Source organism: Enhydra lutris, unplaced genomic scaffold (assembly GCF_002288905.1).
Source record: "Enhydra lutris kenyoni isolate GAN:26980312 unplaced genomic scaffold, ASM228890v2 scaffoldscaffold34, whole genome shotgun sequence".
NCBI lineage: Eukaryota > Metazoa > Chordata > Mammalia > Carnivora > Mustelidae > Enhydra > Enhydra lutris.
The window spans coordinates 2,254,618-2,326,706 of NW_019154118.1; positions in this window are offsets into that span (position 1 = coordinate 2,254,618).

Consider the following 72,089-nt stretch of genomic DNA (forward strand, 5'->3'; position numbering starts at 1 on the left):
TTTTTGCCCTTGCTTCCCTTGCCTTTGGCGATGTTCCTAGGAAGAAGTTGTTGCGGCTGAGGTCGAAGAGGTTGCTGCCTGCGTTCTCCCCAAGATTTTGATGGATTCCTTTCTCACATTGAGGTCCTTCATCCATTTTGAGTCTATTTTCCTGTGTAGTATAAGGAAATGTTCCAGTTTCATTTTTCTGCATGTGACTGTCCAATTTTCCCAACACCATTTGTTGAAGAGACTGTCTTTTTTCTGTTGGACATTCTTTCCTGCTTTGTCAAAGATTAGTTGATCATAGAGTTGAGGGTCTATTTCTGGGCTCTCTATTCTGTTCCATTGATCTATATGTCTGTTTTTGTGCCAATACCATGCTGTCTTGATGATGACAGCTTTGTAATAGAGCTTGAGGTCTGGAATTGTGATGCCACCAACTTTGACTTTCTTTTCCAATATTCCTCTGGCTCTTTGGAGTCTTTTCTGGTTCCATGTAAATTTTAGGATTATTTGTTCCATTTCTTTGAAAAAAATGGATGGCATTTTGATAGGAATTGCAATAAATGTGTAGATTGCTTTAGGTAGCATAGACATTTTCACAATATTTGTTCTTCCAATCCATAAGCATGGAACATTTTTCCATTTTTTTGTGTCTTCCTCAATTTCTTTCATGAGTACTTTATAGTTTTCTGAGTACAGTTTCTTTGCCTCTTTGCTTAGGTTTATTCCTAGGTATCTTACGGCTTTGGGTGCAATTATAAATGGGATTGACTCCTTAATTTCTCTTTCTTCTGTCCTGCTGTTGATGCAACTGCTTTCTGTGCATTGATTTTATATCCTGACACTTTACTGAATTCCTGTACAAGTTCTAGCAGATTTGGAGTGGAGTCTTTTGGGTTTTCCACATATAGTATCATATCATTTGCAAAGAGTGATAGTTTGACTTCTTCTTTGCCAATTTGGATGCCTTTAATTTCTTTTTGTTGTCTGATTGCTGAGGTTAGGACTTCTAGTACTATGTTGAATAGCAGTGGTGATAATGGACATCCCTGTCGTGTTCCTGACCTTAGTGGGAAAGCTCTCAGTTTTTCTCCACTGAGAATGATATTCGTGGTGGGTTTTTCATTGATGGCTTTGATGATATTAAGATATATACCCTCTATCCCTACACTTTGCAGAGTTTTGCTCAGGAAAGGATGCTGTACTTTGTCAAATGCTTTTTCAGCATCTATTGAGAGTATCATATCGTTCTTGTTCTTTCTTTTATTAATGTATTGTATCACACTGATTGATTTGCAGATGTTGAATCAACCTTGTAGCCCTGGAATAAATCCCACTTGGTCGTGGTGAAAAATTCTTTTAATGTACTGTTGGATCCTATTGGCTAGTATTTTGGTGAGAATTTTCACATCTGTGTTCATCTAGGATATTGGTCTGTAATTCTCTTTTTTGATGGGATCTTTGTCTGGTTTCAGGATCAAGATAATGCTCAGCCTTCTGTATTTTAAAAATGTTTTCATACAAGCACATTTTTAAAAATATATTTTCTATCCTCTGTATCTATGACAGTTTCCTCTTAATTTCCCCTAGGACAAATATCACAATATTTTTTAATTCAATCTTTTATTATCTATGAAGAAATAAAGTTTTTCTCCCCTATTTTTCTTTTTTGTTTATTTCTGTTTCTTTCTTTCCCCCTCCTCCCCAAATTAACCTAGTGACAATACGGACAGTTATGGACTTGATAGGAGAGCAGACATGAATGTCTTTTCCCACTGTTTTTTACAGACATTATTTTATCCTGAATAGTGACTTTCACACAAAGAGTCAAATGGTAAGGACAAAAGTGAAGAGAGACTTGCCCAAATGTTTCCTCCTGAAGGTAGGAAATCTCCTTCTACAGTATGAAGATGCCCTGACCAAAGCTCAGTCTATTTCTAATGGTAATTGTGATGTCAGTTTCTTGGGAGATAATTTCATTCTCTGCCATTCACCCAGTCCTGGCCAGAAATGAACCTCTTTGTTGACTGGTGTTATTTCCTCTTGAGAAAAAAAAAAGACTAGTAAAATTTTAAAGGTTGGAAGCTAGGGAAAATATTCCTGGACCTTCAACTGGGACAGATGTTTTCAAAACCTGTTTTCTTTTGTCACTCAGAGCTGACTTAGTGTTCTGGAGCATCATGCTTCAGCAGTAAAATGACTTAGGGATGCCTGGGTGGCTCAGTGGGTTAAGCCTCTGCCTTTGGCTCAGGTCATGGCCTCAGGGTGCTGGGATCGAGCCCCACATCAGGCTCTCTGCTCAGCAGGAAGCCTGCTTCCCCCTCTCTCTCTGTCTGCCTCTCTGCCTACTTGTGATCTCTCTCTCTGTCAAATAAATAAATAAAATCTTTATAAAAAAAAAGAAGTAAAATGACTTGGAAATGTGTCTTGACTCTAACACTTGTCAGCTCTGTGGTCTGGGACCACACATCCTTCTTATCTCTGGTTTTACCTCTTTATCAGTTGGGAAATATAAAAACCTTATGTGACAGTTGCATCTGTATGACTTACTTCACAAGGATATTATAAAGATCTTGAGAAATAAAGGATATGCTAACCCTTAGAAAACACAGTAAGTGTTTAACAGTATACCTGACACTGGAGAAGGAGATGAGCTATCACATTTTCTAAACATGGTAGCTATAGTAGATTACAATTGTACAGCTGCCAATGGCCCATTTTTTGAAAGAGCTTAAAGTCCCAATTTATCTTAACTGTTTGCTACTCTTGGCATCTACTCACACTCCTCTCTTGGTGAGCAGAAGGCGGGGTGTGCTTTGGAGGAGAATCTGAAGAGAGGGAAACAGTCAGATCAGGCAAAGATTAGAGATTTGGTGGGTATGTAAGTTTGGGGCAGGCAGCTCACTGGTCCAGCATCTGGCTGGTGAACGCTCAATAGAAATCCTCAGGCCTGAAGCCAATGAATTGCAGAGCTGATTTTTGAAGTTTGGCTCTGGTCTTATTCAGGAATTTCTTGTGGAATTTGTGCCAGAACCGGAGCGGATATCTGAGCAGAAGCAACCTTGAGGAGATCTACACCCAAGTGGAAAAATAAGGGAAGTTTATTTTAGGTGAGAGCATAAGCACCAGTATGTAAATGTGGTTTTCGGTACAAGTCCAAGTGAAGTATCTGACCACAAGTGCCCACCTCTGGCAGGTGGGGATTACCGCAATTGCTTCCTGATTATTCTTCCTGCTGCTACCCCTGTCCCATACAATCTGTTCTCAATATAGCACCCTTTGTGATGTCAATCAGATTTTATCGCTTCTCTGCTCATAGTGTTGCAATCACTCCCCATTTCACTCAGTAAATTCCCAAATCCTAATGGGTTCTGTGTCTGCTAGAATCCACCCCCCCCCACACACACAACCAATCCCTCTTTACTTCTATCCCTATTCCTCCTTTTTGCACTGTTACAGCTGCACTGATTGCCTTGTTATTCTGTGAATGCCCCAGGCACACTCTGGTCTCAGGGCATATGTTATGGCTTTGTAAAATATTTTTTTCCCTAGATATTTGCATGGGTGGCTCCCTCTGCTGCTTTACATCTTTCTTTAATTTTCACCTTCTCAATGAAGGCTACCCTGACAATCATATTTTAAAATTATAGACTTCCCTTTAGGCCCTGTCTCCTTACCTTTCTCCATTTGAAAAGTTTTCTATAATATTTAATACCACTGAAAAGTCTATCTGATTGGCTTATTTATTATGCTATTGATTATGGCTTTCTTGCACCTTCTAGAATAGAATATATGTTTTGTTCATAGTTGTAACCAAGGCATCTAGAACATTTGGACATTGTAGACACAGTAAATATTTGTTGAATGTTGGAAAGCAGAAGTCACAGAGTAACCCAGGAGTTAGGCAAAGATAATGAAGAGGATAGGATAGACAAGGCCTTTTTCATTTCCTTCCCCAATTTCATTCCTCTTTTTCTCCTTTCTCAGCTCTCTCTCACCTCTCCTGTGGCCAACTTTGCCGCACCTGGTATAAGCATCCACCACAGAGGTCGGCCAAGGCCAGCAAGGGGCCAGAACTTGAATGACTTTTCACTGTTAGGTCAGGATATACTCACAAATAAATACACAGCCAAAGGGTACAAGCAAATGAGTCCTGTGCCCTCGAAATCTACACTTTAGAAGACCAGGTATTTCTTCCCTTTTGTGTCCATTTCTCCCTATTACACTACTTGCAGAAAACTTAACTTTATGGAACTACATGCAGAGCCTGCAGCTCATCCTTTTGTACACCATCAGAAGTAAAAATCGGATTTCCTTCAGAGTGGAACCATTTTTGAGAAGAAGTTAAATGTCACAGAAATTCAAGCCTGATGCACAGGCTAAAGAATCAAGCTAATATCTATTTGGATGAGAGCCAAAATAACTACAAAGGCTTGAGGCTAGGTTTCTGGTCTGAAACCTACTGTGGCAATACTCAAAGGGCACTATAGATCCCCAGAACTGTGGTTGTGCCATCACTGGAATAAGTACCTATGCTGTCAAAGTGACTACTTTCACAAACAGTACTAATGGGTGTCTTCTAAGAATTGAATTTCAAAAAATCATTATTCTACCATCATAACTCCTGCATTTTTTAGAATTCACAAGCCATCTGAATTTAAGTTTCTGCATTTGTGGAATGGGAAGAAAAATTTCTTTCCACATCCTCTAGGAAAATGGGAGTATGAGGAGCAGAAGGTATACCTGTCATACTTCCACCAAAGAAAGGTAACCATATCAACCATGAATCATTTTTTTTTTATCCTGAAATAAAATAGTCATGGGGCCAGAGAACCAAAATAAACTATTTTTCTTGCTTTTCATTTTTCTGTCCATCCCCCACCTCCTCCTGTGTTGTTGAGTTTTCTTAGTAGCTTTATCCTTCTGGATTATTCTCTATGCACAATTGTTCTCTAATTCTCCACACCCCCTACATCCCCACTGTGCCACCATTTTGTCCTTCCTGTTGGAATCCATTGTAGATGGCTGTCTGCCTTCCCTGAGTTTGGCTAGAGCCTGCAGCAGCTCTCAGAGAGGCCCTGCTGACACAGTGAAATAAAGTCAGAAAGCTGCATTAATTTAAGTGGCTTTTCTTCACATTTAGGACTGCTATTATGATGTTGATGGTTGGTAATAAAAGACCTTTTAGTGTGGGAAATCAAATAATCTTATACAAACATAAATGGGTCTGGACAATGATTATCCTAATGTAATTGGAGAATGAACTCTGATTATGGGTGTCAATTCTTGCCTTTCTTAAGGTATTGTAGGGCTAATCTAGCAATTGATAGATTGACACTCTTTGTAAGGTGTGGAGTTGATCATTAATATGCTGCATTTCTTACATTTGGCTTCTCTGCAGCTAAGACTTTTTTGAGGATGAGTTTTGATAGCTCTGTAGTATTGGTTTTGTAGATGTTTCTGGAAATTTTTGGTAATGGAATATGACAGAATAAAGATTGGGGAAAGAAAGTCAAGCTGGTCTTCCAAGTTTCTCTATACAAAGTGTGTTCATCACTTGCTGACCTCCCAAGAGAAATGAAGGGAGAAAACATGTAGGATGAAACAGCAATGTCCTACGGGAAACAATTCTCTACTGTTTGTCAGTAGACAATAATTTACCTGCTTAGAAAAAGATTTCCACTCATCCTGGAAAATATCATTGCTCTATGTTAAATAATACATGGTTAAAACCATATCTGTTGAGATTTAAGAACCTTGCAATCAATGTCTTCTGTGAATAGCTGCTTAGTTGGTAACAAAGATGTACTGTCCTACTGAACTGAAGTGGAGCTCCCTACCTTAATTATTTTAACTAGATAGTTAATTTAATGGGCCTGGGTTTTATAGATCTGCCAATAGTGATTTTTTATGTGTACATAATAAAGGGCCAACAGACTTACACTTCCATCTAAGAGACAGGCGTTTCTGCCAAGTCCAATCTTGCTACTCAGCCCATTATGCCTTTGCTCACTTTTCTACCTCCTCACAGAAAGCTCTCTCTCTTTCTCCTTCAGCTATCGCCTTCGTCAGCCCTTCCAGGCTGCATCTCACCCACAACTGCCTCGTCCTACAAGGCTGAGAGCCCAAAGGCCACCTCATCCAGGAAGCCTCCTCTGTTCTTGATAAGATGACTGCTTTGTTAGAGCAGTCATCGTTTCTTCCCATTTTTGCATCATATTCATCTCTGCATCTCCCCAAACATCTAGTCACGTCACTCAGTGAGGACTGAATGAGTGAGCAAACATGTTAATGAATGAATCTCAGACTGGAGACTCTGGTCACAACCTGACGCTTCTGTCTTTGTAACCCTCTTTTTTTGCTCCAGGATTAGGGTCCAGAACCAAAGCCCTATTTCTTCCCCTCATTTATTACAAATCTCAGATCATCTCTGACAAGCTTGACAACTAGAGTGAAATTTTATCAAACAGGGCAATGGGTTTGTGCTGCATAAATGAGCCTCTGCTGAGAACCGGGTAATCAAATCTCAATGTGAATGAGTGTAGGCTTGAGCATAATTAAAAAGCAAAGTGCGTTTAGAGAGTGTTTAGATATGCAGGAAGTACCCTGAAGATCTTTGGAATTCTTTAAGGGTTTATTTCCTCTTCAGGGTATGGGTTTCTCTCAGGCTTATGAGCTGAATAGTTGGTTTGGCCCTAACTCATACACTACCTTTTACTTCTATTTATGTATTTTGAATGTTTGTCTAATATCTCCAAATACATTATGAGCACCTGGAAGGCAAAAACTCAAGCCTGACAATTCTTTGCATCGCTTAAGAAAACATAGCCAAGGTCTCATATTAAGCACTTTCTCAAAAGTTTAGGTAGGATTTTGCCTGGATGGTGGAGTGTAATAACTGTTTGGAAAAGAGAGGTTGGGAGGAGATCTGTTTTAATGGTTTAATGAGATGATACTTATCTCAGGGCAATTAGAAGAAATTATTTTACGGTCATGAGATAATAATCCAGCAATACTATTTATTTATACTATCTTATTTCTCAGCTCAGATTTCTGCCACCAATCAGAATGTTTTTACTTTAGGAAATTCTACAGGTTTAGGGAATTTCCTGTGTGGAGTAAAAGTTTGTCCTAGACAGTGAGATGTGACTTTACAAAATGAGATTGGATTTAGGACACAGTTTGAGATTATTAACAGTTTTTCCTCTCTCTGCTTTATGCAGCAAAAACTGTATAACTAGTGCATCTTTCCTATTTACTTTTGGCAGAGTCCAAAAGGATTTAGCTGAAAACAGATTTTATTTCTTAGAATTTTGTGTCTAACTACAATTCCTATATTGGCATTCATGAGGTTTTCTTTTCAATACATACTTATAATCAAGAGATATGGACCCACAGAACATTATAACAATGCGATTTTATTGTGAGCTAGAAATGGCATTATATGGACACTTTGCCAGTCCACCTTATACAGTGGTGTTGACAAAATTGGCACCTTTTCAACTTCCTTGACACACTCGGTAATCACCTTGGCTGTTTATGCAGACTAGCCCATTGACTTGGGGTAGTCTCCCTCACGGCTACCTAGGAAGAAAGACTTTTCTTTTTCATGGATTTATGACCATTCTCAGTATGCACCACATGCACATTCTTTGACTTCAGTTTTGCCAGGTTCCTTGACACTCTTGTAATGTAAACCTTTGTTAACCACAGAGATTTACACCCACTTAAACATGAACATGGCTTTTCATCTCATGTTGCTTTTCCTGAAGGTAATGGATACTTTGGCATCTTGGCTCTGGATTCCTTACTTTCTGACAGGTGGCCTTGCAAATCTGGCAGTCCTGGGAGATTCCCAATACCCAGCACCACTTGCTGGAGGTTTATGACACCCCTTCGGAGATAGGATGGAGCAGCATTCTTCTAAGTTGAACATCTGGTTGGTGGCCTCATTGTGTAAGAGGAGTGCCTCTTCCTTTCTTTCCTTGCTGTGTCATCCTTGCAGGGCATGACTGGTAGTCAGCTGGAAGCTGTGCTGGCCTTGGGTTGATATTCGTAAGAAAGAATAAGAGCTCTGTTCAGCTTAGATAACCACACAGATTGTATTGCTGCCTCTTTTCTCAACACTTTAAAAAGGTTAAGATGTTTTTCTAGGCCAAAATAATAAGAAAGCAAGGGAATGGCTAATATTTTGGTCCTGCTTTAGCATGGATTTCAGCTACAGGAGATAAGCCATCTCTCAGAAGATTGACATCTTGCAAGGGAAGCTTTCTTTTATTGCCGTTACATGGATTTTGCTCTGTGAAACGTTGAAGATGTGCTATCATCTGAAAGCAGTGAAATTATTCAGCATTAGGGGTGGCATCACATTTTGTCTTGAAAGTCTCAAAGTGTTAAACACCTAAAGGGAAGACACAGAACAGCAATAACTGCACTTTTCAAAGAGGATGTATTTAGGAGCTTCTCCACTGGGAAAACTTGTTTCTTCATGCCAGGCTCTATTGAAGGTAGACTGGAAGAAAAGCCACGCCAGGGAGGAGGAGGTTATAAGGGAGAGTGGAGTGCGAGAAATGAAGGGGAGAGTCAGCATGAAGGCTGCCCTCCAATTACTTTGCTGAAGGATCAGTACCAGCCTATTGCTTTTTGAAGATGGGGTTTTGAGAAAATGGCCAGTAATGAGAGTACAGAATATGCCTGATTTATGTAAATCCTCACCATACACCTGAGCACAGGGATTAGTGATTCGTCTGATGGCAGCTTTATGCCAGTCATAACTTTTGTCCAGACGGAGGACTCAAGGCACATTGACCAACTGAGGGAGATTTAGTGTCAGTAGCTGATATCCAGTCCAGAACAGAGTGATTCCTGATGAGAAAAGACCACCCTGGAGTTTAATTTAGGGACCAACGAACACTTCTTCTCCACAATAATAGTATAATTGATGGGTAAAGTTGGCTTTTTTTTTTTCCCCATATCATTTCTTATTAAAACTTTTTTTGAGTTAATTATAAATTGGCATGCTGTTGTAAGAAATAGTATAGAGGGGCGCCTGGGTGGCTCAGTGGGTTAAAGCCTCTGCCTTCAGCTCAGGTCATGATCCCAGGGTCCTAGGATCAAGCCCCGAGTTGGGCTCTCTGCTCCGTAGGGAGCCTGCTTCCTCCCCTCTCTCTCTCTGCCTGCCTCTCTGCCTACTTGTGATTTCTCTCTCTCTGTCAAATAAATAAAATCTTTAAAAAAAAAATTTCTATCTAAAAAAAAAAAATTAAAAAAAAGAAATAGTATAGAGATCCTGTGTGACTTTTACCTAGTTTCTTCCAAGGGTAAGTAACACTTTGTAAAACTATAGTATAACATCACAACCAGGGTCAGACATGTAATCCACTGATCTTATTCAGATTTCTCCAGTTTTACCTGTACCCAATTTTGTGTGTGTGTGTGTGTGTGTTTAGTTTTATATACTTTCATCACACATGTAGGTACCTATACCCACCATGACAGCCAAGATATTGAACTGTTCCAACTACATAAGGACCCTCCAGGTTGCCTGGGTCATAACCACCTCAGTCTCCACCTTCCATCCCTAACCCCTATCCATCGCTACCCCTTTTCTGTAATTTTTTGTCAATCTGAGAATGAAATCATACAATATGTAATCTTTTGAGATTTTTTTTTTCCTGACAGCACAATTTATCTGGATTCACCCATGTTGCTGTGTGTCAATAGTTTGTCCCTTTCTCTTGCTGAGTTATAGTCCATGGCATAGGTGTGACACAGTTTATTTCACCATTCACCTGTGGGAAGACATCTGGGTTATTTCCATTTTGGGGCAATAAGAATAAAGTTGATATAAACATTCATGTATAGGTTGTGCGGATGTGGTAAACTCTGAGAAAGAAAGGTTTTTAAATCCTAATTTCCTTCACATATTTTTGTTTCTGTGATACTATCTGTCTCCATAATCATAGCTCATGGACACAGCATATGCATCTTCCCAGAATATGCATAATGCATGGACATCATGGGGTCTTTGCCACTTTCCGGCCATAATAATAAGGAGCAAGGTCCTACCTATGGCATAACTGAGAAACTAAGGCAGGAAGTGCATGGACTTATAGCCTCTCTTCCTAATCCGTGATCATCTCTTCTAGCCTGAACTTCATCTTTCTCAGAAGACCCCTGCCCCTTCCTTCAAGGTCCCTCTCATTTCCCTTACCTCAGGTTGAAAGGAGCATGCCCTGCAGAGAAAGGGAGGAGTTGTGGTTCTCCTGTTCTTAAAATGACCTTGCCCCACTTGCAGATGATTTACATGAGGCCCACATTTGTTCTGATTTTAATTGAGTTGACACTAAGCAGGGATGTGGGGTGGTGAAAGGGAGTGAGGTTCTGGGAAGAAGCAAGAGCAATTCATTGATTACCATGCATTTGTAATCAACATCTGAGGTTATATGCTCATCTCCACATGACAGGAACTATCTCCTCACTCTCATCAGTGGCCAAAAAGCATTTTAGTCACCCACTAATGGGAAGTGTAGGCCTGTATGAACCCCATGAGAACTCACTCAGGCAGAGGGTACAATAACCCTAACACTGGCTCCCTAGTCATCTAACCCCTTCTAGCTTAGGGTGGTGATGGGAAGGTAAAGGATGAGTCAAGGGTCATGCTTAGTACAATTCTCTGATAAGCATGAAGTTAGGTTGCTCATCACTACCATCCTAGTCTTTTAGCCTCTTGTTCTCACTGCCTTTTCTAAGCAGGGACGCAGACCATGTTTTGGTCCTCTGGTTACTTTCTATGGACTTCTGTTGGCCTCAAACAGAGGTTCTGTTGTCAAATGCCCTCCATCACCTTCTCACTGTCCCCCTGCCCCCACTGCTACCAGGAGCCACTTTGTTCTCCAGCTGTTGAGCTTTCTACAGTCATCTCCTCACACTTACTCTTCATCTCACCTGGAATTCCTTTCCTCTGCTCTTCCTAGCAAATCTCTAGTTCACTTTCAAGGCACAGTTCCAATATCCTATTTCCTGACTTGTCCATCCACACCCTTTGCTTTTGGCATGTATCAGTAATCACAACATTTCTGTTTCTAAATCCCCACGGACTCTGAACTCTTTGACAATTGAATTGTATTCTCCTTTGACCTCATGGTGTCCAGTATTTCATAGCCACCTAATACATGTCTGTTGCATGAAGGATGCAAAAGAAAGAGGTATGCCTACCTGGTTACTCTCTCCTTGGATTCAGGGACCTGTTCCTTCTGCTCACCATTTCCTTTCCTTTGTACAGCAACAGGGATTCCCCTTCCCCACAAATGCCATGCAGTATCCTTGGGCACATGCATGGAAGAGGCTTTGTCCCAGCTCCATGGGAATAAATTCACCAGCAACTACCCACCCCTAAAGTTCCAACTAAGTCCTATAGTGTCTGTTAGTAGTCGTATTAGGAAAATGGTTTCCCTTCCTAGGAATGTGCTTATGGAGTGTTACTCTGACTTCCTTTGCTTTTTAAAATTATTTATTAATTTATCTTTAGTTCACATTTGTATGCTTCAAATACCTATGTATTTCCCAAACACATTGCCAAGCCAACAATACCACACAGACAAAATTAAACATTTCCTCTGGGGTTTCTGTTTATGTAAGAGACAGAGGGGGCTTATGCCTAATCACCAAAAGGATAATAAATAAAATGGTTGGGGTCCAGAGGAAAAGAGGCAGAAATAGATTGGACAGCCATTTAGAAATCACCTTCTTACTACTTAAGGTTTCTAAGTCAGAGCTTTTAACCCCTCTTTGGAGACGGTAAGGAGAAATAATTTAAAAATCCAAAATAGAAGTAATTTTTCTTTGTAACATCTACATACTGTACATTTGTTTGTGTGAGCCATGCATGTCTAAATTAATCTCCTTGTCTCAGAATTTGAGTAATAATTATGCCAATTATGCTTATTAAACTCCCCCAAATTATTAATTAAAGACTGGAAAAATCTACCTTCCTTGAATATTGTTCTTACTTGATCTCTCCCCAAAACTCTTGGCCTCTTTGGATGTGTCTTGCTCATATGTACACTCAGACTTTTGCTCAGAGCACATGCTGTTCTGTGTTTAGGAATTTTTGCCACATAGAGGTTGTCTCCATTCCAATACATTGTTTCTTTCAATCCTTTTCCTTGCTTTCAGGTAAGTATGTCTTATTTCCCTCAGCTAGTGCACAATCAGTCTCTGGAGGATAAAAAACATGATTCTACTATGTACTTTGCACCTGGCAAGTATCTAAATATATATGTGTATGTATATATATTCATATTCATCATATATGAATATTATGTATTAGTATATCTTAATATTTTATATTGCTTATATATTATATACTCATGTGAATATATATTTGTGCATATTCATATGAATGTATATGACTATATTTTCACATTAAAAGAATAAGCTTCTGGGTTGCAGAGGGTCCCAGAGGCTGGTCAGGTCACTTGGGAAGGCTACTGTGACCCATGCAAATGAGCAGGCAGCCTGCTGATGGTGAGTCATGAATCCATCTTCACATCTGAGGACTAGCACACAGCCTTCTAGTGTTGACACTCTCCACCCTCTGCCTGAACAAAGAGCCGAAAAACTATGCTTACAGAAGGCAGTTTCTCACAATCTGGGCTGTAATTCCCATTTTATGACTGAGGCCAATGAGTCCCAGGGACACTTCATAGCCTCAGCGTATTAGTATTAGGATTTGTCATGGTAAGAGCTCCTGGCTTGAAAGTACTAACGAATTTGTTCATTTATTGTCATTTGTCCTTGGAAAATAATACCCCTTGACTGATCCAAATGAATCCTAAAATATACGTATCAACAAAGCTATATTAAGTTGGCCTTAAACCTTAGAATTGCCTCCTGCAAGCCCTCATTTATTCAATGTGGCTCAAAAGAAGAGAGGCATCTTGAAAATGGCCAGATGGCCCCCGTGCATCAGTCTCCTTTTCTCTTTTCCTTCCTCACAAAGTAAATGAAAGTCTGCAGTAAGTGATTCTGAATGTTTAATTCGTTGCTTTGATATCAAAATTTGGAGCCATTTCTGTGAATGTGTGGCACCGATTCCATAATGAGATCCCACATTTGCTGCAGCAGCTGGAAGAATCTGTGGACGTCAGTGTAGCACCACTGCTCTTGGGATTTCAAGCGACGGCTCTGAGAAGTCACATTCTCCATGAGAACCAAGTCTTGGGAAGGGCAGGGCGGGGTCCGAGAAAGCACTGGAGTTGTCCTCACATTTTCTTTTACTACCTCAGTAACTAGATACTGGAGTTTCTCTCTCGGGAAAAGCTTGGCCCTGGTGCAATCTTTCATGTCTGGGGGTAGCAGGATTTTGATTTGTTTATTTATTTGCTTAATCATTTCAGTGGATTAGCTAAGCTTAATAAAGTTCAAGCAACCTGTCCAAAATAATAAATTAGCATTAGTGATTCAAGAATACCGATTTCTTCGGGGTTCTGGCAGAATTTATAGCCTTCTTCTCTTCCTTCTTCCAAATTATAAAATCTTAGAAAGACCTTGGAAGTCACGCAGCCCCACTCCCCACCCCTTGTTAGATCTCTATTAGGCATGCATCCAGACCCTGCTTGGATCATCGGCTCTCAACAGGTGGCCAGAGATACATCTGTGTTCCTTGAGCCCTTTGCAGGTGTGCTACTAAATATTAATGAAGGACTAAACTTTATTTTTATAAAACTAACATATGCAGTGTTATGGTGATGCCTGACACTTGAGGTCATGTGACCTGCCATTGAGAGTTTGTGTGAGTAATAGCACAGGAGAAGATGAAAAGGGCACTAAACCCAAGTTACATGCCTCACCTGCGAACCTCATCTGCACAGATGTGTAGACTGTGGAGAGCAGGCTAGGGGCAGACAGCTCTGTTCACACTTCAGGGTGGTGCTCAAAGTTGGCCAAAGCATTGTGGGACAACTGTGGAGGCTCTTTTGAATGGGCTTTTTTTAGACCATGGGAGAGATTGTGAGGGAATTATTGCTGACTTGCCTAGAAGATTTCATGTTAAAATAGTGCCGTGAATACAAAATAATTCAAGACTATGGCACTGCTCCCTTTTTGTGATGGAGTCTCATTACCTCATAAAGCAGCCTATTCCAGTTTTGCTCAGCTTTAGTTTTGTACAGTTTATATTAAAAATACTTGCTGATACCAACCTAAAATCTGGCTCTCTATAACTTCCACCCGAGGGTTTTTGTTTTGTTCTTGGAATAGAAACAAATACATCAAACTCTGTTTACCAGAACTGCTGTACATTGAATTCTATGGGAACTTACGTTAAAGCATGGACTCAGAGATTCCACCTAAAATAATTCTGCTTAATAGTGGCCCAGGAGGTTCTCATTTTTATTAGGCTTCATAGATACTATTGATGAATAGCCAAGTTTGAGAAATACTGATCTGTTATGATCTTTGTCTGGCACCTCTTTTAGCTTAATTGAACATTTTTTGTAACCTAAAAGCCAGGCTCCCAATATACAGATCTCATTCAATGCACATACTCATTGCCTTTCATGTAGGGGCATGACCCTCATCTATGAAGGAAGAGAATATAGATTCTGAGTATAACCCTTTACACCACGCATACCTGCCCAGGGTGGGTGGGTCTTACCTAATGCTGATTATCTAGGGACACTTCAAATCCAGACTGTCTTTTGAAAATAAAAGACACACAGTCAGTGAATTAGAATATTTTCTTTTAGGGCTCATCATCCTTTCCTGTCCTTTCCTTTCAATTTCAAGTTTCCTAATTAAATGTGTGAACAGAGAAACTGTGTTCTTGATAGATGTTACCTGTCATGGGTTGTAGTCCATAATGGAAAACCTAGTCATTCTTTTTTTTTTTTCTTCTGTTATATTTGTTAGCCTATACCAAAGTAAGTAAGGTATAAACATTTTTAATAACAAGAATAAATAAGCAACAGAGGAGATGACTTTGAGTGAACTTTATCACTATCAGGCCTAAAATAGAATGCACTGTTACTGCTTATGACTCCAGCAGACTCTTAGCAGATGCAAGTCCTTCCTCTTAGCCACATCCTTTCCGATCGTTGCATCTTCTGTTTGAATCGAGCTGCGGTCTGGGCTGCCCACATCGATCTTGGTCCTTTCAAATACAACATAGTCTCCTTTTTACATCTGCTCAGACTGATCCTCTAACACCAAGTAAATCTTATATAATGCTAGCAAGCTCGTGACAAACAGATCTATATTCTACTTCCAGGATTTGGGAATTCTATTTTCTAATCTTTGCTAAGACTATTCTTAAAGTACTTTTTTCTAGTGCACAAGAAATAGACATTCATCACAAAGAACTAGAACAACAGAATTTAATAGACAGACATAATAGAAATATACAGACATTTTCCCAGAAAACAGCAAAATCATGCTATATGTTCTGTTGTTTAATTCTCTTTTTTTCCCACTGAACAGAATTCCATGAGGATTTTCCATACAAATGAATTATTTTGTATATAAGTAAATACATATATTCACTATAGAGACATAATACAATTACTTTTACTATTGTTAGGTATCTTACTTAGGTCATTTCTAGTTCTCCGCTATTATAAATTGCAACGATCATAATCACCTTTGTATCATGAGAATTAAATATTCATATATTATTCTAACTCTGCCAAGAAAATTATTTTGTCTTGTATAGTTGGAGGTAGGGGTCTGTTGACTTTCTTTCAGTAAAGAGTAGAAAGAATGGTGCTTTTGAAAAACAGAAAGTAGTAATTTCATTCGACCTGGAACATGGGTTCACTGTGAGGGCCCATCCTTTTTCTTCATGTGTCTAAGTTTGGGAGGAAATGCTCAGCCTTCTAGAATCTACACTGATGTTCCACTTCCTTCTTCCTTTCACGGTGCGGGGGAGCCACACTTCTTTGTGCCAGAGGAGGTGGGGAAGGAGGGGTAAGGGAAGACACAAGGGACAGCCTGACAACACAGAAAATGCTGACATAAATTAATCAAACAAGGCATCTCACAGGATTGAATTAGTTCCTGATTTATGGTTGCAGTGCCGCGACTGCCAGGCCATTTCTTCATGCTCATCCATTGTTGCCCCTGATTTATGTCGGAGTCTCAGTGCATTGGCTGACTAGGGACCCTTGCAGGATGAATGGAAGAGAGAGGGCTGCTCCAATACTGGCCGTCCCTGGTCCAATCTTCATTCCACCCTCAGAGTGCAGACCCATCTATCAACTTCATTATTTGCCTCATAAACTCAGTGTCTGCATCTTTAGGCTCTGTTATATTGCCATGGAAGCTGGGATGGTGATAAAAGGGAAAAAAAATTTTTTTTTTCTTTTTGACTTCTGTATTCTTGGGGATTCTTAAACCTGGACAGAATTAAAGCTAAGTCTGTGCCGATGTTTCATGTTATTACCTGCAAAGAGTTGCTCACACTTTGTTAGCTTCCTTAAGGTACTGCTAATTTTTGTAATGAGAGGTACCTGAGGGGTAATTTGTAAGAAGATGTGGTTTGGATGCTGGGGGCTTTTCCCTTCAGGGAAATGACTTACCACTGTAGCACTTCTTTATAGAAAAAAATATTGTTGGGAACACATTGCTCCTCATTCCAGAAATCCGTCTGTGGCTCATGGATATTCATTCATTCATTTGCTCATTTTCTTTTTCAAAGACCTTGTTATGTGCCATATACTGATTCCTGCACCTTTGCTTGTATTGTCTGAGTCCTAGTCTTCAAGGATTTTATGGGCTAAAGAGGGAGGCAAGTATAAAACATATTCTTAAATAAATAATCTTAGGATTATAGATGTTTAATTACTAATGATAATAATTCTAATAAGTGATTTCAAAGTTATGCAGAGTATTTCTAATTTTTTAAATGAATATGAACAGCATTAACATATTTGGAATTCATATGAAACATTCTTTTAAATATATTAAGAGTAGGTGGTGGTGTTTTTGTTTTTGTTTTTTTTGCACATACATTTAGTTGTTGGAAATGGCTAATGTTACTTAAAAACAAGCCTTATTGATAAGGTGAAAGATCAAGTTCACTAACAGTAAATTTAATTCAGAATCATCTAAATGATGTGTGATTATCGAGGCATGGGAGAGATTCTTTCTTGTTATTAGCCCTTAAGTGGTATGATTATTATTTCCAAATCTATATCCCAGGCAAAACAGTCAACATTGCTAAGACTCATTTTTCTCATCTCTAAATAGCATCTGCCTCCTAAAGTTGTTATTAAAATGAAACAAGATAGCTTCTTCAATATACTCAGCACTATAATACCCAACATCTAGTAGATATTTGACAAATGTCTATTATTATTTTATTGGTTTATTTCTACCACAAATATTTCTTTTATGTTTAAGAATTACATGTTGTTTATTGGATATCACCAACTCATAGAAACTTCAAAATTAGAATACAAAAAAAAAAAAAGAAATGGACTTATTGTCTTCTCACCCAAACCTGCTAGTCCTGATACTTGTCCTAGATTAATGAATAGCCATCACTGAAAACACAGATGCTCATGTCAGAAGTCTGCTGCAGTCTTACACTCACACCATACCATGCATCAAGGTTCTAACCATATTGAAGTCTTTCACTTCTTCCACCCTGCCATGCCTGTCCCCTTCTGGGCCTTTAAGCATATGGTTCCCTCTGCCTGAAATCCTCTGTCTTCCTTCATTTCAACTGCAACATTCAGGTTTCAAGTAGAAGTCACTTTCTTCCAAGAAGATATCTTACCCCTCCACTACCTTTTTTGAGCTCCTTCTAAGTATTCCATAGTGTCTTGTACTATTCTTATTATAGCATTTAACTTCTTGTATAGAAAAATAACTCCTTAATTTTTCTTACCGATCATGATCTCTACCGTTCAGTAACTGGCATATGCGTTACACTTTTTCCCCATTCATAGATTGAGAAGGAGGTGTTTGGTACTGCATTACTGAATGAATGAGTCTACGTTCGAAGTCAATTCCAATACAGAGGAGCTTCAAAAAGGATATTTTAAATTAAGGGAGAGGTAATCTTCCAATTGAGTTCAAAGCTTCTGCATTCACACATGGGGAGCTTATGTGATGAATTCAAAGAAGTACCAGGATTCACATTTTACAGAAGGAACAGATCAACATTAAACCAGTTTCCAAGAACTGTAAAACAAGCCAGCTACACATGTAGTAACTACATTCTAGCCACTGGCCTTCTCAGCATTATACTTTTTCTGCACCTTTTCTCCCCTGAGGTGGTTCTTACATCCTAGGAAAAAGCAAAGATCTTCCCAGTCCCCCAACCTTTGCAATTTCTTTGACATTGTTCAAGAATTTTGGTGTTAAAGAGAACTTTCAAGGTTTTGACCTCTTCTCCTGGGAGACCAAATCTTCAGAAGGATTTCTCACTAAACCTGAGGGAAAAGATAAGCAGTCTTAGACTTCACAAATTTTTCCCTACACAACCTGGCATCAGACAGAAGAGCAAACAGAGTTTCTGGCTTCCTGTGGGATATTGATTTTCCCTCTCTGCTACAGCATTTTCCTCATCCTCTTGGCATCCTCTGCAAAAATGAAACGTGAGATTTGAAAAACTAAAAATACTGAAAGTGACAGGTTATTCTGGCATCATGGGATACATGAGAATTCCAGCTGAGAGGGGACTGATGGAGCACACTATTGCCCTTCAGGGGTCATCAAGGGGACTTTTAGACTGTGGAGAAGATTGAGATAAATAATAGGTATTAGGAATGGCAAGATAAAAGCCTTTTGGAAAAGTGGGCTCAAAGGGCATTAAGAAGCAAATCTGAGGAGATAATGGAAGACAGAGGTAATGGCCCCACAAAGCAAACAGGAAATGCCTTCCTGAGTTCCTCTGGTAGCAACAGAGTAGTTAACTGCCGACAGGTGGAAAATGTGAGTCTGGATGACTGATTCTTAAGTAAGACTCTAAGGTAGATGGCCAACTTGCTCCCTGAAAATCTCACCATCAGTTTAGCTATGTCAGTGGGTAACTCTCAGCTTTCCCACTGGTGAGTCCCCCCAGGTGTCCTCCTAGCCTCTCCAGGGCTAACTGACTGTGCCTATGGTTCAGCCCCACTCCTGTAGTCTATGTTGAATCCTGTCCTACAGAAAAAAAAAAAGATCTGAGAGGCTCTTGCCTAATGCTCAGGAATTCTATTTTCAGTCTCACCTGTTGCCTAACTGGCTTTAATTTAGCACCCGTGTTCAATTAACAAGGGGAATTCTTGCTCCAGATACCTGTTTCTCACCTTGCCCTCCAGTTCTGAATACTAAATTGGGTTCCTTCTTTTGGCAACTGAATTCCCTATATTAACAACTTCCCAAATGCTTTAGCTCCCTCCTAGATTCTACATCCCTCTGGCTTGTGCATTCTCTCTATTGGTTGGAATTTTTTTTTTTTTTAATTATTTCTTGTAGTCTTTTCCCCTCAGCCACATTGCCTACAACTTGCCCAACCCAACCACTTTTTTTGCTGTTTCATTCCCCATATCACTGTAATTAAGTGAGTCATGCCCTGTGCCTGGACATTTGACACTTATCTTCACTGCTTTTCCAACTGATCATTTAGACTAGTTACACAAAAGACTTGTACACTATCTTCTGATCTATATTTTAAACTGTCCAATAGACATCTCTACCTGCCTTTATTATGGGCAACTCTAACTCAATGTTTGGTAAGCCTGAATGTATCACTTTCCTTCAAAATCAGCTTCTCATTCTCTATCCTGTTTTGGTTAATGAAATCACCATCTGTCCACTTAACTCAAGCCAGAAACGTAGGTGTCAGCTTTTCCCATCATTACCTATTCCCCAGGTTCTCCACTCATATCTGTATATTCTCTCTACATGACTGAGCTCATCTATTCCTACAACTTTAAGCACAATCTGCATTTGGTGAGATCCAAAACACAATTAAAAAGTGTGTGTGTGTGTGTGTGTCCTTGATGCTTGATACCTGACTTGGCTACCTATCTAACAGGCATCTCAAACTTAACAGACTCAAAACAGAATTCTTGCTGTCTGACCCCAACTCATGTTGGGGTCAGACACTCCCCAAGGTCTTCCCCCATCTCAGCAAAGGACATTGCCATGGTGCTTAAAACCAAAGTCTCATAGTTAGCTTCAATTCCTCCTTTTTTAAAAAAAGCCCCTCTCTCCCACATCCAATCCATTGCCAAGTCCTCCGGATTTTCCTTCTGAGTACATCCAGTAACTATCCACTTCTAGCCGTTTCCACTGCTACAGTCTGAATCCAGCTATCAATATGACTGGGACCATTCAAGTAGCCTTCTAAGTGGTATTTTTGTTTTGTCCTCTTTCATAACATCCTATTTTATTTCTTTTTTTAAAAAGATTTTATTTATTTATTTGACAGAGAGAGATCACAAGTTGGCAGAGAGAGAGAGAGGGAGAGAGAGAGGAGGAAGCAGGCTCCTCACTGAGCAGAGAGCCCGATGTGGGGCTGGATCCCAGGACCCTGGGATCATGACCTGAGCGGAAGGCAGAGGCCCAACCCACTGAGCCACCCAGATGCCCCTTATTTCTTTTTAGAATGTGTTTCTTTCTGAAAATATCTTACTTAGTTATTTATTTGTGAACTATCTGTCCCTTTCCACTGAAATGTAGGCTGTGAGGGAACAGGGGCTTCTTCAGCTTAGCTGAGCACTCCAATGCCTTATGTAGTAGGTACTTACTTAATAAATACTTGTTCAATTAATTAGTTGATAGTTAATCACTCCCTGTATCATTGCTTGTTAAATTATCATTATTTTACCTTTTTCTGTAAATAGTTTAGCTATGTTTATAACTCTTAGTTTAGCTGTGTTTGGAATTCTCAGACAATATTTCCCTTTTATCCTTTGTAACAACCCTGATGAGGTAGGTGCAGATATTTCCTAGTAACAGATGAAGACACTGAGCAGAGAAATGTTAAACTAATTATCCAAGGTCACTCAGCTGCCCAGTGACTGCACCAGGATCACACAAAGGAGGGTTTACATCCAGATTTCTCCTTTTCAAAAGTCATTGCTTATGAGGAGGCAGCTAACTGTTGCTCTTTTTTGGGGGGAAAGCCACGTGGCCTAAAACTCCAGGTTTTCACCAGGATCTGGCACCTTCTAGATGCAGGAGGCTTATGGCTGCAAGTTGCCCCTGACTGTTTCCAGTCTTGCAACTTCATAGGCCTGCAGCTTTTACCTTCCTTAGAGATGCAAGGTAAAATACAAAACAGTTGTTTAAATTCGAATTTCTAATAGAAAATAAATCATTTTTTTTTACTGTAATGATGTACCATGCATGTAATCTGAAACTCAAGTTTAACTGTACATTCTATATTTTCATTTGCTGCGCTGGGAGTCCCTACCCCCTATCACTGGTGTGTTTGTATTCCTTTTCTGATCCCTGAGATATTTGGCTTGATTTCAAGAGTGGCTATATCCTTTCATTCTGTATGTATATAGTTTAAGTATAATATATATACTCCTCCAGTTCTGAGTACTAAATTATATATATGTATATATAATTTATTGTTGCTGGTTTTTAAAATAGAGGGTAGTAGCCATAGCTTATATTCATTGTACCACTTTGATGAGAAGTCTACTTCATTAAAAAAAAAAAAAAAAGTGTTTCTCAAAATTTACAACACTTTCCCTCTTTTGCAAACAGAAAATCTTATATGATGTTCCTTGATCTTCTTCATATGCCACCAGAAAAAGTGATTTCCTTTAGCTTCAATGTTTGGTGCTACTATAAAAATAATGTCTGTTTTGCTTTCCAAATATAAATTTATGCTAAAACATTTTTTCTTCAAATATCCATATTTCTTCTAACAAGATTAGTCTCAAATATTTTCTTTAAAATGAATTTTAACTGTCCCTTCTCCAAGAAACCCTCCTGGGCTCTCTCAGGAAGAGTTCCTCTCTGGGCCACCGTACTCCTTCTGATCCATCTGTCAATTCCTATTGAACAATTTCCCTACATATTCGTGAACCCACTGAACACTGAGGTGCTCAAAACAGAATTTTTTTGTGTCACTTCTATAGTCCTCGTCTTTTGCAAATTCAACAAATATATATGTTCTATATATATATGTATATTATATATATACACCTTACTAATAAATGATTATAAGAATCAAGAGGAGTGATATTACAGCACCAAAACTTTTATCACAAGCAAAAAAACAATCAGCTCCCCAAAGTTCACTTTTTGACTAAAAATTGGCCGAAATTATGCCAAATAATCAGGTAGCTTTGTTTCTCTCATTTGTGCTTATATTATTTTTCTTGGAATTTTAAACTTGGGAAAAGACTGTTTCCTCTCTTTTCTCATATAGTTTTTGTGAGTGGATGTGACAGAGTGGGTAGGAAATTAGAATCTGAATCCAAACTGGACCCAGACTGGGTAGGTTCAAACCTCGACTATTGCTTTCTAGCTGCATGACTTGGGAAAGTAGGTCTCCATGACTCAGTTTCTTATCTGCAAAGCTAGATTAGTAATAAGTACTTTTTCATGGCATTCTTGTAATTGTAGATGGATTAACATGTATAAGGAATTCATACAATTCCTAGAACACAATGGACCTGATGAGGGTGTACGGGTCTACATGGCCCAGCTTTTTTTTGAAGCATTCATTTTCACTTTTGGAAGAGCTGTTGGTTTCTGAAGGCCTCTGGTAAGATGTGACACATGTACTCTTGGGCAAGATAGAACAAACCAAAGCTTGCTGCCATACAATTCACCAGACATTTTCAAAAGTGTGTAATATTCCATATTGCTTGTTTTATTGCTTCAAGTCCTCTGTCAGCATGACCTCAGTTTTGTTCCCTAGGCTTTCAGCTCTCTTTCTTCTCAAGACACAGATTTTCACTCATTGTTGACTGCTGCCTACCTCAAACACCCTTTTCTAGAAGCTTGGCCCTCATGCAAATCTTCATGCTCAGCTCTTCCTGGTCATCTAGTCGGAAAAGGCAGGACTCTACAACCAGAACCATCTCTCCAACTTTCCTCTTCACTCGCAGACTCTTCCCACACCCCATTATCCTGCATCTGACCTTTTGGAGGCTGTTTTGTTAACACCTTTTTCTCCAACAGCAAAGCATTCCCAGTGTGGGAGGAAAGATCGCCTTGGCATTTCTCTCTGAAGTCATCACTACTGCTGCATAGGTCAGGAAGGATGTCACCCTGTGGGCCCCAACCACACAGAAAGTGGGACAGAATGTTCTGGCTCCCACCCAGAGTCAAGTGAAGTCTCTTCCCATTTTTCTTTTCTTTCTTTTTTATTTTTATTTTTATTTATTTATTTGACACAGAGAAAGAGAGAGAGAGAAAGCAAGTACACTCAAGCAGGGGGAGTAGAAGAGGGAGAAGCAGGCTTTCTGCTGAGCCAGGAGTCTGATGCAGTGCTCTATCCTAGGACCCTGAGATCATGACCTAGGCTGAAGTCAGACACTTAACCAACTGAGCCACCCAGGCGCCCCTCTTCCCATTTTTCTTATTGGGACAAGCAGTCTAGCTCACCATTTTTCATGGGAATTTGTTGACATGTTTTTATTTTCATATATTCTTTCAAAAACACAGAAAAATAAGTGAACCTGATACCCAGGGGGAAAATTGTTTTCTTCAGTTCCTTTGAAAGAAGAAGGAAGAGAAAAATGAGTGCATGATTGAATTGACAAACTGATAGCATATAAAAGAAAGGGATGGGCCAAAACACATGCTAGTTTCTGGAAGAGGTGACTGGGTGGATGGTGTAGATAGTAACCGAGATAGAGAAAACTGGAAAAGTCAGAGTATGAGGGTTTATGTGATAGACATGTTACATTTGAGTTAACTGTTTCAGAGAAGTCTGCAGAAATAGGTTTGGGAATCTCTAGCATGTGGGTGTTGGTTGAAAACCCAAAAGTAGATACCATCATCCTGGAGGTTATGAAGAAAGAGATAAAGCACTCCAGGTGAAATCCAGGAAAATGCTGACATTGAACTGGGATTTCTTCAGGAATGGAAAAACCTGGGCACATTGATAACCTGAGGAAAACAGCAAATAAACTTGTTGAAGGAAATTTCCAACCATTGCTCACTTGGGCGATAGGCTTTTAACAAAGTCCACAATGGTCAGACCTTTGGTCCAAATTAGGTCATCAGCTTTTAGATCTGCTTGAAATTCAACTGAGTTAGCCAAGATTGTGTTTACCCATAAAAGCTAACAAGGGTCCAGTGGCTTCATTACTTACTTGGCATTTCTTAATAATTCTCAACAATTTTGGTATTATTCACCAATTATTGCAGATAAGGAAAACAAACAAATGAAGACCCAATGGGTGAAGACACATGCCCAAGTGACACACCTAGTTAGTTCCAGAACTTGCTTCCAGGCCTTACCAGTCAACCCTCAATCCTATCATTTAAAAAAAACAAAAACAAAAAAAACCACTGTGCAATTTTATGCTTTTACAATACCTACTCTTCTAAAATCATTTTGTAGCTGTTTAGTCTCTTTTTACCTCTTGCTTTTCTGCGCTGATCTTTTACTATTCTGATAAGAACCCTAGACTGATAATGAGAGGATGGGGACAACAAAACACTGGGGAGAAAAAGGCCAGCCTATTTGCCAGTAATCACACACTTTTCTTCTAGATAACATGCAAGAGATGCAGAGGCAGTGATCCAAAACAATGCCAATACTCACTGAATGGAATTGCTAAGAGGTTTCAATGCTCCCCCCAAAGAGGACAGGTTTGGTAATTGCAAATGAGTTTAATCTGTTTTACATCTGAATTATCCTGGGCTTAGTATCCAAATTGGCTTGCTTCTCAAGTTTGTCAGGTCTGTCTCCTGAACACTCTCCTTTGTCAAGGGAGAAGGAGGTCTGATGAGGAGCAGAGCATGGCTTGGAGCCAGGCTGCTCATCAAGCCAATATATATTGCACACCTATCCACATAGCTCAAATATGATTTTTCTCGGCAAATCTCCTGCCACCCATCTCTACTGCAGCAGAAGTAATTGTTCCTTCCTGTGTATTCCTACTGCATATGCCAACATTATAACATTAACTAGATCACACACGGAGTAATGCTAAGAGGACAAACACTTCCTGGATTTGATCCAGGTCAACCATTAAAGCTGTATGGCCTTGGGTAGGTCATATAGTCCCTAGGTCTCTCAGCTCCATCATTTATAAAATGGGATATAATTCTACTGTGAATTAAATGAATTAACACATGTAAGGAACATGCAAGAGCTCCTAGAATCTAGGAATTGCTATTTAAATCTTAGTCATGATTCTTAGTTTCTTTGAACACTATCTATTCCATGAAACTATAGGCAGTGGTCATTTCTTAATTATTTCATCATTTTCCATAGTACCATCTGAAATAGAGAAGACATTCAGTTACCACTAGCTGAAAGAGGTGAATGAATGACTCTCATGTTAGAGGGGCTATAGAAATGTCTGACCATTAGTGAACTGAGTCGAGGGGCAAGGGAGATGATCACTGGATGAATATAAAGTCTGTGGAGTGGGAGCCAATGGCAAAGTGGGCATTCCATACATATTTAATTGTGTTGCCTCCATCACCAAGGCCTCTACCCACTTTTTGGATGCGTTCCATTAAATCTTCCAACTGCCTTTGTCTAGATAGCATACAGCTGGGGAATACTGGGTCAGAGGACTCTGGTGTTGGATTTTGAGCATTCAAGATAGGGAAGTCCACAGCTATCAAAGAAACATTCTAGAGAAAATTCTTAAGGTGATCCTTGAGGAATAGACAAGTGTTAGAGACCATAGGAAGAGGGAGGGTGTGCCAAAATGGGCAGCATTTGGGTTCTTTTGCTTGGCGTTGTGTGGCAAAACAAGCATGAAACTTGAGAAGCAAATACCTGAAGGCACAATATTCACCCTCAGGGAAAAGACCATTGTATTCATTAGATAATAACTCAGAAGAAATTTATTTCATTGGACTCTTTAAAAATAAGAAATGAGGGTGCCTGGGTGGTTCAGTGGGTAAGCCTCTGTCTTTGGCTCAGGTCATGATCTCAGGGTCCTGGGATTGGCCCCGCATGGGGATCTCTGCTCGGCAGGGAGCCTGCTTCTCTCTCTCTCTCTCTCTCTCTGCCTACTTGTGATCTCTCTCTCTCTCTGTCAAATAAATAAATAAAATGTTTTAAAAAATAAGAAATGAGAAAACATTTTTAAAAATTTGGGAAGTATGAAGCTGTAGGTTCAGAGACAAAGAAGGAATGAGTGCTTCTCAAAACCTGAGTGAGCACCAGGAGCTGTGTTTGTCAGAATTTGGTGAAATAAGACTCCTCCTGCAAGCTCCTGGCCCTGCATTGGAAGTTGGGGCTTTGGGGTGCAAGGTAGGGCCTCTCCTGAGCTCACTACAATTGGGTCCTTGTGGTTCAAAGAAGCAGATGACCCCCAGGGTCATCTTTCTCATAGTTTCAGTGCCACAGCCTTGGAAGAGGGAAGCCACTGTCCTACAGCAACTGGAGAATGGATTGCCTGTGGTTGAAGCTTCTACCAGCTTTGTGGACACCAGGGACCATATTTCTGCAGTGGGTCTGCCGGACTGTGGTTCAGTTCACTGTGTGAGTGTTCCAGCTGTGGCCAAATCACAGATATGTTCTGCTCTGAGTGCGTTCCCCCTTAATTTTTAAATGTATACGTATTTCAAGGGAAATTAAATCCATGGGTTTCTAGTTCATTTACCCTTAAATCATTAAAATGCCGTTTAAGAACATTAGACATCCAAGGAGCTTTGCAAGCCATTCTAATAAGCATTTGAAAGACTCTTCCCCACTCAGCAACAGTTTCCTCTGAAGCAAATGGATGTGGAGTTTCACAGGATGCAAGTTTGGTTTGGAATTCTGAATCAATGTTTTACATAAGGCAAGGGCCCCTAAACCAGGTGAAACACACATTCCTCTCAATACAGGGAGGGCATAAAAATAATTCTGCTTCTTCTAGCAGCTGACGAGTCTAAGACAGAGTCTTCTATTTACCCCCTGGAATTCTTGAGGAATACACATAACATGAGGCAACATTTACGGAGCATGGACTCCAGGCAGCCCCTGGGCAGAGTACCTTAATGTCCCTCACCCCTACAGCATTGCAAGGAAGAAATTGCCCCCATTATTTGAATGCGATGGAGTGAAATGGATTCTGTTACCTGAGATCTCAAGGTGGTGGCACTGGGGTCCACCTTTCCAAAAGCACTTACAATATGTCCAGAAATTTACCAAACAATCCACTCAATATGTATTCATTCATTTGAGACTTATTGGTTACAGTGCTCAGTTCCAGACCCTAAATTAATCCTTACAATTACCCTGTGAGATAGACATTATGGTTTCCGTTTCCCAAATGAGGAAGGGGACTTAAGGTATGGGAAACAAGCCTCAGAGGTTTAGTGGCTTGTCCAAAGCAACCTGTCCAACCTGAAAATCCTTCATCACTCTGTGTCATTGCCTTTTTAAGACAGGTGTGTCTTGGGATGCCTGGGTGGTTCAGTCAGTTAAGCATCTGCCTGTGGCTCAGGTCCTGATCCCAGGGCTCTGGAAATGAAGCCCCACATCAGGCTCCTTGCTCAGTGGGGAGCTTGCTTCTCCCTCTCCTCCCTGCTCATGCTCTCTCATGCGCTCTCTCTCAAATAAATAAATAAATAAATAAATAAATAAATAAAATCAATCTTAAAAAAGGAAAAAAAAAGACAGATGTGCGGCAGGCAAAGGTCACCTGGTGTTACCACACTATGGCTGCTCTGATTTGGACAACCTCTTCTTAGTAGCAGGTAGGGATGAAGTCACTTAAGGAAGGGGAACCTTAGCTCATACAGATGGGTAGTTTCAAAGCCCTGCCTTTCTTGCAACTGGCAGAATGGCTGCCGGGCTTTGGGTAGACTTGTTGGGGCTAAGACATTGATCCCTTACTCATACAAAGGGAGAAAACAACTTTATTGGGTTCATTATCAGGGTTGATTTATTCATATCACACAGATACTAAGTGGTAGGTTTTTAATTGAAAGTCTGCTGGGGGTTGCTGTGATAGCAAAAGCAAAATGAAATTTGGGAGGGGGTAATGGTGCCTACTCATTTGAACTAAAGTTGTTGTTTATCTAATATAATTATAGCAGGGTTAAAAAAAAAACAGGGGCACATCTCTGTACCAGTAAGGATTTAAAAAAAAAAAAAAAAAAAACACTTGGAAGAGCACTCTGAAATTAAATCGGAGTCTTTCCTACAACACCCATGCCTAAATGTTTGGGGGGGAAAAAAAAACACAACGTAGCCACTAGAGGGTGCTGTCCAAACAGCGAAAGGGATGGAGGGAGAGGCGGTATGGAGCACTGCATATTGAAATCCATAGGAAGAAATTCATTCAAGAGGAATTGCAATGGTCTATGACCTTCAAACAAACTGTTATTCCAGAATCACACCTGGCTTGTGAGCCTTTTGCTTTCCTCGTGGGACTGAAGAGAGAATTTTCTCTCCTGAGCACTACATCATATCTCCTAGCATGTGCTCCAGGAACAGTAGTTTTTGGGTTTATTACATTCTCTATACACCCAAATTTTGCCTTATTGTCATCACAGTACAAAATTACATTTAGTAATAACTTAATGGTACAGAATATTTTTTAAACCAGTTTTCCAGGAACATATACTGAATACCTTCTGATATGTTTACTATATTATAAAATGATGACTCCAAATTAAAGAAAGAGTGGCTTTTTCGGTGGCTTACCACCTAAAATAACCAGAGTAGCAAGACATGTAAAATAAATAAACACAAGAAACTTGCTAAGAACCAGCATTCAAAAAAATTTAGTTAGTACTACTGCACCAAGATCATCTCACATTTGGAGAACAATTTTGGAAAAGTTTTCACCTATGTACCTCATGTGACCATTTCATCTTTATGAAGACCTCATGATTTAGGAGATCCATTATCATTAACACACCAATTTTATAGAACTATAAACAGAGGCTCAAGGGAGTAAAGTTGATAACACTAGTTACTCTCAGTCTGGATGGAAACCCCAGCTTTCTTTTTCTGAATCAAAATGCTTCCACTACTGTGAGTTGCTTTGCTTTTCAGGATACATATCAGCGAAGTAGATTAATTCCTGATTTTCAGTAAGGACATGTGCATTAAGCAAATTAAGTCCAGGGCAGATCTGGAAAGATACGCCAGACTCTGGGATATCTTTCCAGCTGTCCTGACCATGACACTTTCTCTTTCTTCCTATTTGGGCTCTTAACTATAAAATTTCCCACATGTGAATACCTTTGAAATGAATGTCACAGCTGTTTATGCACCATCAAATCCAGTTTGGTGTAGCTCATAGTGGATGAGTTCCTAAATTAGCCAGCAGTGGCAGAGCCAGATTCACTGGCTCTCTGAACCCCACCAGCATTGATTAATGAGGAGTGCCTCACTAGTCTTCCAACCAAGGCAAGATGGATTAAGACAGTGAGGCCTGAGGAGCTCAGTGGGTTAAGCCTCTGCCTTCTGGCTCAGGGCATGAACTCAGGGTCCTGGGATGGAGCCCCACATCAGGCTTTCTGCTCAGTGGGGAGTCTGCTTCCCCTTCTCTCTCTGCCTGCTGCTCTGCCTACTTCTTTTGATCTCTCTGTCTCTGTCAAATAAAATCTTATAAAAACGAAAAAAAGACAGGGGCTTTTTTTTTTTTAAAGCAAACATGAACCAGAGCTACTATACTTCAGCAACGTTCCATTTTGTCTTTGTATCAATCATCTCACAGAAAAACAAGTAAGGAGAGGGCAAAGTCAATGGCCAGCTGATTACCCTGAGAATGGTTTTTTATGGGACGTGGGCGCCAGGCCCTGTAATCCTCAGGTTCTCAGGGCTAGCTCCTGATATGATTGGTTTTCTCTCCTGCAAGGCCATCTGCTCCTCTCTCAGACCTCTCCCTACTGTTAAGAGTTCTCTGTGCTCTCCTTTTTCTTATCTTTTCAATTAAAATGGTTTGCATGCACTTTCCTACTCCCTCCCCTGCCAAGATCTAAGTAGAATGCACAGTGAAGGGAACTGAAGTTCAAAGCAGAAAAGAAAAAAGGCTGGTAAGATGTGGATGCTCAACAGTTTAGAAAAGTTCAATCTGTGGACACATAGAATATGCATGTAGTACCATTTTATGTAAAAACAAACAAACAAACAAACAAAAACAAAAGCAAAGAGACCCCTGGTCCCAGGGCTAAAAATAGTCATACTTGTCTATTTGTTGTTTTCCCTGAGGGGGCTAGGAAAAAGTGTCACTGGAGGGCCAGGCCTCATGCTGGGTTTTGAAAATGTGTTCGAGTTTTGGTTGTCCAATTTTTCAGTTTTATGTCCTTTCGTGTTAAAATGGTATTTACATATATGTTGGCATTTGCTGCGTATTTGCTGAAATCCCACCATACACATAGAATTTGGCTTATCAAGGGTGAAGGGTACAAAGAAGTATGAAACCCATGCTTTCAAGAGAAGATACATATATGTATACACTTATTACATTGACAAAAATTAAACTGCAATGCTGCATACATACCAAGCCTCTTAATTGGATACCACTTATGTGAAATGCCATTCCTATTATATGGTGAACTCTCAAGATTAGATAAGCAGAGAACTTTTTTAATTTTTGTTTTTAAGTAGGCTCCACACCCCAACACAGGTCTTGAACTCACAACCCTGAAATCAAGCTCTGAGTTGAGATCAAGAGTTGGGTGTTTAACCAACTGAGCGACCCACATACGCCCCCTTATTTTTTAAGTGATAGAGAAGTTCTAAAGATCCTCTATAAATTTTCCCTAAATTTATAGACAGGTTATCTTACCTGTCTAAATTCCCACTTCATCCATACAGATGAACACCCTCTCTGTTAATCATCAACTACAGCTATTCCAACTGTCCACACCCCTGTACACACCAGCACTCCCTTCCCCACTATTCTCTGCATGCTAGGATTTTCATCCCCTCAGATTTAGCTCCACATCCACTCTGAACCACCTTGGTGGCCATTTTAGTTAGAAAAATCTCTCTCTCTCCTCCAAATTCCAACAACAGACATGCCATTTGACAACTCTTTTACTGAATCCTTGCACTTCTGTTTTAAAACAAATTATTTGATTTTTTTTTTCTTTGTATTTTATGTCTTGCCTCTGCAATTGGCCAGGGTTTCTGCCTCTGACTTCCTCTCTGTCCCCCAGCCATTGAGACCACAGGAAGACACAGTAAAAGGTGTGCCTTAGCTTGTCTGAATTTCCTCCCGTGGATTTCCTTTAGTTAAATTAAAAAAAAAAAAAATGAAGGGTAATGTAAGACAGGGGTTATGATATTTCCATTTGGCCCACTGCCTGCTCCTCGCTGGGCCCGCTGCCTAATTTCTGTTAGGCTTGATGGACCTGGGCTGGGGCTATTTCCAGGGCAGGCCCCATGCCGTGCAGAACATGGCCAACTGCTTGCTTAGCGAGTCGAGCCATGTGGCACTGTAGCACTCCATATGCTCATTGGCTTTGTCTCCTTCCGGTACTTCATCTGACTTCTCCAGACCTCTTCCAGAAATGAATGTAACATCTACTTGTCATGGCCTTGGCACAACCTGCCAAGGTGGGGAAAAGTCCAATCAAGGCCTCTCAGGCTTGGACAGTTCAAGGCCAGTTTTAGGAGGGATTCTTTCTTGACCAGGCTGTTGGCTCATGGAGACACTGTACCAGGACAGGAAACTGGAAGGCTGGCACTCAGGGGAGAAGATCAAGAGGCACAGTATAAGGTAAAGCTGTCCATGAAGTTGCTAAACCAAGGCAGCATGAAGCCCGAGTTCCGAACAAAGTGTTGAATAGGATAGACATAGATAAGACAGGCATGCCCAGCTCTAGGAAGACTCAGGGCTACTGTGGCCTGCAGGCCAGTCCATGGTAGAATCTTTCTATTCTTGGACAGGATTTGAGGACTGAACATTAATGCCTGGCACACAGTAAATACTCAATTATTATTAAATTCTGTTTCTTCTCATCTTGCCCAAAGGCCACCAAGGCTTTAGGAATGGTTGTTCACTATGAACTAATTCACTTAGTTCCTTTTGATGAGGGAGCAGAAGGCTAGCTGAAGACAAAGCAGAATTTGACACCTCACAACCCCCGCCCCCACAAGATGGGATATATGTGACATTACTTAGGCACTCTTGGCTGTCCTAAAACAAGGAAAGGAAAAACAAAGAGTTAACTTATAGAGATCACAATCCTGTAAGACATGAGTCTCCCTCAGTTTACAAATGTCTTAGCAATCGAAAAGAACAAAGTATTTCTATCAGTAATTTAGCTTCCAGAAGGAAAGATGGATACAATTAAATGTCCTTATAACATGCAGCCCATTGACACTTGAGGCAGGCAGAGTGTAATGGTCCTCCAGGAAGCTCCCAACTATCTTAATGCTGTGCTAGAAGGAAAAACAACCTTAACTTGACAATGGCAAGGCCTCCTCTATCCTGTGACTTTACTTTAATATATGAAAATCTTTTTGAAACCTCCTTTTTTCCTTACCTCCCCCAACCCCATAGTATATAATCAGTCACCCCTCACAATCCCTGCACAGCAGCTCTTTCTGCCTGTCCCTGTCCTTTAATAAAACCACCATTTTGCACCAAAAACATCTCAAGAATTCTTTCTTGGCTGTCGGCTCCAGAACTCAACCCACTGAACCTCGCCTATATTCCAAACCCCATCACTTTTACTGGAATGGGCTAGGTAGGTTCAGTTTTGTTTATCGTAAAATGAGAGACCCGAGGATAATGTAAAGTCGATGGCTACACATTTCACATTAAAGTTTCCTAGAAGTTCTTTAGTGAGTATAATTTTAAATTCTTGAAGTAAATAGAACATAATAGAGCACATAATCCCTTCTGCCGGGTTTGTTTAAAAGATAAAATGTCAGTAAACCAAGGTGTGGTTTCCTCGAGCTGTCACTCAGCCGAGAGGGACTTTTGATAGCCAGTTCTTCCTCCACAGTTTGTGTCCTCTCTGTCCTTGGTTCTCTATCCCTAAAACAAGGGTGAAACCACAGGGTACCAAAAGGCAGCCAGGGAAAAATGTTGCAGGAAGATAAAACCTTATTGATGATAACTTGAGATATCCTGGGACACTGTGGGCTGGACTGCTGGATGGGTCAGGATGGGGACACAATCTTGAGCTTGTTTTGTGATGGGGCTGGAGGACAGGGCTTTTGTGAGAGATTCCACAATGGGGAGCTCGTTCCATATCCCAAAGGTGACAGAGCACTGACCACAATGGTAGGAGATTGCAACAAGCTTTGCAAACGTTTGTCTTCCTTCTCTGTGAAACAATGAATTGTTGCTTCTCTGCACTCCAGGAGTAGCCACATGACTTGCTGTAGCCAAAGAAATGAGGGCAGAAATGATGTGTCAATTCCCAGCAGAAATTTTAATCCCTCATTCCTTCCGCCTTTAATGTGAGGCTGGCAACAGACCATTGAGAGCCTGACTTGCCAGTCTTGGTCCAGAATGAGCACATGCAGAATGGTGGGATGCATACTCCTGAGCAAAAAAGTACAGAGCTGCTTGTAACATGGTCTAAGGTGTGGGCTCATTTGTTATTACAGCATAACTTAGCCTGTCCTGACTGATGTGTACAGTGTACCCCAGAGGTCTGGGCTCTCCTGGTTCCACGGTGCAGAGCACTCATAAGAATAAAGCATCACATCCAGAACACAATGTGCTCTTTTTTGATTTTTTTTTTTCAAATGCCTAGATGTGTGACAAACTTTTAAAATATCCCCTGTGTCATTAGTCTCAATCAGGATCAGGCTCAGAAGTAAGCTTAATTCACTTTCAGTTAGCTCAGGAGTGTTAGTTAGTTTCAGTTAGCTCAGGGGTAAAGGCAAGGAGACTTTCAGGAATTGGGAATAATGCAACTCTTCTTAACAAACCCATGATAAATGGACTGTGACCCCTGAGTGTGTGATCTAGCTGTCACCATCTTGCCTAGTGCCAATGACAGGAAATGGAGTATTGACCGCACTCCCGCTCTCTTGGGTAGGGAAGGCCTGCCTTCTAGATGGGAGTGAACAGGCAATCCTGCCTGTGCTGTGTCCCTTAGGATTCTCCTCCCCTTTCTAATTAGGGGCTTTCACACCTCTTGGAGCTTTCATACCTTTGGGCTTTCACACCTTTGGGAAATAAAGCAGAGACACTTAGGAATACAGTAGTTGTATTCTTAATACTTTCCTTATAATTCTCATTTGTTGATGAGGTTTTGGTTGGGGTTTTTGGTATCTCATCCAAGCTTCTCATTTATCATTTTTGAAACATAAATCATCTTTGGGTATCAGAGAGAGGCTTCATTTCAGGAACGGAGACACTGAAACATGAGAAGAGACTTGCCCACCCCTCTGAACTAAGGGTGTAGGACACAATATCTGATAATCCAATTCCTGCTGCTAAATCCCCACATTAGGCCAAGCATTTTGCTCCTGCTTGCAAATGCTTGTCTCAACCTTTATCTTCCTCCAGAACCAAGTTCCAAAGGCACATTTAAGACAAAGCTGAAATGTTTATTTCAACTTTCCCCTATTATTTTTCAATTTCCCATGGCTCTGCTCTTCCGGCTGGCCCTTGCTGAGGACCTGAATACAGATCCTTCACCACCTGGAGGTGTAAGCTCTTGGGTCACCAGGTCCCACGGGGCTGGCAGGATGATTTGGTTTTGGAGATGTGCTTTTTCTCCTTTTCTCATTTTCTTGGATCAATGCAGAGGACGAGACAGTACCGGGTCTCAGGTTTTTGGAACGTAAAATTAAATTAGCAAGCTAGGTGGACAAACCAAAATTGGACAATTTAGGTCCCATTTTCCTTGGGTTGTTTAGACAGATTGGTACAATTTTAGTTTGCGGTTTGATCCAAAGGAGGAGTTGATTACTGGCTCTGAAATGAGCTTCCTTCATTCCCTGCGTGAGCTGGTTGAGAAGGCACATCTAGCAGCAGCCAAAGGAAGTCTGCTAACTGTAAAGGGAGAGTTAAGGGAGGAGGGACAGTGGTGGTGGGGGGGGGGTGCTTGGAGAAGGGGGTCAAGAAAAAATGGGAAGGTTGGGAAGTTTGGGGTGTTGCTTATTGCTGCCCAGTCAAGCCTGCTGGTGACTAACCTGGTCATAAAAGTCAACTCTGTGAGGCATGCCTGGAAATGAAAAGGGGGCCCAATGTGGATATAAAACAATCTCCCTTTGCTTAGAAATTGACAGCTGATGTTGTGCCCCTCGGGGAGCCTGTGGGAGGCGGCCAGCTCGTCAGCATTCTGGGCTGAGCTCCCGCTGCAGCTGCCCAGTCCTGATGAACTGCGAGATGCTTCCTTACAGACTCGATAAGGCGAAAGTTTTCTCCACGGCTTTTAATTTGTAAGGTCTTGTGATGGTTTTTCATAATTATGACAGCCTGCCCATGGTGTCTGCAGTACACCGTGCACACTCCGACTTTTTCTTGTCCTTCAGCAAGAGCTATTTTGCTCATTAGCTTCAGTATGAGGGAGAAATTGCTGGCTCCCTCTGAAGATTTTGCCATGGGGTGACCTGATAAGCTGAATGCAAATGTGCAAATGTAGCTGGAGCCCAGCGCCCCATACCTCTGTGGCTATGAGGATGCATTTTTCTAAGCAGTTGCAGGTACTGAGACTTAGGGGTGGGAAGGGAACAGGCTGACTGTGAGGGCTGCTGGAAGGGACTGGGACACCCTGGGCTTCTCGATTTGCTGACTCTGGGATCGTCCAGGAGATGCATGTGTTTGGTGTCTATGTCAGATTTTTTTGAGCAAAATATTTATAACAACAACAAAATAAACATACACTCTTAGTTTTGGTTTTGTTTTGGAGTCTCTGTGTGTGTGTATTTGTGTGTGCGTGTGTGTGAATTAGAAAATAGGTTTTCATGCCTTGGGGATTAAAATAGCCATTTACCCAAGGGACACTGTTTGGAAAACATCTTTTTAAAATAAACTTTGGGGCACCTGGGTGGCTCAGTCGGTTAAGCCTCTGCCTTCGGCTCAGATCATGATCTCAGGGTCCTGGGATGGAGTCCCACATCGGGCTCTCTGCTTAGCAGGAAGCCTGTTCCTCTTCTCTCTCTCTCTCTGCCTGCCTCTCTGCCTACCTGTGATCTCTCTGTCAAATAAATAAATAAAATCTTTTTAAAAAATAAAATAAAATAAACTTTGGTTTTTCTTCAAATTCTTCAAATATATATATGTATGTACAAATTTTATATAAAATATAATGTATATGTTGTATATACTAATATATATTAATTTTATAAACAATTCAACAAACTTTTTATTAGTTCCTATAAAGTGACAGACACTCTACTAAGAAATGATACAGAAATCTGGTTATGCTCCTGTCAACCCAGTGGGACAATCAGATGAGTACACAGAGATGCCTTGAGTACATATGAGAAGTGCTTTCCTAGAGGTAGATTCCCACCCAGAGACAAATGAGAAAGTGGAGGAGGAGCACCTAAGGAGCTATCCCTTTCTGTGCACAGTAGCAGGAAAGCTTACTTGTGTAGGCTAAGGCATAGGCAGCTAGGCAGAGAACGGATTTCCCATAGGAATACATGTTTCCACGTTGCCTCTAGTATCTTGCGAAGGATAGAGTGAAGGGTATAGGACAGAGGGGCTGCAAAGAGAAAAGGATGGCCTTGAGGTGGGGATCATATAAAATGGAAGCTCTGTCTATCATCCTAAGAAACTGGGATTTTATCCTCAAGAGCAAAGGGAGATTTTAAAATAATTGAATCAGGAAAGTGATATGATCAAATTTGCATTTTGTAAAGATGCTCTGACAGCCAAGAAAAGGGACTGGCAAAAAATTAACACTAGTAGTGCAGTGTCTAGGTTAGTAGGCATGCTGATAAGCTAGATAGGAAAAGCTAGGGGCTGACCTTGGACAAAGACCATGGGATTACAGAAGAGGGAGGTTCAAGAGAGATACTCAGTAGGTAGAAAGGTCAGGATCTGTTATTTTGGATAGGCGAGATGGAAGGGAGAAGCAGGCAGAGGTGGTCCTCAGAATTGTCATTCTAGAAACCGGGAAGATGAAGAGTCGTGTTCAAAATGGGGACTGGAGTAGGAGGAACAAGCTGGGAGCAGGCATGGGGGAAGACAAACGTTTAAATTTGGGTATGTAGAGATGAATAGCAGGCAGTTGAATAAATTTGTTTTCAGAAAAGAATTATGGCCTGGATATAGATGTGGATAGAGATGTATAGACATATAGATTTTACAAGTAGTCTGATGTAACATAGGGACGCCCCGTGTGGAGTGGGGGGTAAATAGTACGGATTGTGTCCAGGAGCTGCAGGTGAAGAGCACTGGGAAGCACTCCCATTCCAGGAACTGTAGAAGTCCCAGAAAGATGGAGGAAAGACTCTGGCCAAGAAATTAGAAATTTTAGGAGATGATATCATGGAAACCAAAATAGGGAAGCGTTTCAAGGATGGAGTGATCAAAACGATCACTAACAGGAAGACAGGCTGTAAAAATGTATCTTTTAAACTTTGTAACTTGGAGCTCCTTGGAGGTTAACAAATGTGTAAAAATAGAAACCAATTGACAGTGGGATAGAATAAAGGATGAATGATGGTAAGAAAATACAACACTGAATGTAGACCACTCTTGTGGCATTTCCTTGTCAGAGGGAAGGAGCAGGGGTGAAGAAAATCAGAGTCCTGCCTCTCACAGCCTCTTGTTCTTTACTGTTAGGGTTTCCTTAATCTCCTCCAATTCTCTACTCTGGCTTTAAGTGGCCTTTCCTGTAGTGTAAGAGGCAAATTTCCCTTAAGTGCACATTCACAACATGTCACCTTTTTTGCGGAAACCCTTAGCAACCTATATAACCAAATAATGGGATAAACAGTAAAATCTGATGCTATCTTGTGCCGCTCTTCTAGAAAGACACAGGAAACAGTGCTAATGCAAAGTTCTCTGCGGTAAGAAAACGGCAATTCAAGACAATGCAATGTCTATGTCTTCCATTTCCAGAAGCCTAAATGCTTTCACTCCCAAAGTTTAGCATTTTACTATTTTTTCTTACTATTCTTCACACTTACCTGCTCTCTTCTTTTCTCCCCCCACCCCCAACCATCGGCCACCTTTCACTCTGAATTCATTCTCAATTTTAACGTCCCATCAATCCACTCATTACATTTTCAATAGCATTTTTCCTCTGATGTGCTGGAGTTGTTTCCCTGATGAATGGTTTTTCTCTTTAATTTTTAGGCAGCCTTTTAAGATATTTTAATGCTGATAATTAAAAATAACAGTAGGTGAAAGACACCTTTTCCCCAGTGAATGAGGTTTCCCAAATATTTGGACAGACAAAAATGAAACTCAATTCTATGTGCAAGAATAGTCATAAGTGCATAATCTGTTATAAAAATAAAAGCTCCCAGTGACATGAGAAAGTGGAGAAGGACTAAAGCCACTGAAACACACTTTTATAAAATTTAGAGGAAAAAAATAATCATCAGGAGGCATTTATCAGACCACTTATTTTGTCACATTTTTTGCAACCTGCTCATATCAGTATCTTCTTTAAAAAAATAAAAATGAACTCTCTGGGGCAGGAACATATTTGTGAAGATGGTGACCATAGCAGCCATCTTCTTTCTGGTCTTTTTGCTCAGCAGCTGCTCTGAGGAAACTGACAGATGGGGACCCTAAAGTGGTTGGGGTTGAGCTCTCCAAATGAGGTGATTCTAGGAATTATATTTGTGGAGCAAGCATGGTGACTATGGGGTCCCAATCATCCTCCTGCCTCCTAAGGCTTGCTCCTTCTCCCTAGGATCCTCCAACCAAAGAGGAGGCAATTTCCGTGTTTTCTTCAAGGATCAAGAAGAAGTATCAGCTGGAAGACTTATTTGTATGTGTGCCTAATTTAAGGGACTTTAACTTCAAGATCTAGATGCGACCTAGGTATGTGGGACTGGACATGGATGGGGCAGTCATGGCTTCCTATACCCTGTAGGGGGAAACCAGCATTTTTCTTTTTCTCCCTACTTTTAACCTGGACGATGAGAGGAGAAAATGAAAGCCTATGAGAATAGTATCTGGGCTAGAAGCTGGAGATGTTTTCATCATGTTTCTGTCCCTCTGCGTTAAACCAACCTTTTGGGAAGAAAAACTGAGTCGGTAGGCTTGGATCCCTTAAATAAATGGGCTGGTGGCAAAAAGTCCAGCTCCTTAGGTAAGAAGAGACCCCTCAAGCCACCAGGCCTGGGTGTGGAGAGCTTTGTAGCCACCACCCTTCTCCCTCCCAAGAAACACTACCACAAGGAGTTCAGAATTCAATTCAAGCACCAACTGACACTGGTTCCCTGACGGGGGTGCTAAATGCCCTCAGAGCCCCCCCTGCCCTCACTTCAGTGTGATTGCCAAGAACTAGGGAAACCCGAGCCAGTGTTTAGGAAGCTGGGTTACTGTCTCTCCCTCTGGGGGATTTGCTCCCCTGTGGAGAGGTCTTTGTGACTCCAGCTCCAGCTCCTTGCAACAACGTCAAGGCCTCGTGTGCAGCAGCTGTTGGAGGTGACAGAAATGGCCTTCCACTGTCCCCTCTTCCAGGTACCTGGTGGCCTCCATGTACCTGTAGCTGTCCTCCATGGCCCCAAGCTCCCAGAATTTCCAGTGCTTTTCCCTTCTGGCTACAGCGGGCTGCAGGAGGCTTGACTCAGTGTTGATTGACGTGCCAAAGTGGAACTCTCTTGGCGCCGCCCACACACCCCTGGCAGTGGCCCTCGAGGGTCTGCAGCAGGACCCCACCTGGGGAAAGGTTGCGAGAAACGCCACAGCACTCAGGATACTGCCCCCTCGCCAATCACTGCCAAGGCTTTCGGGCTGTGAAATGACTATTTTATTTCCTTATGAAGGGGAAAAAGATTAAATTAGCAAAATGACGATAAAAAAAGGATAACCTGACTTCAACCCTTTTATTATGCTTCGCACAACTAGACAGCAAATTGCGTTCTGGGGCTTCTGCTTAGATGGCTGTAAAGAATCTAACTTTTGCTTTCAAATTAACCTGTCAAATCATATATTTATAAAGGAATGAAGGGAAGAAAATGAGGGGCCTAGGTAGTCCCACGCATCAATTAGAGAGAAATTAATTACAATTTACGTGCATTAGCACAGGAACACTCCCAGATTACTGAAGAAATGTCTCTGCACCAGGAAAGGAGTCAAAACAGACCACTCTGGGGAGCGGGGGTTCAGGAGGGAAGGGGTTAGCTTGGGTCCAAAGCCAGAGTGAAGGGGGTTGGAAGGGTAGAGATGGTTATGGATGCTGGCAATTAGATGCTCTTCCTGGAGTCTGTTGATGCAGAAGCCTCGAACGAGTGACGTGTTTGGATGAAGCAAGTTCTACAAGAACCCCTGCCCACACTCTGAAATTAGGAAGCGGGCATGCACATGCAATAATTACACACCACTCCACGGAAAGGTAGAGTCTCTCCTACTGTCAATGAATAAGAAAGAAACACAGGAAGAAAGGCAAACGTCCTTCTTCCTCTTCCTTTGGGATGCTGGTAAGTGAGGGAATCGTAGTGGCTGCTCAGAAGGTCAGGAAGGAAATCAGAAAGGGTGTCTGACTCTCCTTTAAGTAGTTCCTCAATTTGGTAGATGGAATTGGAGCCCGAAGAAAGTTTCACAATGTCAGATAGCTTCATACTCTTGAACGCCAAGGTGGAGACGGCCCATGAGAAAAGAAGTCAACTAGCTAGCAGATTATACTTTAAATCATTGTCTCTGTTTCTCATGAATGTGAACAAGGATGACGTTTTTGCTCCACACAGGAATCACTGAAACCTTGTGGAAGGTCAGGAGCTGGAAGCACTCTCTTCCCCAGGGGCCTGGCCGAGGTGCCATGAGGTCTCCTCTCCGTGGGTGCTGGACTGGGAAGGTGGGTGGACGGGCTCTGTACCTCTGACGTCTTTCTTCACTGCTGGGAACCATGACTGAGATCTGTGCTGGAACACAGACAATTCTAGATCAGAGTCCCCACCTGGGTCTCCCAGCTCTTTGTCTAGAAGCCCTAACAGCCCCTGTAATGGAACGAATACAGGAACCACAAGGGCAGTCTGCGGGGTGTGAAGAAAGCCTACTGGTCCGAGGTGCAGAAGACCAGGGTCCGGGTCATCAACAAACCCTTAAGCTCTTGAAGATGTTTCCTCATCTAAAAAAAATAGGTTAATTAAAATCACATTCTTCCCACTCATTTGTTTTAAGGAGCTAAATGTGTATATAGAAACTTTTCGTAAAGTCGCAGGAGCTGTATAAATTTAAGATCTTCTTATAGGCTGCTCTCACTTTAAAAGGTGTGCTTTTTTTAAAACAAAAGTTCTCTTCCCTTCCTCCTCCCCCACCTTCCTGTGCTCCAGTGGCTGAATCTGAAAGCCACCTTTGCCAAGTGCGTGGGAGTCTCTGAGGCCCATTAGATCTTTGTTTTCCTCTTTTAAAATTTTTTTTCTTTCCCCTCTGGAGTGGATGAATTATTCATGTCTTTGAAATACTTTCAGAAGCCACTGCCTCCAGAGAAAGTTCCCATGGCAGGGGGCCCTGTGGCTTCCTGATAGAGCTCCCAGCCCTTGTCTGCGGCCCCTCCAGGTGGGCACCTCTACACACGGCCAGCTCTGCTGCATTCAGCACAGCCTGATTGCTTCTGCAATCCTTTGGGATGCAAGTGCCACTTTTGTTTTCATGACTAGGACTACAGGGGTCCATTTGAGGTTCCTGCAGCTGTGGAAGAAGCAGGGAGAGAAGGGAGAGGAGGCCGCTTTATAAGACGCCTGGGCATCACGGCAGAGACTTGCAAAATTGGTGCTGGGGTGGGCAGGGATCAGTTGGCGTCTTAAGGCAGCCTGGACCCTTCAGTGGGGTTGCTGCTGAGATTAGAGGGGAGGACTAGGAGCCAAAACATCACCCGGCTTAACTTTTTAAAGAGAATCCTACTGAGCAGCACAAAGTACATCCAGTGATAGAGCTTGGAGAACATGAATTTTGAAGATGACACACATGGCTTCAAATTCCCCAGACCCTGATATTTACTAATGGTTAGCAGCCACGTTAACTTGGGCAAGTTGCATAACTTCTGTGAGCCTGGGGCTCCCCCTCTGTAACTAAAGATGGTGATGGCCCCCTTGGGTTTTTGGAGGGCCAAGTGAGATCATCCACACAGAGGATTAGCATTGTTATGACCCGTTGTGTGTCTCCAGTGTGCTAAGTGATACATCTGTGAAGCTGCTTTTCCTCATTTGTTAGTTGGGAGGTGGCGAGGGAGGTAAAAATACCCAAGACACATTTCCTGAAGCCACCATTTAAGGATTAAATGACATAGCAGAAGGGGAGTACTCACTGAGCCTGGCCCAGAGAGAAAGGGATGAGTGGGGTGGGTGGTATTAATCCAGGAACACTTGCTTCCTGGAGGCACTGGCTTTAGCTCCCTTGGCTGATGCCACTCTGGAGGCAGTGATGACATTGTCTTAGAAAACAAGTTCTAGAAGGTTCCCTTGATCAGTGCTGAGTACTAGTGCTACGGTCTCCTTGAGCATTGCAGTGACTCATCCTCTGTGTCTCCTCTCCTCAGGCAAAACTACCCTCACTGCCCCCAAGGTGGTTCTCCTTTGAGCTCCCCAGATAAGCCTCCTCTCAACAGTCAGGCTTGGAATCCAAATTGGATGTCTGTTATCCAGACCGAAGGATTACCCAGCTGATGGGACGTGTGCTCTCCGCAGCTTCAAAGGTCACCTGTACAGTCACTGAGAAGCAGGCAGGGAGCAAACAGCATCACCCACACCTGCAAGATACCCTTATAACTAAATGGACAAGGGGTCCACAGTGCATTATTAGACCAAACACTGGAGTTTAGTTCCTCAGTGACAGTGGCAAATGTAAGGTGGGGACTGAGGCAGTTAGGAGGGGCAAGTGGTTTATCAGTAGCGGCTGAGGAGATGAAAGAGAGAACACTTGAATCTTATTTCTATTTTTTGCAACTAAATTAACATTGCTATCCTTGAAGTGGGAAGGATAGGAGTTGCCTGGGGCTTCTCTTTGCCCTGACTCAAAGAGGTTGTCTGGGAAGAGTAGAAATGGCATTTGCAGGGGGGAATATATGGGTTTTATTTTGCAATGTCGAATTGGAAAATTTTGTCATATCCACAAATCAGAGTTAACCCCAAGTCTCCTTCAGATCTGCTCCAAATGTTATCATTACCAATTCTTAATTTACTTTGCCCTATTTGCAAGTATCATGGTGTGTAACAAAGTTAGGACCAACAAACCACAAGGCCTAAATAACAGACCTTCAGAGGAGAAGAGAAAAGCCATCAACTAAGCTGCTAAACAGAATTGAGGCGACTGTCTGGGTACATTCTGGAGCAGAATAGGGTTGAGGGTGGGTGAGAGATTTTTTTTTTTTTCTTCTTCTTCTTCTTCCTTTGCCCCTCTGCCTTATCCCGTCTCCTTCCTAAGATGGAAGGCACCGTGATGCTTGGTAAATCGGGATCTTGGTGGCTGCTCTCCGCATGTGCTCCTTTTCTCTCCAGCTGTCACCTCCGGCAGCTCCCCAGTGCCAGGGCATGTCCATCCTCCAGGGCAGAATATCTGAGTTGGTCCTTGTTGAAGCCAGTACTCACTGCCTATCTGGCCTGGACAGATCACTTAAACTCTGCTCCTTGTCTCTGGCATTCGTAGGGCTCAAATGCCAGACCAGCCTCCCCTTTCCACCTACAGGGGGTTATAGAGACAGAATGAGTACTGACTCGATCTCCTTGGCAGCAACTCCCCTCTGCCCTGTAAGCTTGAGGCCAAATCTCCCCAAGAGGTGAGCACAGCTTCCAAACCAGTGCCCCAGAGCTACGAAACCCAACAATTGGGTAATCGTCCTTTTGTGTTTTAGGGGCGGTTGAATTAACTTTCTATTTACCAGTTGGTAAATACAGTAAGGAGCAAGGTCTCGAGGTCTTGAGGTGATAGGGCATCCTTCGGCTTCCAGGCCAGCCCTTGCCTCTGGCTGAGCACTCTCTGTCCAAGTTATCTAATCAAAATCACAAGTTCAGTCAAAGATACAGTTTGCCGTGGGCAAATTTCCCTTCATGGCCCCTGGGCCACAGGAGAGGACCCTTTCAGTTGGCTGAGCAGGAAAGGGCATAGACACTCCCAGTGAATCTCCTGAAGAGTAGAGAGAAATGAGACTCCTGGTTCTAAAAGGGTTAACATTTTGCAGAAAGTACTTAATTTGCTTCAAAAAGACAGTGGCTTTGGGGCTGGACTAAGGTAAATCTGGCAACTCTGGGTTTGTAGATGCCCACAGGTGAAATCCCCACCTCTAACACTGTTGCCCTCCCTGCCTGCCCGACCCCATCAGAGAGATGACCAGGGATGGGGAGCAGCAGACAAGCAGGAGGAAAGCATTTGCTGCATGACTGATGCAGGACAGGCAGTGAGCTTGGGGATTTTGAGTTAACTGTGATCATCATTCCATTTTTGCAGATGAAGGAACGAACGTCATGAAGTAGCTGAGTACGCATGACTGCTGAGTGATGGAGTGGTGGACTATGGATTCCACAAGGGCAGGGATGTAGTACGGCCAGGACCTGCTTGCTGTGCTGCCTGGCACTTGGTAGGCACTGATTAAAAAATTCAATAAAAGATGGAAAGCATGGCTAGTTACGTTAGGTACATGACATTAGCATTTCCTGAACCCTTAGGAAGTGTCGGGCAAACCACCTGATCATCTGTATGTATATTATTACCTCATTTAATCCCCACAAATCCATCCCAGGTGAACACTCTCACCCCTATCTTACCAACCCACACTTACTTGTTAATGTTCAAGTAAATGTTGTTACAGTTGGAATTGGTCTTCACCCTGCTCATATGAAGGGGTCTTCACCTTTTGAAGCAGGGGACATTCTCATCTGCTGTCTATTTAGGGGGTGCCTCCCTTCTCCCAGGGGCTAACTCTGCCCATTGTTGCTCAGCCTAGATTTGATGTCATCTCAAACTCATCCTCTAGTTTATCAAATTCTGATAACTCTTCAAACATCCCATGACCTACTGCAACCCAGGTCTTCTGCCACCTGCCTTTCTCCCTTCTGAATGGCCAGCAGGCTTTCTTCTCCCTCTGTGCTTTGTCAGAGGAGCTGAAGCCAGAAACTGAATATGGAAAATGGCACAGCAAGTAAGGCATGAGGATTATTACCTTAGAAGCTGAAATACCCCTCTGACAAACCATTTGAAGTTCAAGTGGGAAGGGAGCTGGGAGCCCCTGACATTCAGGGTTTGGGTCCCATGCCCTACTGCTGACTGAGAGAGTTCCAGTCTTTTCTTGTTTGATGGAGCTGCCTTGGAGATGTTTATTTAAGTATGCTCCCTTCATCGAGCTCCTACAGAGTAGAAACATGCTGGGGGAGGCATTGCCGCTTCTCAGCACTCAGCAGAGGTCAGGAGGGGAACGGCTGACAAATTGGACAGTTCTTTTTAGAAGTTTAATCTCAAATGTGATTTTTTTTTCCCCTTGTCTATACTGAACACTTGCTCTAGCCCTGTCATGTTACTAGGCCTGGGCAGTGAGTCCTCAGGTTTTGCAGGAGATGGACAAGGAGGGAGATAGAGCTTCAGCAGTGAAAATCTCTGCACTCTAATTGATCATGACTTCTCCTTCCCAGGGCTTAGAGCATCTTATCTAGAGGTCTTCTCAATTCATCATCCTGGTGGCCTTATCAAACAGGCCATGATTGGGCATCATTAGCCCCATTTCTCTGTCATGCAGCCAGAGTCCCAGCAAAAGCTGAGTGATGTCTCTGGTGGTACACAGCTGTGAGTGGTCAGCCAGGAGTAAAATTCTCTGTTCTGAGACTTTTACTACACTGCCTTCAGTCGTGGATCCATGCTAGCATTTTAAAACGAGAATACTAAAACAGTCTCACAGAGCTGTAGACCTGTCATTATTCGAATTGTATGTGAATATCCTTAAACGTAATAAGGTATTTTCTAATGTTACATATGTTACATGGTCTTGGGTTTTGTTTTGTTTGGTGTTTTTTGTTTTTTGTTTTCCAACATATATTGAAGTTCAGTGCAGAGGCCTCTAACCTCTTGGAGTCTAAGAGAACCAACATACTGACATTTTTAATGGTCAGAACATAAGGTGTTAAACTTAGTATTGACTCCATTCATTCTTTTCAATCACCTGTGTCCCAAACTGAGTGCTTTATAAATCATAAGGAGGTATACGGGAAGCCCCCAGCGAGAGTTTCTCCCTGGTCCAGTTGGCCAGGCTAGCAGAGATGGGCCACAATGTGAAGATGCTAGAGGAGATAGGGCTTATCACCAGGAACCAACAATCTCCAGTGAAGATGGGAGCCTTCTCCAACCATTAGAGGGAAAGTTCATCAACATGTGTAAATTACTATCATTTAATAGCATTCAAACTTAACCAGGTATTTAGAATAGAGGAAAACTCATTATTTTTCCTTCTCTAATCTCCTAAAAAATTCATACTAGCTCCTTCAAATATTTGCCATTCCTTAAAACTCCCAAATCCATCTCTGTCCTCCTTTTCCAGCTCAAGACCCCTGCCATTAATCTAAAGGGGAAAAAATTGAATCTATCAGTGTCAACTTACTTTCTTTGCCCCCAATTTCTTAATGGCCTCTTCCCCCTCCTGGTCACTGTGGTTCCACCTCCTAAAATTTCCATCTACTTCTTCCTCTCTTTCATTCCCACATTCAGTTAGCAAGCACAGCTTGCCCATCTGGTCCTGTGTTTGAGCTCAACCCCCTTGCAATATACTGCCAACATCACTGCACTAGCTTACAGCCTCGTGGCCATGCTTCCACTTTCAAATTCGTCCTCCTACTTCCAGTCCCTTCCTTATGGAATGTATCTTGGGCATTGCCTTCAGAGCAACCTTCCTAAAATACAGTTTTTGTTCATCACTCTTATGCTAATAAGCTTTCAATGGCTCCTTACTACATTCAGAACAAAGCACCAATGCTTAAGCTTTACATTTAGAACCCTCGACTATGTAGGCCTACCAAACTTTCCAGTCTTCTTTCCAACAAAACTTTTTCCCCACTCCCATACCTCGTTTTCCTGCTGACCAATTTAATAAATACCTAAGACATTTCTTCTTGCTATAATCTCCTTTCTTACCTACTTCTGCTATAATTGCCAACCAATATCATATCTAATTTACAAAGCTTAAGTAAATTCCATTTCTCTTAAATGTCCTAACATATATACCACCATTCCTGACCTTGACAAAAATGTCTTTCGCTTACATTCCCACAGCATTTTGTAATTCTAGTGTACCACTCATCATTAATCACAGTTAGCCTTAGATTAATTACCAGTAGATCTTCTCTCCTTCCTTTCTTTCACAAATATTGGTGAACTCAGTTCTCTTTGTTTCCCACAAAGAATCAGGCAAGCACAGTTGAGGAGCCCAAAACATATTTGTTGAAATGAGTTCTCACCTGGCCTCACCTCTATTTTCTGCCAATTCCCATAGGCCACCTGAAGACTCAGTTCCCATCTGGTCCCCTGTGGTTGCTAAGAGCCCAGGATTTTTCTTGCCTGGATACCCAAGAAGTAGCTGTTTTCTGCTTCTCACAAACTTGAATTAATTTACTACTCTGTTTTGCTAACTTCCTTTTGTCTCTCACCCAGATGTCAGAGTATTGTTTTTGATTTATTGCTTAAATTTGGACCCACAGCTCCTATTTTTTTTTCACTAGAAAATGACAGATGTATCTCTCTAACTTATTAATAAGCAACATGTAAAAATTAGCTGTAGCTCTTAGAATATAGACATTCGATCATTTGTCTCAATCCTCTTGAAATAAAATTGTATATCAATGGATAAATATGTACTATAGAAAGTAAAACTATAGTCAGAATCATGCATCCTGGGACACCTGGGTGGCTCAGTCAGTTGGGTGTCTGTCTTCGGCTGGGGTTGAGATCTCAGGGCCCCGGGATCAAGTCTAGCATCTGGCTCCTTGCTCAGCAGGAAAGCCTGCTTCTCCCTTTGTCTGCTGCCCCTCCTGCTTGTGCTCTCTCTCCCTCTCCCTCTGACAAATAAATAAATAAAATGTTTAAAAAAAAATCATGCCTTCACTTCTTCGCTCAACAAACATTTATTAGGTTCTAACTGTGTGCCAGCCACTGTGCTAAGTGTTGTTCATGTATAGGAAAACACAGCTGAGACCTTCCCTGAGCTATCAGGTAGGATACTCTTGGTAAGTCCACTCATATCAAATCTGCTCCTACTTGCCATCACTTCTGGATTTAAAGGTATTTGAAACTGATATGCCAGCCACTGGAAGTATAAAAATCGTAATTGTTGAGAAAAGTAGAAAGGTAACCCACCAAAAAAGAAGGACCCCACATTGTTTGATGGCATTGGCATGTTCCTGCCTTTGGGCATGTGCCAGGCTCTACTGAGGATTTGTGACAGGAAGATAGATGTTCAGGGGTGGGGGCTACATCCTTATTAATCCCCATCAGTCAGCCCAAGGAAGAGAGCACAGGGAAGCAGAGAAGGGCTGCTGCTGCTCTTACCCTTTTCTTCCAGCAACTGAAATCTCCATCGTGCACAGAAAGGGAAGTTACTCCTCCTTACATTCCTTTCTTGAGATTCTCCTCAAAGTCCTCTCATCATAAGAGAGGAGGACAGGATACAAGGAGGCAAGCAGACTCTGACTAAGTGGCATTTCTTAACGTTCAGATATAAAACAAGAACCAGACAAAACAGTGTGTGCTCAAGGGCCAGCACGAGCTCTTCTCCACCTTCATGTAGTGGATCTCAAGAGCCCTCTGCCGTCCTTCTCTCCTCCCTCTTCCTGCCTCTAAAAAGAGCGATGCGGTTTATAAACCTGGATTGCAGTTCGTACCACAGAAATAGAATGTATTGATCTGAGGAAGAAAACAGTAACAGTGGAATTGAACAATGGTCTTTATACTTAGTAGAGGTAGTATAGTCAAGTAGAGAGAGAAATAGACAATTTTCCCCAAAGCCTTAGCTTTTAATTGAGGAATTTAGGGCAGACCAAGTAGACATTTCTGTCCCCACAAAGGAAACCACATGATCAGACTTATCTCTCCTTTACCCCAGGTTTGCTCTGGGGTTTGACCAAGATAAGAAATGGGAAAGTGCTTTGAAGAGTGTATTAGATAGTCTCACTAATTCTAAGTGCTGTGGTAAATAACCCACCGATCTTAGTATTTAATACAAAAATATGTCACAGTATTTTGTGAGTCAACGAGGAGCCTCTGCTCCATGTGGTCATCCTGGGCCTGGGGCTCCCCCACACTGAGGTTCTGCCATGGCTCAACACCATGCTGGCCATTCCAACCATAGAGAATGGGGAGAGCACATAGCCTGGCTCTGGAATTGCCACATTCTCCTCCTATTTCATTTAGGAAAATGGATGCTAGTGTTCTAGCTAAAGCAAGGCAGCTATGAAATGTAGTTTGGGTGAGCCCCAGAAGGAAAAATGGGTCTGGTGACCATCTTGCACAGTCCCTGGCCCAGTCACTCTAAGTTATGATTCAAATGCTATCCATCATTCTGTCTACCTAATAATAGGTCAAGGTACCTCCTGCTCATGGCTTCCATCCAAGATCAACTATGCTCTGCAGTCAGGTTAACTATGGCCACTCACATGGAGCAGCTATTCAGTACATACTGTGGCTCACTGCTCATGACAGAGGTGGTCACTGACCACATCTGAGGATAATACCAGCAACATGACCTATGCCTGGAAGGGTGTATGGTTTGGGAATGTGACAAGGCCTTTGGTGGTCTCTGTTCAGACTGTGTCATACAGACAGCTGTGGAGAAAAAGGGCTTGGACTTTGTCCTGAAATCATCAGAATTCCCATTATCAACAGCTATCTCTACACCACACTCACCCACTCACATGTATGCTCATGCTTTCTCTCTTTCATTTCCCTTCACATCTTTGCCTTACTTATTAACCCCTTAGTGTTTCAATAGAGATAGAATCCTCATTTAGATTTATTTTAAAAAAAAATCATTGAGAATCTACTGTGTGTCATGTTACTGCCAAGACTACTGATGTAAGATTGAATTTCAGACATCTATGGCCTTATAGTTTAGGAATAAAATTAATAAGTGAAAGACAGTATGTAAGTAGTATTGAGTCAGTAATATTGATGAAAAATTCAAAACGGGGTCAGAGGAAGCTAAAGAATTTACAAACAGGCTATTGGTGCAGTGTTTTAAGTGGTATTTTGGCTCCAATCAGAAGCTGTGTAGACTCTGAAATAGCAAAGATTATAAATCAATCACTCTGACCAGAATAGAATAAAGACAGACTACTACAGAATGTACTGAAGAAGACACTGGGGACCAGGCTACAGAGTTTTGACTTTATTTAATATGCATTTGGAAACCTTCTGGCTTTAGATTAGTGAAGTTTTATAGTCAGAATGATGTGTTAAGAATACTATTTTTTTGGTACAGAACATGATGGATTGGAATAGTGGTGAAACTAAAGAAAAGTAAGTAATATTAATAAAATAACTACATTCTAAGAATTTCCTCAACATTTGACTATTTAATCATATCAACCATTTTATGGGGCATGTACTATTGTTATTTTATTTAATCAGCCTAACAAAGTCAGAGTTTGAGCCCTAGCCCAGCTAGTTCATGCCCCTAAATGCTAGGAACTTGGCAGAGTAAGAAGGACAGCTTGAAAGTCAGGGTGGTGGTAATGAGAATACAAGGAAAGATGAAAGAGGCAGAATTGTAAAGGAAGAATGGATCAGATGTGTGGAGAGATTGGATTTAGGGGATATAGGAAAGGTGAAATATTTATCCACATTTTCATCCTGGATGAATCTAGAACAAAAAATATCATTAAGGCAATGAGGAGGAAAGCATTTTGAGAGGGAAGGAGAAAGTAATTTAAACTTCAGGTATGTTGAGTTTCAGATGGGAGTGGATCTAGATAATAGCAATGTTGGTGGTTCAGTGAAATAATTGGTCCTCCTCCAGGAAAGAAAACAGAGCTCAGCTCTTGGCTGGAAACACCTAGGTACGGTGCCCAAGAGGCAGTGGAAATAAGGGATCAGTAAAATTATGGGAGTCATCTGTGTAGAACTGACAGTTATGAAGTACAACAGTCACTGGGTAATGACGGAGAGAGGACTAGGGCTTCAGAACAGTGTGAAAAGCTAGTGTTGCCCTTGTCAAGGGAGCACTCAGGAACCCACAGAGAAGAAGGGCATTTTGTCCAGTAATATTTGGATACTTGTTGGAACCAGTTTTGTAAACATAGGAGATCTAGGTCACAGGGAGAGACAGACTGAAAGAAATGTGTGCATATTGTGGGACGGGTCTAGAAGAAAGAACAAAGGATGCCACTTGAGAAATGTGCCATGGGTGGGTGAGAACTGAGAGCAAAGCCCCAGCTGGAGTGCAGACAAGGCGCACACCTATCCTTCCCGCTGGTCCTCTCTCTTCACACTCTGCTGTCATGGTAATTCTACTTCATGAGGCAATCTCTCCCGAGTTCACACACTCTTGCTTTCAACTCATTTTTTTTCTTCCTTTCCTACTTCTTGCTAAAGACTCCCAGCCACCTTGGGAAAATCACACTTACTCTCTTTTATTTTCATTTGTAAGGGGAAAATGTAAAAGACTAGTCATGGCTGGTCCAAGTGAGAAGAGCCTTAGTGATGCATCTACTGCAGGGGAAGGAAAAAAAAAAACAAAAAACAAACCCTCAAGCCTTGGATCCAGATGGAAAATTAGACACAATAGAGGTGATGTTCCCAGTTCCCATCGCCTCCAAAATATAAAACATTCCCATTAAAGAATATCAGTCTAATCTATCTCACTTCTTTCATCCCGATTTCCAACCATCAAAACCCAAATGAATGCAAAGCTATTCCTTTGCATCTATATGATCAATAGTCACCTCTTCGTTGCCTTCTACAGAAAAACATATGATCTGGAGGCAGACAGAGTGAGCTCAAATTCCAGCTCCACCATTTACTAACCAGTTAACATTGGGCCATCTTTCTGGTCTTGGTTTCTTCAGCTGTACAGCAGGGATAAGAGAGTCTCCTTCATTAGGTTGATGTAAGGATTATATTAATTAATATGTTTAAACACTTAGAACAGTATCTGGCATACAGTAAGTGCCACATTAATGCTAGCAGCAATTACTGCTGCTGTTGCAAAGATGAGTGTGATGTGGTTTTTATCCTCAATGAACTTTCATAGAAAGAAGACTAACTAATTTATTTTCACATTTTGCATAATTACTAGTGGAGCAGGGACATAATGAGATATTTCAATATTTCAATAATGTTAAGAATTTAAATTATTATTGTTGAGCCAATGGAAGCCTCTGGCAATCACTTAGAGCCTTATATCTAAAAAAATGTACACAGAGCTCCATACAATCAGTGTATAAGCATCCTCAAAGCTCATCCTCTTGGAAATTGGGGTCTGTTCCTTTGGCCAGAGAGGAGACTCATATGTCAGAGTGATTCTCCTTGTGGGTTTGTGAATGGGAAGAGGCTTCCTTACCTTTCAAGCATCCCTGGCAATGGCTGAGAGCCCTGGAAGAGCAAGTTCATTACATAGTCATCTCTAGAAATGCAGTCTGGGAGGAGGCCTCAGGGATTCCCTCTAAGGTGTGGCTTTGGAGATGACAACCTATAGCATCTCTGCGGGGGTGAGTTCTTCCCACGCGTGGGGGAAGGGTCTTTCTTTGAGACATAGAGGATTTGGTCGTTGGGGGTTGGAGAATAGCTATGGAAGATGAGTTGTATACCATGGCACACATGTATACCAGAAGCAGAAAACTGAGCAGATTGTCCTACTTTTTGGATGAAGAAACTTGATTTTGAGAGATTAGGAAACTCTCTTCAAATCAGAAGCAAATCCTGGCTGTCTGGCCACCATAGAAAGATCTACATTTGGGGGAAGGGCAGACAATAAGCTTAGAAAGATTCTCCTTCTCTCACATAGCTATCTTGATTGAACAGAGGCACCCTTACTTTCCTACAAAGGACTCTTAAAAAGAACTGTGTTTTAGCTTCTTGGTGCATGTAATTTGTTATTTGCAAACCTCTCTGAAATGTTCCCATCTTACCTGGAGGTCAATTTTTTGGCATGATTACGAGCCCCTGATGTTGCTAGAAAGTGCAATTTGCTGCTAAAATGTGAAACTTTATCCTAAATGGAAAGGGGAGGAATATGAAATGACCACAACATTTAGGTTCTTTTCCTCAAGCAGGAGATAGAATGTTAAGTTGCAGGGAGCCTCCCTGCAGACCAGGACATTGGCCTGTTTCATGTACTCTTAACATTCAGAGTGGGTTTACAAGAACAGCATGACATGCTTGTGTGATGGTACACCACCCTCAATCCTGTGAATCTGACAGATACCGGAAGCAATATAGCTAGCGTAATATTAAGTTTTATGAAACATCTAACGGGTGAGAGCCATCTTGAAGTCCTTAATGTTCCTTTTATTCATCAGTCAGTCCTCCTAATTTAAAACGAACAAAAAAGCAATATCAAATAATTAGGAATAAAATTGTTAAGTCCATATCGTTCTTCTTCATGCCTATGTAAAATTTCAGAATAATATAAACCAGAATTTTAAGCAGAGTTAAAAAAATAAATGAATAAACAAATTAAGGATGCCTTTTATGTGTCTCAAAGAAGATTCCATATTTTCCCAAAAGAGTGAATGCTTCTTCCAGGCAGAATAGTGGATCACGCTTGAACTCATTAGGAGAAGCCAAGACTAAAAAAATTTTCTAAGAGCAGCTCATCCAGTGTTCTGTAAAAATCTCTCTCTCTCTTTCTCTCTCTCTCTCTCTTTTAGAACATTTCCACAAGTACACAAAGCTTCCTGTTGTTAAATGGACCCTAAACCAGCGATGACAAAATCATCCTTCACATTAATGGTACTTTTGGCCTTTATGGTCCTACAATGTGCAAATTCTTTTGAGGACATTGGTCATAATTGTTTCCCTATAATAGTTTACTTTTTTAAAGGCATATTTCTGATAACCATTCTCTTTTACCAAAAAAAAAAAAAAAAAAGTTTCCCTAAAACACCCCCAAAACCAAAACATATCAACCTCTGCAGTAAACACAGGCACATACACACCCACACATTCCAGGTCCGCTAAATCCAGTCGCTCCCTAAATTTCTGATTCATTTTTCAATGTAGCATGTTCCCTGCCCAACCCTCTCCATTCCTATTCTCTCTTCAATTCCCTCAGAACTTGATTCTACCAGACATGCCCCTCTCCCTGGAAAGGCCTTCCTTCCATCTCTACCTCTTGAAACCCTACCCAACCCACAAGGAAACAGCTCTATTTTTAACGTTGGAAGATTCTAAGCTGCCATCACCTCCTGGGGTGCTGCGAAGGCTTTAGTATTGATCTGGAAGCTTGGGGGGGCCTTTATCCCAGTCTGCCTCTGTAGCGCTCTCAAACTCCCCGTCGCCAAGGCAGTGAGGAAAGGGCCATAGGCTTGGCCAGACGAGAGCTCCTTCTACCTTGTTTGAAGGTGAGTTTGATTTTGGCAACAGAGTCTTCAACGTCACAGTCAAATACTTTCTTCCCTCCCTGCCCTTGCCTCATTCCTCAGCATGCACCAAAGTCTTGCCACCCTACCTTGCCTCACAAGAGCCCTTCTTCACAGATAGAAATTAAGTGGGTTTTGCTGTATGCATTATTAATTTTTCTTACCTGTCTCCTTCTCTCAGACACTACATCCCTGAGCATCTGCAAATGCCAGTAATGAGCTTCTCATACTAAGAAGATAGATCCTTAGGTCTCCTGAATAAATGTGGGTGAGGAACAAACAATCAGAACGGGTGTGTGATGGGTAATATGATATTTCTTGGTCAATATTGCTTTTTTGTCCCACCATGGAATTCTGCAGCTGTTGTAGATGGCAAGTTTCCAACTTGGGTAATTACATTCTGCTTACCTCTGTTTCTCTTGTGGTTCAAAGATAACTTATTTTTCATGTCCTTTCCTAAATAAAACAAAGAAGTCTACTAGTGGTGTTGCTATTTGCAGAGGCAATGGGGGCGGAGAGAGGTAGCAGAATGGAAAAGAAATGCTTTCAGAGCAGAAGGCACAGGCCCTGCCATGCATGCTCGCACGCTCACTGGACCCTGAGTTTGGCATCTGTACGTTGGGGATCCTGCCCTCTCTCCTTACTGTTGCAGGGATTGCTAGCATCCTGCAAGCAAGCAGCTACATAGAAAATTTGACATGGTAGGAAGGGGCTTAACAGAACATTTCATGCAAGTGAGGAAATCCTCCTTTCGTCTGAAATCTGAGTCCAGTCTGTTAAGATATGCTGTGGAGGGCAAGGAGAGTAATCACCATGGTTGCCTCTTGCTCAGTGAGCAGGCTAACACTGTGGAAGGGGGACCAGTGCAGGAGTGAGTCGAAGGGTTCGCTTCTGGTTGACCTCAGTTGCTAACTAGCTAACCACAGGTTAGTCACAAAGTCATTAAATTCCTCCCTAACAAGCAGGGGTAAGAAATATTTCAACTGTTACTTATGGTTATAAATATTGTTGTGAAGGTCAGAAGCACTGATATAGGCATGTGAATAAGATTCAGATATAAGTCTTGTGTATTCATTAAGCAGAGAGGAAGGCCAGCCTTAGCAAGTTAGGTAACCAGTAAGAGCGATCCCTTTCAGAGCATTTCTTCCAGAAGTTTCCTATCTGCAGTTGTGCCAGTCTGTGCACTCCACTGGACTCTAATGAACATGAGGCTGTTACTCAATTAAAAAAACAAAACAAAACAAAACAAAACAAAAAAAACGCAGCAATTTTGGATAAAATGTGCAGCACAATATTAGCCAAGAAATGAAGAGAGGGCAGATCTGGACACAGACAAAAATAATAATCCAGGAAATACAGGTAAAACAAAGTGACTACAATTAAGCAGGAAAGCTCTGAACAAAGAATTTTATTGGTGATCTCTGCCCCTCCTGGTCCTTGCCGCCCTCGCGCCATCAAGCCTGAGTGGCTGGGTTTAGGGAGAAGAGCGCCACCCAGCGATATCAGCAGAATGCTGCCTCATCTCTGCTGTCAAACAGATTTCCCAGTCAGGCACAGAGGTAGAAGACCAGGGCTGGAACCCAGGATGGAGGCAGTGTCCAGAGAAGAGCATCTGGGCCGATAGGAGGGCGCAGGAAGAGAAGGCTCAGAGACAGTCACCAGGAGTGACCCATCCAGCCCTCCTTCTCCTCCTGCCTCCACTAAGCGAGAAAAAAGAGCGCAGGGGGCGAGGGCACCCCCCCCCACCCATCTGCCCAGGTCTCTCAGGAGAGGCCTCTCCAAGCTTGTGCCTCGTCCCTGAAGAGCTTGCTTCTCTTATTTTATGTGAATTTCATTTTATAGACACTTAAATCGACCTGCACACCTTTCCCTAGTTAAGTCTCCAAGTGGGGAAGTTAAGCAGGCTTTGAGGTACGCACTGTGCCAGCAGGAAAGGGGTGTGGGGGCGCTGCAGGAGGGGGATGAAAGGCCCGAGGGAGCCTTATTAATAGTTAAGTGGACAGGGCTGATAATGGGATATCTTTTTATTGTCCCAACAGATAAGTTATAATACACAAGCTTGCAGGCAGCTCTGGTGATGTGCATTGATACAATTCAGGCTGAGGTTTTCATTATACGGCAGGGATGATACAGGAGCCTGTATTATCAAAGGCAGCTGAAAAGCGCTGGGCAGCTATCTCATATTCTGTGTGTGTGTATTCATTAACGGTTAGTAAGGCGCTTTGTCCCTGGTGGTATTGGGTGTTTCATGGTGAATCATTAACAACTTGAACAGCTTCATACATATGTCTTATTGATGTGTAAAGTCATTGCAACCGAAGTTTTTTTTTTTTTTGCTTGCTTGCTTGCTTTTTTTTTTTTCTCCCCCCGAATGAGTGAATTCTGCTTTACTCCAGATTTTGCGGAAAGCCTAAGTGACACTTCAGTGATTCAAGGATCTTGTGAACCAGTGAGGGATTGCTGTAAGGCAAGCCCCCCCAGGAAGCCGGCAGTCGGGTTGAACAGACAACAGGTAGATAGATTTTTAAAGAAAGACTATGGAGCAGATGTCCTCTAGCTGTTCCTCAAGGGTAATAGAAGGGCAACCACTGCATTGCCCAGGGGACAGCATAAAAGGAAATCTGTTGCTGAGGGTGAATAGTAGACCTTCCGGACAGAGGGCAAGGTGGGGAAATGGAATGGTAAGCAGCCCTAAGGTAAAGGAAGGACTATGTGAAAGGGGGAGTGAAGTCTCAAGAGGACGGAAGAAAGAGACAAAAATGCTTTAGCAGCTGACAGTAGGAAAATTTGGAAGCTAAAAACAAAGGAGCCAAGGCAGCTTTTCCTGGCTGGGGATGGAAAGAATAAATGGGATCAGAGTTAGAAACCAATTATCTCTGATTGCACAATCAGGACCCTGCTTGGAGCCAGGCTCCAGCCCCACCACCACCCAGGGCCTGGGGCCACCTGAGAATGATGTCAGATCCCAGGAACTGCTCCATCCTATTTCCTTAAGCCTGGGTTAGCATTAAGCAACATTTGGGGGCCATATCTTCTGAGTGCTAACAAAACAGAGTATTTCCTGGAAGTTGTCAGAACTACGTTGTTGGCAGAATTTCAATATGAGTCGTTAGCCACCAAACAATCCGAAATAATTTTTCTGATTTCCCTGACTTTTGTTTTAAGCCCTCACAGAGCTTCCTTAGAAGTGCAGTGCAGTCGTCCCTTGAATAACACAGTTTTGAAATGTGCAGATTTACTTACATATGAATTTTTTACAGTACTGTACTATAAATTTATTTTCTCTTCCTTAAGATTTTCTTTTCTTTCTTTTTTAAGATTTTACTTTTTAAGTAAACTCTACACCCATCATGGGGCTCAAACTCACAACTCTGAGATCAAGAGCCTCACCGACTAAGCCAGGCAGGTGCTCCTTCCTTATGGTTTTCTTTACGTTTTCTTTTCTTTAGCTGACTTCATGGTAAAAATACAGTATATAATACACATAACATACAAAATGTGTCAATCGACTATTTATGTTATTGGAAAGGCTTCTGGTCAACAGCAGACTATTAGTAGTTAAGTTTGGGGGGAGTTGAAAGTTATATGCAAAGTTTCAACTACACAAAGGGTCAATATCTCTAACCCTCATGTTACTCAAGGGTCCGCTGTGCTTTATATTAGCCCTAAAGCCACTGGCCCCACTAACCCATATCTTAGACCCACTGAGTAGACACACATGTGTCTAATCTGCATGAGGCCAACTTTGTCTTTCTCCCCAGTTCCATGCCAACACATGGAGCCTAGTGTAAAATCCACGGAATTGCTTCATGGTCTTTTTGTTGTTTGCTGCTGGTTTTTTTGTTTTGTTTTGTTTTGTTTTTTGTTTTTTAGCAGTTATATTGAGGGTGGCTTAATCAGTTCAGCAGCTGACTCTTGATTTTGGCCTGGGTTATGATCTCAGGGTTCTGGGACTGGACCCCACCTTGGGTTCCGCACTCAGAGGGGAGTCTGCTCAAGGATTCTTTCTCCCTCCGCCCTTCCCCTCTCTGCGTGTTCTCCCTCTCTCTCTAAAGTGAATAAATAAATCCTTTAAAAAAGTTTTATTGAGATTATAATTGACAGACAAGAAACCTCATATTGAAAAGGTACAACTTGACTAGTTACAGCAAATATATATATATGTATATATTTATAACTATATATAGATAGATAGATAGAGCGAGCCATGAAACCATCACCATTAAGGTAATGACCTTAGAACCCCCACAAGTTTTGTCATTTCCCCTTGCAATTCCCTTCTCAACCCTAGAGAACACATGATCACATTAAATTAGTTCACATTTTCAATATCTTAAAATATTTCAGTTGTTTTAATAAATGGAATTGTGGAGTGTATGTCCTTTTTTGTCTGACTTCTTTCATTCATCACAATTACTTTGAGACTCAGCCAGATGTGTGTATCAGTATGTCCTTCCTTATGACTGCCAGCTAGTATTCCCCTGCAGAGATATACCACAGTTTGGTTATCCATTCACTTAGTGATCAAATTTGGTTTGCTTTCACTTTGGGGCTATTATAAATAAAGTTGAGATGAATATCTGTGTACAGGTCTCTATGAAAATATACCTGAATTCATCTTGGATAAGTGCCTAGGAAAGGACAACCTGGATCATTTGATAGGTGTACATTTAACTTTTTAGGAAACCGTCCAACTATTTTCCTAAGTGCTTGTACCATTTTCCATTTTCACCAGCAATGTAGGGGAGTTCTAGACTCTCCAGTCCTTGCAGACACTGGTCATAGTTAGTCCTAACAGTTTGCCCACTTAAATAAGTGTACAGTGGTTCTCATGGTGGTTTTAATTTGCATTTTCCCTAATGACTAATGAGGTTGGGCATCTTTTCATGTGCTCATTTGTCTTCCATATATTTTCTTTGGGGAAGTGTTTTTCAAATCTTGTGCCAATTTTTAAATTGGGTTGTTTATTTTCTTACAACTGAATTTTGAGAGTTTTTATATATTCTTTGATGTAGGAAAGATGTTAGGGTTGGAAGCCAGTGGCCAAGAAAGAATTCTTGAGACATCTTTGGTGCAAAAAGATGGTTTTATTAAAGCATGGGACAGGACCTGTAGGCAGAAAGAGCTGCACTAGGGTCATGAGGAATGACCCATTATATACTTTTAAGTTGGGAGGGGATTAGGGATAGCATAAATCTCTAAGGAATATTGGAAGCAAGGTTTCCAGGACCTTGAGGGAGCTAGCTATTGTTGGGAAAAGTTCATTTATTAGCATCTAATAAAACCTTGGTCATGAGACCCTTCAGATTTATATCGGTGGGCCATATACTTTGGGGATGATTGCCAACACTTGTCTTGGTGGGGGCAGGGTGGTTAGAGACAAAGGAAATTTCTAAAGGAATTTTTCTATGTTAATGCAGACTTGCAGAATCCTGGGAGGTTGGCTAAGGTTGTCCTTTGTCTGTAGTCAAGTATTAACATCCAGGTAGTTGAGTCCCTAGAGGGAATGTCACTGCCTGTTTGAAGGACTTGTCAGTGGGCTGTAGGTAGTAAAGAAATTTAATAATTTCTCTTCTGCCTTTGTTTCCCATGTCATTCTTGATATGAGTCCTTTACTAGCTATATGATTTACAAATATTTTCTCCCAATGTTTAGTTGCCTTTTAATTCCCTAAACAGCATCTTACAAAGAATAGTCTAATTTTAATGAAGTCTAACTATTCAATTTGATCACTTATAGATCCTTCTAGAAGTTTTATGTTTTATATTTAGGTCTGTGATCCATTTTAATTTCTGTATGTGGTCTGCGATATGGTCTGAAGTCCATTATTTTGCATATGGTATCCAGTTTTTTATTCACCTTTTATTGAGAAGTGTGTTCTTTCTCCACTGACCTGCCTTAGCACATTTGTCAAAAAACATTTGTCCATGTACGTGTAAATCTACTTCTTACCTCCCTATTCTGTTCCACTGATAGATTTCTCTACCTTTATACAAAACCACAAGGTCTGGATTGCTATTGTTTTATTACAGTCTCGGGATTAGGTTATGTTAGTACTCTGACTTTGGTCTTGTTTTTCAAAGTTCCTTGTTCATGTTAGGACTCACATTTCCATATACATTTTAAAATCAGTTTGTCAATTTCTAATAATAATTTAAAAAAAAATACCTGCTGGGATTTTCACTGGAAATGCATGGAATTTACAAAACAATTTAGGTAGAATTGGCATCTTCAATTAGTTTTGATATTAGATTTAACTCATAAACTGAGTTGGGAAATATTCTTTTTTTTCCTAATTTCTGAAAGAATTTCTGTGGCATTGGTGTTATGTCCTTGTCGAGTATTTGATAGAATTTACCAATGAAATAATCTGGGACTGGAATTTTCTTTGTGGAAAGATTTTAAACTACAATTTTGATTTCTATGATATAATAGCATTCAAGGGGCACCTGGGTGGCTCAGCTGGTTAAGCAGCTGTTTTTGGCTCAGGTCATGATCCCAGGGTCCTGGGATCCAGTTGCACATAGGGCTCCCCTCCTCCCCTGCCTTCCCTCCCACTGTTTGTATTCTCTCTGGTAAATGAATAAATTTTTTTTTAATAGTATTCAAGTTACCTATTTCTTTATGAGTAACCTGCAGTAGTGTCTTTGAAGTTTTTTTTTGATGTCAAATTTATTAATACTTATTATAATATTAAAACTTGTTAATAATATGCCCTTACTATCCTTTAACTGTAGAAACTGTAGTGATGTCATTTCTTATTATTTGTGTCATCCCTCTCTCCTGTTATTCACTGATCAATTGGAATTTGATCCTTTGGGGTGTTGCTTTTAAAATTTGTTAGGGGGAACTGGAGTCATGTGCCCTCTGTGGCAAATTACTTCCTACTACTAAAGATGGTTCTGTGTACTCTACCCAGTGTCTTTGGAATCCTGTGGTTTTTCCAGTCTGTATTGTTACTCCTAATCACTTTGAGTAATCTTTTTTCTAGCCTTGGGTACCCTGCATGCAAGTTCTGATCAGTACTCAGCTAGGAACTTCAGGGGAATTCTTTGAAGGTCTCTGAAATTCCCTCTCCGTAGCTAGCTCTCTCCTCTCTAGCACTCTGTTCTGCAAACTCTAGCCATTTTGGTCTCCCCAGAATCTCAACTTAGTCTCTTCATCTCAGAGAGACCTCAAGGCTCCATCTATTTCCATAGCCTGCATACTCTTCTAAGTCCCTGTGGGGGTTACTTTCTTTTTTTTTCAATCTCTCATGGGTCACTGTCTCTCACTGCCTGATGTTCAGGGACTTGGAAATGATTGTTCCATATATTCTGTCTGTGTTTTGGTAGTCTCAGTCAGGAGGGAAAAACTGGTCCCTGCCACTTCATTGTGGCTGGAAGCAGAGCCCTTTGATACAGAGACTTCCCAGGAAGAAGACTTCAGGAAGAGAAAGAGGGCTGCAGTGTTTCATTCTGGCTGGCATTGCGTTTCCACTCTCATGGCCCTCTCTCTCCTAGGGTCCATGAAAAGCTCGTTCCAAAAATGAGGATCCTCTAAGGAGCTATGCTGATAGACCTTCCCCACCCAGGAGTTTACAGTCAGTCAGCAAAAAGCCCCCACCCACAGGAAGCCTGCTTTGAAGCCTGAGCTGTGGTAAGCTCTTCCTCTGACTTATTTTCTGAGACACCTCAGGTGGCTCTTTTCACTGCCAGGGATTACCCCATCTAAAAGTCTGAGCCTTCCCCTCCACAGGGGGGAAAACCTCATTTTGTGGAGCAAAGAATTTAGTTTAGAGAACTATACATTAAAAAAAAAAAAAAAAAAGAAAAGAAAAGAAAAAAAGAAAAGAAAAAGAAAAAAAAAAGAACTGGCTTTAAAGGGAGCAAAAAGGAACCATTCTCCAGGGATTATGTCCCTTCGCTTGCCTCTCTTCTACTTTTTACATTTGAAAGGGTCGGGTAGGCTGAGAAAGGTAACTGTCAGATCCTCCAGGCTGATTCCAGGAAGCCGGAGTGGGTTGTGCGTAAAAGTGGCGACAAACTTGGATTCCACCTCCATAGGGACGTCTAAGAATCCACTGTGTACAAGAGTTGGGGAGCGGGGAAAGAGGGAGGCTGCCAGTTAGCGTTCTTCTTTAATTTCTTCATTCTATTAATTTGTACCATGCCTTTACATGCTCCAGTCACTGTGAGATGCTGGAAATCAATGAATGAGAAAACCTGGGTAAAAGCAAATATTAGGAGTCAAGGCACAAAAGAAGAGTTTATGGACTTGCTAGAAAAATTCAAAGGAGTTACTCCTGTTGTGCTAATATGGACTAATGGTCATTTACACTGCAGAACCCTCATGTCCTAAAAATCACACCCTCTTCTGGTATGGAACAAAACACATGGTCATCCCTTTCTTCTCTTGGCTGACTCCACCTGTTTCTGAAGACTTGGGTGGGAAGCTTCTCCTATCTCTAACTTCTAGATTAGGTGCCTGTCCTCGATGCTTGTGCAGACCCTTATATTCCCCCTGTAGTAAAATACACTTTAATGTTTTGCTATTCTTTTTTTTTTTTCTCAAATAAATTATAAGCTTCAGGAAGCACAAAGTTGTGTAGTTCATAGCTGTATCCACACTGCTAGCACAAGTCTGTGCAAATGACGGATAGATGGTAAATATCCCTTAAATAAATGAATGTTGACTCATTTTTTTCCCCTTCAAGTGAATGTGTGAGATAGGAAGAGGACCTGTAATTATCATCATTTGACAGATATGCAAAAGAGGCCCAAAATAGTTAGATGTTGAAACCTTAGAATAATAACATTTTAAATTTCTGGGGATCTTGAAGAATGTTCACTCCAGGGCATGGCAAGACCCCTGTGAACTTAGAGGTACAAGATGATGAATCAAAACGAGAAAGGAGCCACATCTAAGGACAGTTCAGGGTCACCCTTCTTTTCTAGTTTCACGGCTATTACCATATTTTTTTGAAAGTTCAAAGATGGGAAAAGAGAACATGCGAGTGGAGTTCGGAGTGGGCTGGAAACATGGAAGCAGCCCCAAAGGACTATCCAGGCACTTTTTCAGGGTACTGACTTCGAAAGAATGACGTCTTTCCTCACCTACCACTCTTCCAGGTGCTCTCTGTGCTGGTGATGAGTTTGCATCTTTGCCATTCCTACCCTTCATCAACCTCCTGCGTGCACATGCCATGGCTCAGAAATCCAGAAGGGAGCTGGCACTCCAGCTGAGACTGGAATGCCAGCTCCCCCACGTCACTGGGTAGCAGTGGACAAGTTATGCAGCCTTGCTCAGCCCCACTGTTCTCCGTAGAGAAATTATAAAAATATGAGGAAGAAGGGTGAGTGCCCTCTTCAGGATAGTGGCTGCCTCTGTGGGATCAGGGGGTGAGATTCAAAGGAGATTTCAACTATCTCTGTAAGATTTTTTCATTCTTAAGAAATTATGAAGTAAAGGTGGCAAAACGTACTACTTCCTAATTTTCGGTAGTGGGTACAAGTATGTACCCACATACTTTTCTATATGTAGTTCGCATAGAAACATTAAGGGGGTGGGTGATAAAATGATAATACAAATATCTTGCAGAGTTTGGAAGAAACTAGGGATTCTGTATATAAAACATGACTACGTGGCTGACACAGCAATGATGGGTGGTGAGGGGGAGAAAAAAGAGAGTGAGTTACAAAGAGGTCAGGTAGGTAAAACTCACACATTGACATTGGGAATGGCCTTGTTCCATGAACCACAGATTAATCCAGGGAAGGGATTATTTCTCTTACTGAAAATTAATCTATAATGGATTTTTTAAAACAATGTATATAAAAACCTTGTGCAGTAGGGAGCCCTTTGACTCCCTGGGGTTGGCTACTTCCTATACATGCCCTTAACATTGAGAAAGGAGCCGCTCCCCAACTGCGCTTCTAATAACAAGGAATACAACCACTTGGTGCATCTCTAGTGGGTACACCTTCCAGTTCCAAGAGGTTGCTTAGACAACAGAGAACTCAGACCACTGGGGTCTTTTCTTCTAATTTGTATCAATTCCCAGCCCACAGAGGGCTTATCCAGAGCCCACTGACCAGTACAGCCAGGTGTGCACAGGTATGAAATGGTTTTTGCTGGATGTCTGCAGGGCAGACCTTCCTCCCTCTGGTCTCTCTTGTCTCCTGCAAAAGGCCAGGTCAAAAAAACCCGAATGAGAGGATCATTCAGGTTTCCGCGCTAGTTTGGAATAGACTGCAGGCAAAGTTACTGTTTGCAAGGAGATGTTGGGGAGGAAGGTGGTGGGAAGGGTAGAGGTGAAGAGAATATTTCAGGCTCCCAAATGGGAAGGGTTCTTCAGAGGCCTACGAGCTCTTCAGGGCTGCAGGAGGTGGGGCCTGCATGACACTGAAAATGACAGCTCAGTCTCAATGCCACCACACTGCCCGCTGGGCCCTGCAGTGGGGCTCTGTGATTGGAACGGGAACCTTTGCCCTCTGGGGATGCTCAGCAAATGTCAGGCTTTAATGAGATTTCCCACTCTGTCGAGGGGCTCTTGTGAAGTATGTGCCACTCACAGCAAGTCACTAGCTGGAGGTTACATCGACCTGCCACTCTAGGAAAGGTCCACTGAAACTGTGATGAAGCAGATAAGCCATAGAGAGGTGCCCAGAGCCCCTGGGCAGAGGAGATGTCCAGAACTCGATGTTTCCTTCTTAGGCTGTTCCTGAATTTGCTGAACGCTTTGTGTGGAGCCCAGAGATGAGGAATGCTGAGGCAGAGCCAGAACCGTAAAATGTCACACTGCTTAACCTCCTACCTTCAGGAAATGCTGTACTTGAAGAGAATCAGAGAATACTTTCTCTTTCTTAAAATGCCTTTTTTATTCCTCGAGGACATGATATACGTTCTGGGGAGAAACGGACTAATTCTCCCTCTCATTTGCACTCTTCTTTCTCCATTTCCTTCCCTCTGAGACATGTCAGCCCTTGGGCTACCCACCTGCAGAACAGAGATGAGACCACTTTCTGTGCCTTGAAGGTGTGGTAGCCGTGGCTGCCATCACTGTTGAGGGACAGCAACTAAATTAAGAACCTTCAACCTGAATGCTGTGAGCTTCCATTGGGAGCTTGCTCTGCTTTCATCTGGCAAAGACCACTCAGCGTACTCCAGGTTCTCCCATCAGATTTGTTTTCTGAAGCCTCAGATGAGATAGTAAGGTTGGCATCAATGATGTTAGTACTTAAAATAATTATAATAATGCATTAATTAAAACCACACAACCCCTGAAATCGCCAGGGTGCTAACTCCAAATAAAAAGCCACAGAGAGAGAAACAGGAAGGATGCTACTCGGTCGAGGTGACCTTTTGGCATATGGTGACTCAGGGGTTGGGTGCACTGGTTTGTAAAGAACTCTCTAAGAACCCATCCATCTGGACCCCTGTGTTGCTCCTCCAAGCATGCCGAGCTGACCAGATGGCCCTTGATAAAGCAGCTACAGAAGGGGGAGGTAGGGAATCCATTCAGAATAGCTTGTCATTCTCAAGGCATGCTGCCCTTGGCTTAGGCACATCCCTTGTTTAAATCTTAAAAGGAGACATATACAAAAATAAAATAAAAATAAATTCTAAAATATATCTTAAAAGCAAAGTTTGTGTGTTTGTTTATTTTTCTTCTATGTGTTATCATTTCTACCAGGGCAAACAATAAAAAGACTGCCCAGGAAAATATACATCTAGGTAAAACACAATCAGACCTTAAAAAACAAGGATATGCTCTCTAGCATGAGAATTCCTCCACTCAGGGCCTCTCTTTAATATGCGTGATCTTTTCAAAAGTTGTTTAAACCTGCGAAGTACAAGGGTAATACAAGGGCAAGAATTATATGTCACCTAAATGGGCCAGCTGATCCAAAACCGTATAATCAATAAAGCGTCTGGAATTGAGGGAATTTCTTACTGAATGATGTCATAGGTGAAGATTCTTTAAAACCAGTGTCCTTGGAGTTGTCATGGTGTTCATACTGGTATGAGAAGGAATTGATTCTATGCATTGAAATATTTTTTTTCAGGAGATTTCTTAGGAAGAAGTCATAGAGAAACATGATTTCTGCTTTAAGAAGCCTCTAAGAAAACTGTAGAACATCTTCTTCACAGTATTTTAGACACACTTTGTTAGTAATTTCCAAATGAAAAGAGTCCTTAAATATCTTATAGGGAAGAAAATGGCTGGATAATGGAAGAATTACACACTGGTTGCTGGGTAAAATGCCACTGTAGTGTTAGTGAGCCAAGTTGTTATTAAGACACTACAGATTCCAACATGTTGGTGTGTTGGGTGGTGTAGATGGGCGTCTTTGAGGTGTGATTGAGGTGCATGCCAAAATCATCTGAAAATTGATAGGTGACCAACTAGGTGAATCAAGGCTGAGTCATGCTGGAGAGAAGAGGAAAGGTGGGAGGAGGGTAAGTATATGTTGATTAAAAGATCCTGGGTGATTCCACCATGCCCTCTGCACACCCCACCTGTTCTCTATGAAGAGCCACTGTTTAATTATACTAAATGCACAGCAATGTGATAAACCTAATAAATCAATAAAAATAAGAGGCCTCCTGCCTAGAAATGTAGGAGGAACTCAGTGCAAATATTTTGGAAGTGAATCAGAAGTCAGGACACCTATTGTCTAGCACCATGTTCTTAATAACCAGCAGGATGACATTGCAAAATCCCATTTCAAAGAAACTGAAGTCCCAAGAGGATTCCCACCCCTTCATCTGCTACCTCTCAAGGTCAGGCACCCAGTTAGCAGAGCTGGAACTAGAATTCAGGATTCTCTAGCTCCATTCATGCTTATACAATTACCATCATACATGCTCTTTTCAAAAGTACATTTCAATGAACAAGAGCAGCACCCTATAATCCACAAGGATTATCTCAGTTAGTACCAGGAATAATAGCTTTGCTATTCCTAGATTGCTTTCACAAATGTTATACAGATGAATACGAGGATATGGGGAATTTGACGATATGGATCCTTGAATAAGCATTTGAACAAGCCCTATATTGAGAAACACAGCTTTAAGATAATCATCAGGAAATGGCACTAGTATTTTGTCATTTCTAAGAGTCAAAATAAAATATAATTACATGGTCACTTTCCTGGGAATGAAAATATTAACTATAGAAGTTCTTTGGAACATTTCATTGAAACCACTTTTATTAAATATTTGTACTCATAGAAAAGTTTTATTTTTAATCATGAAAATGTTAGGTCTTAAGGATTGTTAAGAAATAAAATAGTATTCATCTGAAAAACATGTTGGCAGATTTCAAGAGCTTTAAGTGGATAGGCAAGAAATAAACTTTAATGTGATCAGGTAAATTAATAGATCTAGGTGAATGCAATCTAATATGTAAATTGTTTTCCCTAGATCTCATCATCCTTGGGGTAAAAATAAAATTCATGAAAAGTACTAAATAAGCACAACAATCTTTACCTCTTCTTGACCTTTGGTCAGGAAGCCTACCGATGTCCTCCCCTCCCAGGTATTTTAGGGCAACCAGATGCCTTATTAATCCTTGCCAGGCACTTACTAAAAGGGCAGATGAGTAAATATCCCAGGTTTTGATGATTTAACAAAGTGGAGAGTCTTTCTAGAAAGTTCCTGCCAGCCAGAGGAAATGACTCAGTGTAGTTATAGACTAATTAAAATGCTATGGTTTTCTCCATAAATACCATATATAAATTAATACAATGGGGTGTTTGGTGCATTACAACAAATAAGTGAAATTGTTAGAAGTTATCAGAATAATGGACGGTACTTAGCATCTTCCTAGTAGTTGGAAGCTCTGGTTCTGGGAATAAACCATCTCTCACCCACTGGAAAACTTTCAGGGCGTATGTGATTATAGTAGAATGGCCAAAGTATGAGCTTTTGAGAGAGATTAGAATTAGAGTGATGTTCACAAAATTATTTAACCTCTCTGAACTTTGAATTCATCCTTTGAGAGAAAGAATCTCTTTCTGTTTAAAGTATATTACATCGATGGCTTTGGATAACTTCCTTAACCTGTGTGTACCTTGGTTTATCTAGTATGGAGGCAATCTATTTACCTTCTAGAATTGTGAGTATCAAATTTGTAGATTTATGTAAAATGCTTAGAACAGTTGTATCACATGGTAAATACTCAGTAAGTCTTAGCTCTTGTATTTTTCCTACTAGATTTTAAACTCCATGAAGGCATGGATTTTGCTACATCCTCAGTGCATAGAACAGCGCTGGTCCATAGTCCACGTTTAATAAATACTTATCAACTGAACTAGTCTTTGTAATGGAAATAATACCTGCATATATCTAGATGCAAAACACTTTAGTGTGTGTGTGTGTGTGTGTGTGTATTCCAACAACTATGTTCTGGGGAGATTAAAAGGTTTAGAGGATCACCATAGACAAGGCTGGCACTTTAGTTCTGGACCCAGAGCTCAAGAGTTTTGATCAGCAGTCACAGAGCAAGGCCAGCAGTTACGCTCTCCCTGAGCTCCAGACATCCAGGTTAGGTCCAAAGCTGTGAACAAACAGACTGAGCTGGGCCCAGAGCTGTCATTTCCTAGGATTCCACATGATTGTTGACTTTCTTGATTATAAGCCTCCACTGGTTTCCCAGTGCTCCTGGAAAGTCTGCATCTGCTAAGACGTCACCCATTGCCCTCCCCTCCAGCCCTACCTGCCTGCTTAGCTCACCCTTCCCCACTGCCCACTCTGCCCCCATGTACCTTGTGTGATATGAAGGTAGACTCAGCTTCCCTAGCCTGACTCCCAGCCCTTGGGCAAGCTGTTCCTTTCCTTCTCATCTCTGACTGGCAAATTTCTCCCCATTTGTGATACAACTCCATCGTCTTTTTATATTTTCTTCCCTTCCCATCCTTGGGGAATTTTATCCTTTGAAAGTGTCCTGCAAGATTCTCTCTGTACATTTAATGTGCCCCTGCTATTTTAAACTGTATGTGTTTCCAGGTTCATATGAGTTTCTCATATATATTCAAGTGTATTACTCACCTGGGTGTTCTGGTACCTCATGCTGGGCTTGGTACCAAGAAGTGTTTGGTGAACATTTGCTGAAGGAACATTCAAGAGAAGGGGTGATTGCATTCCTGGTCCCACGGGCCAGTCAGGTATTTCTAGCATAGTTTCCTACAAATCAAGGGCAAAGGGTCTTTCTCAGAGAGTATATAATTGCAAATGTATCGTTAAGGAGATAGAGATACAGAGATTTTGGCCCCTGGGAGCTGAGTATAGGAACATAGATCTCCAAGGAGAGGCCACCCTGAGCCACCTAAGCCTCTTCTCTAGTGTCTCCCGACCAGCACGCTAATCTCAGACTTAGCTAGAGTGACAAACCCTTTCCAGTGTCTGGGACATATTGGTGCTAGAAGTTGTCTGAGTTGATACTGATAAAAACTTGCCAAGCCATGCCATAGTGTGATATTTATATGCCCAGTTGGCCTCTTAAAAAAAAAAAAAAGTGATTATCTAAAGGAAGGAATTGTTTAGAGCCTTACACTAAATTCCAGTCTTCCTTTGGCCTTCAGGGCTAACATTGCTAATCAGAGCCAAATTACAGCTATTTTAATACCTGAATTAAAAACAAGAACAGCCATTTGCTCAGTGGGAGGTCTTAACTGGACCAAATCCATGCCTGGGTCTGCACAGAAGGGCACTTTGCTATATTCCTGGTTGCCAGCAAGCACTTTGTGGAGAGAAGAGGCAAAGCCGAGAAGACTGCCAGCTAGCTGCCTGCCTCCTCCCACCTCATCTCTCAAGCCGCAGACCCTGCTTGCTTGCGTGAGTAGGAGTTCCCTGAGTAGATACTGTGAGTGAATTGGAGATGAAGAATTGTGGGTTTTTTTTTTTTATATGATAAAATTGTGGGTTTTTTTTTTATATCATAAAACTGCATTTCATGTGAGAAGAGATTTTCTTGTGAAGACAGATGGTCACGAAGGCAGCCTCCAGGAGGCCACTTCTCCACCTTGCAACCCCCTTGCTTTTCATGCCTTTGTGTTTCTAGCTCCTGAGTTCCTCTCTCTTCATTCTGTCTGTCTCTTTGACCAAAAGATGGTATAAAGGGAGGCCCTTTCAGTTTCCTTTCCGGCTCCCTGTCCACTTTAATCAGGGCCATTGGGTAAATGCCATGAAAACAAAGCTGCCCCTGATGCTGATACAGACTCTAGTTTATTACCCTGACTATTAAGGAAATTAAATGCCATTACTCCCTTAGGCTCTGAGCTCTAAAAGGATAAACTTTCCTTCGAAGGGCCTCCCTACAGCTTTAATGGTGTGAACAAAGCCCAGGACATAGACATGTCTCAGATATGTCAGATGTAGTCTCCCAAAAAGGAGGCACCTTAGCCAGGGAGACAGATGCTACACCACCATGTATAGAGACATATGCAAAGACAGTTAGTGTAGTCCAGGATGTTTGCCTGAGTTACAGTTAAGGGAACAGTTAAGGGAACTGGGACTCACACTGTGACATGTTTTCTTGTTCTTGTTGTTGTTGTTCCTGAGGAGTGTTTTCACCTGTTGAAGAAACATTGTGCCCTTACAGGCTTAGGTAGAAAACAAAGGCTGTTATTTGATAATTCATCCACCTCCAGCTCTCCAAAGATGGGGAATCTTGGACAGGACCAATTCCCTTCTGGAAATGCCTGTTAGCATGTTACTGCAGACTTGACTTGAGAAGGTCCTGGAAAATGATCCAGTGATGCTCTTACAATCTATTGGCATTGCTATTATTACAATCGCTCAGGAGTTAGAATATAGTCTGCTTATGATCTAAGCAATTTCTCTAGCTTCATCTTCCATTGCAGCTGTAGCTTACTTTCATTTTTATCTTCTGCAGTTGGTAATAGTCACTTTTTACTTTGAAAGTGATTATCAGACTGGTCACTCTGAGCCCAAAGACATGGTAAGTTATCTAGTATGTGCCAACAAACTAGGTTTAAAATTAGGTTCTCACCTGAACAATTATCTGGTTAAACAACTTCTCATGTGAACATAACATCAAAAAGCAGTCTGTGCTAGAAATGGGTGTATGGGAAGGAAGGAAGGAAGGAAGGAAGGAAGGAAGAAGGATAAAGGAAAAACATAAAAAAGAGATAATGAACAATGCAATAGAATACTAAGCTAGAGAAATTGCTTAGATCAGAAGTAGACTATGCTCTAACTCTTAGAGAAAGAAAGAAAGAAGGGAGAGAGGGAGGGAGGAAGGAAGGAAGAAGGCAAGGAAGAAGGAAAAGGGGAAGGAAAGAAAGACTGCCATCTGTGATAGGGCCAGTTCTCTTTGGTCTCTTGATAGCTCAACAGTAATTGTCTTTTTTTCCTTATTTTTTTAACAGATTTTTACTTATTTATTTGACAGAAAGATAGAGCCAGAGAG